Source organism: Taudactylus pleione, unplaced genomic scaffold (genome assembly GCF_031769625.1).
Source record: "Taudactylus pleione unplaced genomic scaffold, aTauple2 ptg000016l, whole genome shotgun sequence".
In the NCBI taxonomy this organism is placed as follows: domain Eukaryota; kingdom Metazoa; phylum Chordata; class Amphibia; order Anura; family Myobatrachidae; genus Taudactylus; species Taudactylus pleione.
The window spans coordinates 35160981-35233069 of record NW_028284418.1 but is presented as its reverse complement, the minus strand read 5'-3'; positions in this window follow the sequence as shown (position 1 = coordinate 35233069).

The following is a 72089-nucleotide window of genomic DNA, read 5'->3' as shown; positions in this document are numbered from 1 at the left end:
AAGTTGTTTAGATGATCAGTGGTTGATAATGTTTTATTTGTACCATAGGACAATACAAGACAATTACAAACTGTCATAAGGAATGTAAAGAATTAAACCCAAAATGTTACATTTAGTTTTAGTGGAATCCACTAAGATATGACAAAGAATAGGATTCCACCAAGTTATTTAGTCCAGCCAGGCTCCCCACTCTCCTTGTACCATTTACCTGATCCAAGCAGGCTGCAGTGTTGTCATTGCCAGGAGAGAGTAGAGCACTGTTGGGAGAACTCAAGCCTAAATTCAAATTTACGTTTGGATTCCATAATCCTTTAAACTTCAAACTATCAGAGCTTTCAAAACCAATGTTAAAACTTACAAGTGCAGGATCTATGGCTTTGCCTACAGTAGTTCATGATTATTCTGGCATTACATAATGTAGGTGGAAAAAAAATAGATGTCTCCAAGAAAAACTAGAGTGAAGCTAATGGTGAATGTACACATTGCAGTTTTATGATAGTGAATGGTCATTGACTTACGTGACATTGCATTCTGCCAGAATAAACTTCAGATTGGATAGACTGTTTCAGACAGGGGCATACATTGTACAATGGTTAGTCAACATGGTAGAATTGACCAAAATGGCCATCACAATCTTGCTGTGTGTGAGCAGATTAAGCCAATGATGTAAGGTATATAATGAATGCCCAATGATAGATAATGGAAAAAATCACATAGAATTTATTGCTATGAAGCACACAATAGTCATTCTATTAAATGGAAGGCCTAAAATTTGGTTGCTACCTCAAATCCTATGTTTGATACCCTGTGAGAGCTATGACAACCTACAAAAAAATCAAAACATGTCAACATCTAATGATTTCTGATTTCCTCTAAACTAATTAGAATTGCTGTGAGATGAGGAAATATATCCTTTGCATGGAGCTAGTTATTAGCACAAGTACAAAATGTGCTTGTCTGTTATCCTCTTACCTCTCCCCTCTCCAACTTCTTCCATTTGCACACCACCAACATTTCCTCTGTGCCCCTCACCACCCACTGTTCCTCCTTCAATGCACCCAAGACACCCCTTTCTTCTCTCACTTGTACCCCTTTACACTTTATATTATTCCTCCTCTTTAGCTGGACTCATTGAAACCCTGCTGGCAGCTGATAAGAATCAACATGGAAGAACCTGAGGATATATTTTTTTATTAGTCGTAGTTCTGGTAAACTTCTGACGGCAGTAAAATTCAACAGCTTTTGTCAATATAGGCTTCCCCATGTATTTTATGGTGGTATTTGTACTGCCACAATAATTATTCCAATTTAAAATAATTTAATCCTCTGCAAACTGCTTTATTCCTTGAATATTTTTTTTTTTAAGTATAAGTCTTAAATAATTTTATCCATTTTAAACGTATTATTATTATTATTATTATTATTATTATTATTATTATTATTATTATTATGTTCCCATTTAGCAAAAAAGCAAAGTCCACATCTATCAAGCCAGCTGAAAGGCTGCCATGGTAATTTTACTTTTACCACTCCCAGCTGTTATAAGTATCACTGAGCTGCCCCAATGATATTTTATTGCTAAATTGTTTTGATTAAAAAAAAAATGAATATATATATATTTAATCGCTGTAATAAGTGGCGATACATGTTTTTTACATATAACCACAGAGGGACTTTTCATGATAAATAGGTCTTTATATCTTTATACTTGTTACAAGTTGCCGGTGCGATTTCTCACATTCCAACAATTCGGTCTCCTACCAATTCCACCTGCAGTGCGGGAAATGCGTCAACTGTTGCTAGGCGATCGGGACGCTGGATGACATCACGTATTACTGGGAACACGGGATGATTGTTCGTGGTCCTGATTGGTTCTTTACCTTTTTTATGCCTAGCAGCGTCCTCACGGCCTTGCCGGCTATAGCGTCTCCAACATACGTTTTCCGGTTCCTGCTGTGTAGATCCTGTCTCTGCATTGTTGTACCAGCTACATTATGGCTCATCTAGCTGCACCACGGTCATTCCAGGCCACAGCAAAATTTACCGGTTGTACCAGCCACATCACGGCCTTATCTAGCCGCACCACGATCACTTCAGGCCACATTTATATTACCGGCTGTACCAGCCACATCACAGCTCACCTAGCCGCATCACGGTCACTCCAGATGCATTCATATTACCGGCTGTACCAGCCGCATCACGGCTCACCTAGCTGCATACCGGCCGCTCCAGGCCGCATCCAAACTACCGACTGTACCAGCCAAATCATGGCTCGCCTAGCCGCACCACGGTCACTCCAGGCCGCATTCATATTACCAGTAGTACTAGCCACATCATGGCTCACCTAGCCGCACCACGATCACTCCAGGCCGCATCAAAACTACCAGCTGTACCAGCCACATCACTAGTCACATAGCCGCACCACGGTCACTCCAGGCCGCATCCAAACTACCGGCTGTACCGGCCACAACATGGCTCACTTATTATTAGTATTATCTTTTATTTATATGGCACCACAAGTGTTCCGCAGCATCTTACAAAGTACATAAACAAATTGTAGACAAGCGACTTACGGAACAATACAATACAGGACATGGATAATATATATTGCTACATTAGCGACCATATCACCCAGATAAGCAACAGAGCATAAGCAACCAAGTGTTAGGTGCCCTAGTGGTGAGTAAGAAGTAAATGACACTAAAGTAAGGAGAAGCACAAAAGGGTAGATGGCCCTGCTCGTGAGAGCTTACATTCTAAATAGGTGGGGGAAGACAAACTGGTTTGACACAGATGGGGTAGATGGGGAGGAAGGAGCATGTAGCAGGGAGTTAGAATGATAGCTGGAAGGCTTTGATGACGTAGTGGGTCTTGAGAGCCCGTTTGAAGGATTGCAAAGAGGTGGAGAGTCTGATTGGGAGTGGGAGAGAGTTCCAGAGGTGGGGAGCAGTGCGGGCAAAATCTTGGAGGCGGGAGTGGGAGGAAGTAATCAGCTGGCATGAAAGGCATCGTGCATTAGTTGAATGAAAAGAGCGGAGAGGAGCATCAAGGGAGATGAGATCAGAGATGTATATGGGAGAAGATTGGGTGAGGGCTTTGTGAGCGAGCATGAGAACCTTAAATTGGGTTCTAAAAGGGAAGGGGAGCCAGTGGAGGGCTTGTAGGAGAGGGGAGGCAGATGTAGAGCATTTGGAGAGAAAGATAAGCCATGCAGCAGCATTAAGGATAGACTGAAGAGGAGAGAGATGGGATTTGGGGAAGCCAGATAGGAGGAGGTTACAGTAGTCCAATCTGGAGATGATGAGTGAGTGTATGAGTGTTTTAATTGCATCCTGGGTGAGATAGGGTCTGATCTTAGAACTATTTTTGAAATGGAAATGACAGGACTGTGAAAGGTTCTGGATATGTGGTTTGAAATAGAGGGATGAGTCCAGGATAACTCCAAGACAGCGCACCTTGGGACTAGAGGAGATAGTTATTCCATCAATTGATAAAGAAATAGTGGGAAGTGAGGTGATGTGGGAGGGTGGAAAGACAATCAGCTCTGTCTTAGACATATTAAGTTTAAGAAATCGCTGGGACATCCAGGAAGAGATAGCAGAGAGACAGTTGGAGATACAAGTCAGAAGAGAGGGGAAGAGATCAGGGGAGGAAAGGTAGATTTGAGTATCATCAGCATAGAGATGATAATGGAGGTCAAAAGAGCTGATGAGTTCACCTAGTGAGGAAGTATAGAGGGAGAATAGGAGAGGACAAAGAACAGAACCTTGGGGAACACCTACTGTAAGAGGCTGTGGGGGGGGGAAGAGGAGTCATGAGAGGAAACTGAGAAAGATCGGTTAGAGAGGTAGGACGACAGCCAGGAGAGGGCAGTTTCATGTAGACCAAGGGAGTGAAGGATATGCAGCAGTAGAGGGTGGTCCACAGTGTCAAAAGCAGCAGAGAGATCAAGGAGAATGAGAAGAGAGTAGTGGCCTTGGGATTTGGCAGCAAGGAGGTCATTGATGACTTTCGCGAGGGCAGTTTCAGTTGAGTGGAGAGAACGGAAGCCAGACTGAAAAGGGTCAAGGACGGAGTGGGAGGAAAGAAAAGTGGTAAGGCAGTTGTAGACAATCCGCTCAAAGAGTTTGGAGGCAAAGGGTAGGAGAGAGATGGGTCGGTAGTTAGAAAGAAGGTTAGGATCGAGGGTAGATTTTTTTAAGAATGGGGGAGACAAGGGCATGCTTGAATGCAGAAGGAACAGTGCCTGATGAGAGGGAGAGGTTAATGAGGTGGGAAAGATGGGAGCAGGCAGAGAGAGAGAGTAAGCGGAGGAGGCGGGAGGGGATAGGATCAAGGGGGGAGGTGGAAGGGGGGTAGGACCGGATGAGGGCCATGACTTCCTCTCCAGATACAGGGCAGAAGGATGTTAGAGTTGGTAAAGTTGATGGAGAGGGGTGATCTGGGAAAGAAGGAGGTGGAGAGCTGGGGTCTGGTTGAATATGATGTCCTGACGTATGGAATCAATTTTAGATGCAAAGTAGGTAGCAAAGTCAAGGGCAGTGAGCAAGGAGGGGAGACGAGGAGGGGGTGGGCGAAGGAAGGAGTTGAAAGTGGTGAAGAGACGCTGGGGATTAGAGGACTGAGAGGAGATGAGGATCTTGAAGTATGACTGTTTAGAGAGGGAGAGCGCAGCACTATAGGATGAGAGCATAAATTTGAAATGGAGAAAATCTGCCTTAGAGCGTGATCTTCTCCACTGTCGCTCGGCAGTTCGAAAACACTTTTGCAGGTATCTGGTGCATTTGGAATGCCAGGGTTGAGGAGTAGATCTGCGATTGTGAGTAGTGATCACCGGAGCGACAGAGTCCAGATCAGAAGTAAGAGAGGCGGTGTATAAGGAAGTGGCTTGTTCAGGGCAGTACAGAGAGAGGATCGGGGAGAGAAGTGAGTCAAGCAGGGAAGAAAAGGAAACTGTGTCGATAGCGTCAATGTTACGCTTAGTAATGGTTGCTTTTGAAGGTAGAGGAGGGGAAGGAGAGAGGGACAGGTTAAAAGAGAGAAGGTGATGGTCAGAAAGTGGGAATGGGGAATTGAGGTGATCAGAAATATCACAACGGTGAGTGAAGACCAGATCAAGCACATGGCCACTCACATGGGAGGGTGAGGAGGCAAATTGGGAGAGAACAAGTGAAGATGTGAGGGAGAGAAGTTTGGAGGCAGAGGATTCTGTGGGGATATCAATTGGAATATTGAAGTCACCTAGGATAATGGAGGGAAGGTCTGAGGAGAGAAAGTGAGGGAGCCAGGAAGCAAAGTTGTCAAGGAACTTGGAGGGAGGGCCACTTAGCCGCATCACCGTCTCTTCAGACCACCTCCAATTTCTGGCTGTACCAGCCACATCACGGCTCACTTAGCACTCCAGGCCGCATTCATACTACCGGCTGAACCAGCCACAACACGGCTCACTTAGCCACACCACGGTCATTCTAGGCCGCATCAATATTACCAGCTATCAGCCGCATTACAGCTCACCAAGCCGCATCACAGTCACTCCAAGTCACATCACAGCGGACTAAGTCGTATTGCGGCATTAGCCGCATTCCAGCTCTCATCACCATCTCCCGACTCCTAAGTGCACCCAGGCATTACCATCAATACCTGTTCACTTATTACTCCTTTTTATTTGGTGTCACGTTAACCCTGGTCTTCCTAGGACATCTGTGTAAACCTCTGCTACCCCGAGTTGAAGTCCAGGCGGCCACCTAAGCACCAGTGGACTCAGTTTTAAGGGAACAGCGGGTGGCTGTTATTGGCAGAAGACCTTGCTTTTATGGTTCCGGGGGTTTACACGGAGAATCTTAGGAGACCGTAACATTAGAAGATCTCTTCTTCCAAGACCATTTTGATAAAGCTAGTTTAGACAAGCATTATCAAAATGATGTTGCTTTAAAAACTTAAATAACTAATTAATATATATATTTTTAACTGTAGTTTTCGGGACCAATCTTTAATAGCAAGATATTAGACTTATAAATACATAGGATATTTACTTTGTACAGCAGTGCAAGCTTCTCACATGGATGGACATGGCTGCCCTGCACTACTCCGGAGAAGCTACTGAAACAAGATTAAAGATCCAAATACAAGCTGCAAGGCAGGTGGTCTTCAGCCGATGCCACTTTACTTTTACTGGTACCTGTGGTTTTTCAGTGTTGTGAACTACAAAGCACAGCATGTGCCCAGAGGGCAAGATGGAACTTCTACTTCCAAAATTACTGTAGAGCCATTGGTTGCACTGTTATATGATACAACAAGCCAAATAAAATACTTAAATACACTTTAAGAGATGGGCCCTAGTCATGCACTCTGGGTCAATGCTGTGTGCTTGCCCCCGGGGAAAGAAATTGACAGCCATGCACTGTTGCCTAAATGCTGAGTACCCTGTGCATCTCCACATCCTATCTTGGCTGACCACACCTGCTCTTGTAGTTGGAAATGCCCCTTCAGCGGCAATTCACACACAGTACTTTGTGGGCCCTACCATTCCATTCTCTAAGTGGGCCTCATGCCACTGTTGCTCTCCCAATTAGATATTCAGGTTCCGTACCTACATTTTTGCCACCCTAGGTGACTCTTTCATAGGTACTATCATGAAGGTCAACTACCAGATGCTGCCATGTCCTATGATTCTTTCCTGGGATGGAGCAGGTTCAGGCCAGCATCTTCTATTGTTGGGCTGTGTGGTACTGGCCTGTGATATTATAGTCCAGCTTGTCACCCCCATTATATTATCAACATGGAGGAGCAGCAGTCAGCAGTTAAGAGGCTGACAACTATTGTCCCACCATGTTAGCAGATTGAGAAAAGTGTGGGGGTGCTGCAGTGACAACAAAGACACCAAATTAATCCCCTACACTTTGGCACCTTAAGTTCGCTTAGTGGTAGTGATGGCCCTGGCCATACTGCCCAACATTTGGTGGTCCCTAACTTGGACAACGCATGCATAATAAAAAAACATTATCATGCCACACTGGGGGAATTGGCACATCATGTTGGGTCATGCCACATTCCCCAGGTGCTTGTCCTGCCCTTTGGAAGCCCCTTCCCCAAAAACAATCCTTCAATGTTACGTGGCATCGTAGGTGCAACCACCACCACTCACAAGTTCAACCGTAATGATCAATTTACGAATTCACTGCTGCAGTGCTTTCTTCTTTGATTGTGTATATAAATATATATTTATAGTATTGTTTTCTGTGTGCATTGTAAAGTTTTTGATTTACATCAAACTAAATGCATTTATCGCTATGAAAATAAATATCACTTATTAGTCACCAATGAAGAGTCTCACTTTGGCATCTGCTTCCCATTGTTTACTAGGTAAAGTTATGGTTATCTTGAAAATTTCAGACTCTCTTTTCAGAGATAAATATGAGCTATTGGAAGGGATGGGAACAGTACATTCCCAGGCCCTTTAGCAAAATTTGGTTAGGGGCCTGTAAATGCCACTGTAATATCCCAGGCCCGCTGCGCTTTCCTCTTCTAAGCATATATGGTAAATCCCACTGCAGTGACTGAGAAGAGGCCTCTGTACTTTTGAATAGCGCTTTTCTACACCAGGACGCAAAGTCGCTTTACAAGCATCAAAAGCATAGAACAGATTTTTAGTATTACATCAAGAAAAAACAAACCAAAAAACAATGGGCCTGATTCAGAGCCGGACGCTCTGACAAGAGCGCTCGCTTTGAATCAGTGCCCTCCTACCTAAAATTGGAGCGGCCTCCTGGCCGCTCGCATAGCTGTGGGTGACCACCCACAGCCTATGCGAGCGGCCAAAAAGATGGTCGAGATGGTCAAGACCATCGCGACCATCGGTAGGGTCTCGCTGCTGCAAGCCCAGGAGTGCTTTTGGCTCTATCAGAGCCAAAAGCACTCCCACTGACATCACTAGTGATGTCAGTGGGGCCGGCCCCAGACGGTAGGCGTTCCCATGGGAATGCCTCCGTCTGGGCAGCAACGCCCCCGGCACGCCCCCCAAAGAGGGCGTGCTGTCACTCACCATCGACAGCACGCCCCCGTTGGTGCGAGACCCATAGCGACGGCTTGGCCGTCGCTATGCGGGTCTCGCGCATGTGCACGACGTAGCTCCCTCCGTCGTGCGCATGCGCACTAGGGCACCATCGACCCGCTTGCGAGTGCACAGCGCTCGCGAGCGGTCTGAGTCAGGCCCTCTGATCATAGTGACCATAACGGGGACATTGAACTTAATGCAGGGTTGGTGTAGCCATTTTGGGTAATAAGTTCCAGAGGTTGCATAACCCACCCACAAAAGGTACCAGGCAAGGCAGCTATTTTGGGCGCACAACATAGGTTACCCTGGGTGGAATAAGCAACGCCTAGAAAAGATGACACAAAATGGGGAAGTTGCAGCATATTAAAGGAAGAAGCAATAACCATCAGTTTCAAGTATTTTTCATCCCTTCGATGAGCGTACCAGCCATCTTGGTCGCACTACTAAGGTTACAATACAAGAAAGACATATACGGGTGACTGAAACTTTTGTAATATGATACACACTTAATGAATAGATCCACATGTTGTTCATGCTGCCCAAAACAAAACCATCTGAGGCAGCCATATGGGGCGCACTGCGTAGGTTACATCTGGCAGGGTGTCCAATTAGCAGAAGTATAACATCCAGGCGGTGAGAAAAAAGAAGAATATAATACATTTAAGAGAAGCGAACTACAAAGGCATAAAGCTACAATATTAAAACAATGGTGACAGTATTATAAAACCATCGTAAAGTTAATCAGAAATGTAAAATAATAGAGTTGACTGCAATAAGCCGCGTGACTCGGCCTGTGCCTAATGTCTCCCTTGCTCGAGTGTGTGGTCTTGTCACATCCAGCAGTTCGTTGAGTGCAATTGGGCTGCAGCATGAGACTGCCCCAAACCCAGGCTTCGTAGATGAATGGCGGGTGCAATAGTAGCATTCCCGAGCTGCAGTGTTTGAGAAATTGATTAATTTGGGGTTAGAAAATAGTCCAAATAAAGTTCAAAATCCGGTTAGAACTCCATGCTTTAGATGAGCTACGATTCTAACCCCATGCTTCAGATGATATGCTTAAGATGCAAGCTAAAATAGCAGGCCAAGCATAAGATGAAAGGTTTGCAATGACTAGACAGACTGCTATGGGCTATCTGCAGCAGAGTAATAAATAGCTGCTGATAAGAAAATTACCCTCCTGTGTCATTATTACATCATTAATTAAAAATATAATAAAAATATTGTTTGTACAATTAAAATAAAAAACCCATATAATTGTTGCTGTATTTTTTCCATCTTTTTGCCTCTGCTGATACTTATAAAGTCCTGTCATACATCCAGCCTGAAACACATTGGTTGTGAATCACAGAGTTAGGGGACAATTGTTGATATTTAGGAATATGTTATAAATGTATTGGATAGAGGGACCATGGAACAAAGTCACATTATATTGATGATAAGATTCTCAGCAGAATTGGGAAAACACTATGTGGCCTACATACTGTACAGTGTTCTCTCATTATAGTGCTCTTGCAAATTGTTGTGTCATCCAATCATAGCAGACATTGATCTGGAAGCCTCCTATTTTAACAGTTAAAAGTTGTGACAGTCGCCCTGTTATGAATTAGATAGCATGTGCCTTCCACACCGCTTCCAATTCCATCTCTTTGCCTTTAATTTTGGATCGTGTAAATGTTTTCTCTGCAGGGCAAGACAGTAACACAACAGACATAATTCCTTTGTAATGGTTGCTTTTAGACTGTTTTTTCCCTTTCCCGTTCTCATTTTCACATAAGTTTCGGACTTTACATTTGTAGCTCATTTAGAATTCCGAGAGCCTGGTGTACAAAATGGCGCAACATACAGCAGCCAGCAGGGGGTAAATGAGAGATCAAAAATGACTTATTGTAGTATTTACATTCCCAGATTCGCACAAAGGCTGAAAAAAAAAATAAAGTAACAAACCGTTTGATTTCATTGAGCCCTAGGGTGCTGGGTGGTAAATCAGTGTTTGTAACGCAGATTTAAAAACAGAGCAGGCAAATACTGCAAACAGTGAGATGGACAATTTTGCTAGCATCAGGGCGTGAAATTTCAGATATAAAAATTGCCTGTTTATAGCCTTGTGGAGACGGGTTTGGACATATTCAGTTTTGTGCTTTTGGGAAGATAAGTATGTTGCTTACCATTAATCTAATGGATACTTGTTTAACATGACAGGGCTTTGCAGCGTTTATTTTTTCCAGCAACTCTGCTGCTCTTGCTGTAATCGTGATCAGGTCTGGGAATACTACTGTGGATTAACTAGTTCAATGCTGCACTCCACAGTCTCACAATAGAATCGTCAACACTCTAAATACTCTGCGGGTATGAATAATATTGTGATAAACGAGTAGCCTTGGGATTATCTAGTGAATATTTTTTATATGTTTTTAACTCTTTTTGCTCTGCTTTTCCCCACTGATGTTCTGATTTTCATGATGCTGGTGCAAAGTATGCTGTATGTAGTTGTACGTATGTAAATGACAAGTGTGTTGGACAACTGCATTGTATTGAGACAACATAAGTCTCTTGGATAGATAGATAGTGGGAAAAGTACAGTAAAGGGCAGCAGAGACGGTGTAATGGTTAGCATTACTGCAGTCACAGCACTGAGGTCATGGGTTTGATTCCCACTATGGCCCTAACTGTGTGGAGTTTGTATATTCTCCCTGTGCTTGCGCAGGTTTCCTCCGGGTTCTACGGTTTCCCCCCACACTCCAAAATAATACTGGTAGGTTCATTGGCTCCCAACAAAAATTAACTCTAGTGTGTATGTGTGTGAGCATGTGGTAGGGTATATAGATTGTAAGCTATACTGGGACAGGGAATGATGTGAATGGACAAATACTCTCTGTAAAGCGCTGCAGAATATATGTGCGCTATATAAATAACTGGTCATTAATAATAATAAATAAATAATAAGTAAAGTGATCTTTTCATACCATTAATCAGCAACTACTCTCGGGAAAGACCAGGAGTCACTGATGACCCGCGGGAGCATGCATCACAGCGGGTACACACTAGACAATGTGCCCAATATGTCGCTCCGATCCATCTAATCTGGCAACATATCGTCTAGTGTGTACCCAGCATAACTCTGACGCAGTCATATCCTCACTGAACTTTGTATACACGAGAACGTCCTGTCACAGCCAGGTTACTCTTCTTCAGTCATAAATGACTGCAGATGCGATTAAAATGCTAGGCATAGATGCTGACATTCTGGCTGCCCCTTCTGGGAGGGGGCAGTCAGATCAGCAAAATGGGGGGCATGGCCAGCATTTGTGGGCAGAGCGGGGGGCATGGGCACGCGAGTGCGTCATCTAAAATTACGCGATTCGGCGTGAATCGCATCACCGGCCCCCCGCTGCGGGGGATTCTCATGCAATAGCGGGTGGGGGGGGACAGGACAAGTCGCCGGGAGGCTTGTCTGCCTTTACGGGGGGCCGAGAGCGGCACATGATTTTCGGGAGGCTCCCAGCCAAATCGGGAGGGCAGGCAAGTATGATGCTAGGATTCTGCATTGATCATCCTTTATGTGTAAAAACACGCAAGATATGGTCCGTGTTCAACTCCACATTAACCCCAATTTGAGTTATATAATATGCGTGCGCTATTTAATGCTTAGCAAACAATAAATTCCTGTTCTTACCCCACAATAATCAGAGAATGCTTCTATTGGCCAACTCCTCCCATCAGAGAAACATTTAGCACCCTCACTAACAATGTCACAGTCTTACCCATATAAATGGACATAATAGCCCCAAATAGATGCATGAATAAAAGAAATGTAAAAAAGGAAATTGTACATACTACAGTCCCACAGTTTTTACAGTTTGCACCATAAAGGGAATCTATCATTTTGTCAAATTTTGGTTTACTTAGCAATAAGAAAACATATGTGATCCAGAAAAAAGGTTTACATTTCAGATGGAAATCTCATTAAATAAATAAAAAATATATGGCTGCCAATATCAACATCGAGTGCAAAGCAAAATGCAGCAGATCTGCTCCTCTCTATCTATAGATGCAGCCACAGACAAAGCAATTCTCTACGATTTAAAGTGTTTTTTTTCTGTCTGATGATATTATGCTAAACCAGCACGTTCTGCAACTCAAGTTATGTGAATTCTTAGATTGGATGTTGTAAATACAGCCGCTAGTCAAAATTTAATAAGTCGTTTTAATCAAGAATAATCAAGACTATGCATGTTCCACAACTATTAAAACTTGATTACAATTACAAGATCCCCAGTAATACGATGTGTATCCTGTAATTGATCACTCCTGCCTTTATGTACAAAATAATATAAAGCAATGCCATTCTTCAAGAGGTGGAAAAGCAATGTCTGCGTCTTTTGTGCACATTACTTTTCTCTACCATATAGCCCTTCAGCTATTCCCCAAATTAGACCTTATCAAGAAGAGTAATATTTTACTCCTAGTAAAACATGCTCTGTAAAAATGTTGCTTAGATGTGCACAATGGACAGAGACTGACATGGACATCCAGCAATAGAAGTAGGGGTGAGCGGGTTCGGATTTCTGAAATCAGAACACCTCCCACCCCCCGAGCCCCCCCGATCCGAGGCCGATCCGAGTCAGGCTCGACTTTTCCCGCCTGACTCGGATCTGAAATCGAGGCAAAACGTCATCATCCCAACTTCAGGGTCTCGCGGGTTTTGGATTCTATATAAGGTACCCGCATCGGCGCCATTTTCTCACTCAGCTGTGGACAGTGAAGAGGGAGGGTGGGAGTTAGGGTTGGCTGGGCTGTGTAGTGTAGTGTAGTGTAGTGCAGTGTAGATTTGTGCTGTGCTGTGCTGTGCTGCGCTGTGCTGCTGTTGTCCATAGGGGCTGTGTCCACTCCTCCAAAGTCCATAGGGGCTGGCTGTGTTGTGCTGTGCTGCTGTTGTCCATAGGGGCTGTGTCCACTCCTCCAAAGTCCATAGGGGCTGGCTGTGTTGTGCTGTGCTGCTGTTGTCCATAGGGGCTGTGTCCACTCCTCCAACGTCCATAGGGGCTGGCTGTACTGTGTTGTGCAGTCAGTTGTCCATAGGGGCTGTGTCCACTCCAAAGTCCTGTGCAGTGTCCCAGTCCTAAAGGGGTGCTGTAGTGTTGTCCAGGAGGTGCTCTGTCCATCAGGGGTGCTCCCCCAGAGTGCAAAAAAAAAACTAATTTTTTCTGTGTTTGTGAAATGTGTGTGCAGTAGTTGCACGTGCATCAACAAAGTAGCGCCAGGCGTGCTCCTGCGTCATAAGTAAAGGGCCAGCTGGCTTGACCATTAAAGGGTGCTGTAACCCCCAAAGTGCACTCCAAACCAAATAAAAAAATATTTTCTGTGTTTGTGAATTGTGTGCACTGTGGCTGCATGTGCATCAACAAAGGAGCAGCGCCAAGCGTGCGCCTGTGTCCCATAAGTAAAGGGTCGGCTGGCTCATTTCTTAAAGGGTGGTGTAACCCACAAAGTGCACTAGTCTCCAACAAAAATAAAAAATTATTTTCTGTGTTTTTGTGCGCCTTAGCCGCACGTATATATCAATATAACATAAATGGAGGACCAAACTTTCTCCGATAAAAATAAAATAGGGAAAGATCAAGAACCACTTCCTCCTAGTGCTGCAGCTGCTGCCACTAGTCATGACATAGACGATAACATGCCATGAACGTCGTCTGCTAAGGCTGATGCCCAATGTCATAGTAGAGGGCACATACAATCCCAAATGACAAAGTTAAGGAAAATGACCTTAAAAAAACATTTAAATCATCTGAGGAGAGACGCAAACTTGCCAATATGCCATTTACGACACGGGGTGGAATGGAACGGCTAAGTTCTTTCCCTATGTTCATGACTAGTGATTCAGCTTCACATGACGATGGAAGCCCTCCTCCCGCTAAAAAAATCAAACGAGTTAAGCTGGCAAAAGCACAGCGAAGAACTGTGCATTCTAAGAAGATATCACAAATACCCAAGGAGAGTCCAAGTGTGGTGGCGGTTGCGATGCCTGACCTTCCCAGCACTGGATGGGAAGAGGTGGCTCTTTCCACCATTTGCACGCCCCCTGCAAGTGCTGAAAGGAGCACCCACAGTCCACTTGCTGATATGCAAATTGAAGATGTCACTGTTGAAGTACAACAGGATGAGGATACTGGTGTAGCTGGCGCTGAGGAGGAAGTTGGCGAGGAGGATTCTGATGGTGATGTGGTTTGTTTAAATCAGGCTCTGGGGGAGACAGTTGTTGTCCGTGGGATGAAAAAGCCCATCACGGTCATGCCTGGGCAGAAAACCAAACATTCCACCTCTTTGGTCTGGCAATATTTCTATCCAAATCCGGACAACAACTGTCTTGCCATATGTACCATATGTAAAGGTGAAATAAGTAGGGGTAGGGACGTTAACCACCTAGGAACATCCTCCCTTATACGGCACCTGCAGCGCGTTCATAAAAAGTTACTGTCAAGTTCAGAAACTTTGGCTAAGACCGTAAGCTGTCCAGGGATACCTAAATCCCATTGTCCTGTTGTATCCAAGCGCCTGCAAACCACACCATCAACTCCCTCCTCATCAATTTCCTCCTTAGTCAGGATCGGAAGTAGTCCTGCAGGTCATGTCACTGGTATGACTGACTCTCCTATCCGGAATTCCTCCGGAGGGTCCTGCATTGCTACGCCTACTGCTGCCGCTGCTGCTGTTGCTGCTGGGAGTCGTTCATCATCCCAGAGAGGAAGTAGGAACACCACAACTTTTACTAAACAATTGACCCTCCAACAGTCCATAGCGAGGAGGATGAAGTACGACAGCAATCATCCTGAAGCAAAAGGTATAACTGAGGCCTTGACTGCTATGTTGGTGTTAGACGTGCGTCCGGTATCCACCATTAGTGCAGTGGGATTTAGACAATTGATGGAGGTAGTGTGTCCCCGGTTCCAAATCCCATCTAGATTCCACTTCACTAGGCAGGCAATACCGAGACTGTACAGAAACGTCAGAAAAAGTGTCCTGAAAAATGCGGTTGTACCCAATGTCCACTTAACCACGGACATGTGGACAAGTGGAACAGGGCAGACTAAGGACTATATGACTGTGACAGCCCACTGGGTAGATGTATCACCTTATGCAGCAACAACAGCACCAGTAGCAGCATCTCAGAAACGCCAGCTCGTTCCAAGGCAGGCTATGCTGTGTATCACCGGTTTCAGTAAGAGGCACACCGCCGACAACCTCTTAGAGAAACTGAGGGAAATCATTGCCCAGTGGCTTACCCCACTTAGACTCTCCTGGGGATTTGTGATATCTGACAACGCCACCAATATTGTGCGGGCATTACATCTGGGCAAATTCCAGCACGTCCCATGTTTTGCTCACACAATAAACTTGGTGGTGCAGAATTTTCTGAAAAGCGACAGGGGCGTGCAGGAGACGCTTTGGGTGGCCCGAAAAATTTCTGACCACTTTCGCCATTCAGCGACTGCGTGCCGAAGACTGGAGCGCCAGCAAAAACTCTTGAACCTGCCCCGCCATCACCTGAAGCAAGAGGTTGTGACGCAGTGGAACTCAACCCTCTATATGCTTTAGAGAATGGAGGAGCAGCAAAAGGCCATTCAAGCCTATGCATCCACCTATGACATAGGCAAAGGAGGGGGGTATGCACCTGACTCAAGCGCAGTGGAGAATGATTTCCATGTTGTGCAAGGTTCTCCAGCCCTTCGAACTTGCCACACGTGAAGTCAGTTCAGACACTGCCAGCTTGAGTCAGGTCATTCCCCTCATCAGGATTTTGCAGAAGCAGCTGGAGAAAGTGAAGGAGGAGCTAAGACGGAGCGATTCCGCTCGGCATGTGGGACTTGTGGAAGCCCTTCATTCGCTTTGCCAGGATTCCAGGGTGGTCAATCTGTTGAAATCAGACCACTACATTTTGGCCACCGTGCTCGATCCTAGGTTTAAAGTCTATGTGGTGTCTCTCTTTCTGGCTGACACAAGCCTGCAGAGGTGCAAAGACCTGCTGGTGAAAACACTGTCAGCTGAAGCGGAACGTGACACATCAACAGCTCCTTCTTCATTTTCTCCCGCAACTGGGGCTGCCAGGAAAAAACTTAGGTATCCTAAGCAACCCGCTGGCGGTGATGCAGGGCAGGCAGGACCAAGTTTGGACATCCGGTCTGGACTGAAGGACCTGGCAACAATTTCTGACATGTCTACTGTCACTGCATATGATACTGTCACCATTGACAGAATGGTGGAGGATTACATCGGTGCCAGCATCCATGTAGGCATGTCAGATAGTCCGTACCTGTGCTGGCAGGAAAAAGAGGCAATTTGGAGGCCCCTGTACAAACTGGCTCTATTTTACCTGAGTTGCCCCCCCTCCAGTGTGTACTCCAAAAGAGTGTTTAGTGCAGCCGGGAACCTTGTCAGCGAAAGGCGTAGGAGGTTGTTTCCACAAAATGTGGAGAAGATGATGTTCATAAAAATGAATTATCAACTCTTCCAGAGAGACCAGCCTCCAGAACGTACAGAGGGACCTGTGGTGGTGGATTCCAGCGGGGACGAATTAATACTCTGTGAGGATGAGGATGTACACAACACTGAAGAGGGTGAGGAATCGGTGGATGAGGAGGATGAGGACGACATCTTGCCTCCGTAGAGTCAGTTTGTGCAGGGACAGATTAATTGCCAGCTTGTTTTGTGGGGGCCCAAATGAACCAATCATTTCAGCCACAGTCGTGTGGCAGACCCTGGCGCTGAAATGATTGGTTTGCTAAAGTGTGCATGTCCTGTTTATACAACATAAGGGTGTGTGGGAGGGCCCAATGACAATTCCATCTTGCACCTCTTTTTTTTCTTTGCATTATGTACTGTTTGGGGCCTAGTTTTTCAAACTGCCATCCTGTCTGCCACTGCATTGTCACTCCTAGATGAGCCACGTGTTTGTGCTGCCCACTCGTGTCGCTTAGCATAGTCATCCAGCTACCTCGGTGCAACCTTTTGGACATAAAAACACTATTGTGAGTTGTGAGGTGTTCAGAATAGACTGGAAATGAGTGGAAATTAAGGTTATTGAGGTTAATAATAGCATAGGAGCAGAAAAACCCACAAATTCTGTGATTTTAGCTGTTTTTATGCTTTTTTTAAAAAAATACAGATCCAAAACGCAAAACCCAGAACCCAAAACACGGAAGGGTGGTTTTGGCAAAACCAATCCAGATCCAAAACATGAAGAAAGATCCAGATCCAAAACACAAAACACGAAAAGTGGCCGTTGCACACCCCTAAATAGAAGTACAACATTCAATAACCAGTTGGAGCTGTCTTGTGCTCACAGTACTAGCTAGGCTGGACTATTGCCACATAATAGCAGCATTATGCTTGGTTTTCTTTACCAACATCTGTATGAAAACAACTTCTGAAATAACAGATGACAGCAAAATAATATATTTTCTAGGGCACGTATATTAAAATGGTAGGTTGGAAGTCAGTGACTAGGCTATATTTATGATAATGACCTAATTTAGAACAAGCTTTGGGTACCAAACCTTCCAAGTCCAATGGATATACCATGTGAACCATGGTGCACTCACCATGAATAGAAAACTGTTGGAGAGCAGTGCGCTCCGGCACATTCTCCTGCATACATCTGAGCACTAGGACCCGGAGACACCCGGAGCACCGACCTCCAGCCTGATGAAGTCACTGATGGGCTACTGCTCATATGCAGCCAGCGCCATCTTTACTGTGTACAGTGTCACAGTACTGTGCAGATGCACAGTACATTGCTCTAGAGGTGATACACCTAAATACTGCGGTTCTGCTTACCACTGATACTGCTGTGTTACCACTGTTACCACTGTTTATATCAATAGCTAAGGACTAACCAGCATCCTAGCTAAGGACTATCTGTGTCGCCTAACAGCCACTTTTACATTCCACCTGACACCTATTGTGACTACCACCCCCTTATACTATGTCAATAAAAACAATGCAGGCAAGTGTCAGAGCCTTTCTGAACCAATCAATATACTTATGTTATTGCCTTAGTATGGTGCCTGCAATAGCAGCCAGAACCTATAAAGACCATTACAATGCTCTCTGTAATGTTACACCGGTCACTAGAATGCCTCTGTATTGTATACCAGACACTAGAGTGCTCTCTCACAGTAATCAAGATGCTCTCTATTGTCCCTTGAATAGTCTGCATTGTATACTAGTCAGATGGAACTGTGTAATATTTGCTTATAGTTCTTTGACATAACAATATTTCATGTTTTATATACCACAACAGGGGCAGAACTATGGGAGACAATGGAGGCGCCTGTCGCCGGGCACCAGTACTGAAGGGGCACCTCCTCCATCGCCGACAATATATTCACCCCATTTAGGGCTGTAACTATGTACCCGGAGTATACCGTCATGGCTGCTCAATACATGGCACCTCTTCCCGGAACCTGAAAACCTACCATAGCTCTGTGTCAGACCATCAGTTTCCGCTTACATCTATCTATATATCCTGTCCCTGCTCATTGGTGTCGCTGCTCCTCAGCAGCTTCTTATGCCAGTGAGACACGTTCAAAAAAGGGTGGTTTTGGGGGATATCCTGCAAATTTACTTTAGTAAATATGCCTAACAGAAACATGGCAATGGTAATTTGCCCCTGGGTGTCTGGGATGAACTTACGCCACTGTACCACACTAACATGTATTGAAGTTTTTCCTTTGAAACACACTACTAGAAGAGCCTGGGCCACTTGTTTGTGTGTGCTAGGATCAAAGTTATTAACCTTCCCTTGCATAACATACACATGTTGGTATCCCTATAGTCAGGAGAATTAATCTTTGGGGTAACTTTCCAGTGTTTCACTAATTGGGATGAAAGTTTAGCTTATCAGAGCTTGGAACCAGTAGCTAACACCATCATCAGTTACAGCTTTGTTGGAGAAGCATCTTGGCCACACATCTTGCAGCTTCCAAAGGGCAACTAAAGGAGCACATCCACTAGGTGATATTAATGAGTGATTGCGCGATTACAACATCATAATCGTGCAATCGCTCATTAATCGTGCACAAATCGTGCACTATAATGTCGGAAACAACCAGCGATGCGCGCCCCCGCTGGTCGTTTCCGACATCAATCATCGCCCGAACATGCCGATCAATCTGCCGATAACGACAGATTGGCCATGTTCAGGGATGAGGGAGGGTGTCTAAACTGAATGACTAATCATTCAGTGTAGGCACTGCAGGGCATGGGGAACGACGGTACAATTACAATGTTGTAATCGTACTGTCGTTACCCCATCGCCTAGTGGATGTGTGGCTTTAGAAGTGAAGTTTTTTGCCAAAAGATCTCTGAATGGAGAAAGTTCAGAGGAACTAGGACAGCCTCTAATTGGAATGTGAACTGTATCATTTACAAGGAAAAATCCAGTTAAATAATATATAGGCCACTAAAAGTGTTCTCATAAAAAGCATCAAAATCTGATAATATTTTGCCTATGGACAGTGGTGATGGAATCTAGACCAAGGACTGCCAGTGGAAGAGGAGCAAGACAACAATTTAATGTCATTGCTGGCACTTTGACTGAACTCCTCACCTCCTACGGTCCCATCCTGTGACTGATGCTCCTCTCAGTGACTTCTGCACCCACCTAATGGATAATAGACAATTTATTTCTTTTATTGTACACATAGTAAGGAACATGTTATATACACTGTTTACAATTAAAGCTAAACTACATTACCACACGGGTGTCTGTGCATCACCTATTTCTAACTATAGGCAACAGAGAGCCAGCATTACAAGTTGGCATCTGCACCCATTCAGCAGCTCAATCTTTCACTTTTAGATCTCCCTTTTTATGAAGTAATTATCCCCCTTTCCCTATTTCTCTCATTCCCTGCATCTTCCCTCTCTTATGGCTTCCTTCTTTCTCTGCTATAAAAGTGCCAGATTGGAGTTGCAGTCTAAAGAGGGATCATTTGCCATTTGCCACCATATGGACCCAAAAGCAAAGTCGTCAGCTAAGCGATTAAATCAAGTATGTCGAACAAAATGTTATGAACTGACATTATGGGTATATAATTTTATGCCATTTGTTGCCATCTGTTTAAACAAACAGCCCCCTCACTCACAAACACTCATCAATATCTGTGGTTCCCACACAACACACTGTACAGCATTTCATGCTACCATCTGAATGTAGGCACTGCTTTTCCTCTCTATATTTAGCTAAGCCTTTGCTGTAGCAGTGACAGAATTAGAGTTCTGGGATTTTCTACTTTTTCAAATGCCAGCAGCCTTGAGAAAATACTGACACCCATATTTATATGTCATTCTATTGACTGCTCAGAATGCAACAGTTCTATGCTAAGCTATTAAAATGAGCAAAGACAATACACAGAGAGTACAATGGGTATTTATGATTCAGAGGGGCCTGATTCAGAGTAGTAAGCAAACCCAATGGTTTACATACTACTCCGATTATGCGAGAACTGTGCATGCGCAGGATCTGTACTGCACATGTGCAGGTCTCCCTCTGCAAAATTTCTCGCAGTTCCCTTTTTGGGGGGTGGGGAGTGGGTGGGGCTGGGCTCAGATCCGGAAAGGGGGCATGTTGCCCCCATTTTCTAGGAGTGCAGATGCCAGGGTCTTCAGTCGCAGATGATTTGACCTCAGCTACGGAACTGCGAGGGGCAATATGAGTAACCTCAGGATTACTCAGATTGTCAATCGTCTCACAGAAGATCCATGCTGCGTCTTAGGACGCAGCACTCAGATCTGCAATGCAGTCCGGAGGCGTCTATTTACACCAGATGCCTCCTGCTACGTTTACATATGAGTTGTACGGTACTGCACAGCTGCTCCCCTATCGCTGTGCTATACCATATAACTGTGAATCAAGATTCAGGTACTCTAACTCTAGGATTGGCTTTTAGTTTCAGGAGATAGTATGAAGCTAGACAGCATGATGAAACACCTCCTCAGGGTAATAGGAAGCCACTGCACAGATACCTCCTACTCACAGGGCCGGTCTACTCGGGGAGACTATTTTCTGCCCCCTGCTTTGCCTGCCCTCACCAATGAGAGAACTCAGTGATTGAGGAGGAAGGTAAGACGCAGCCAGGACCTGAGCAGGGAGCCAGAGCTCATTGACCATGATGGAAGCAGTGGCGAAACTTTACTGGGGGGGCTACAGTCTTACAGCCCCTAGGAAAAATCTACTACTGTATTAGATATATCGGAGATGTGTGCGATGTTACATCGCTGATTTTCCTGCACATCTCTATGGGTTGCAAAGGAAAATATGTAATATTTTTGGCTTGGTTGCCATCACAATCAACTGAATTGCCCCCATAAAATGTAAACTTGCTGCTGGTTAAGTGCATCTAATTAAAATCACTTATAGTGCTGCCTGTCTAGAAGATCAGATGCTGACAATTGCACTCATTATACAGAATAAGAGAAATGGTAATGTGCTGATGATTATGATTGAAAAAAATAGGGACAGGACACCAAAATGTTCTGCAAAACCTGGGAGCTGTGTTAAGTTTGATTATCTTTATGTAAGGTAGAGGGGGATAAACAATATAATTGACACTTATTTTACAAGAAGTGATCTTTCCTGGATCAATATTCCCACCTCCTCCAGAAGCATACACACACAACACACAGACACCCATGGGGATAAGGAACTTTCCCTTCCTGACTGTTCTCCTCTGAAGGACCCAGGGGCACAGAGAGTGTGGGGAGGGCACTCTTTACTTGCGCCTGGGCTTGTTGGAGGGGCCCAGTGGGGGCCCGGGTCTGTCCCCCCTTCTTGTAACAGGCAGCAGTACATCGGGCAGGAAGAGAGAGTACTGACTGCTGCTCTCTCTCTTCATGGTGTGTGGGGAGGAACCATCGCACTGATCGCTCCCCTTGGATCTGTCATTTGTCAAGCAGCCCCTGGTCGTCCCCCGTCCCAAGAGTCTTGATGAGGAAGTCACCTTTAGCAACCTCCATTCCCTAGAACGCAATGTTTTCCTCAGTACTTGGGTGTTCCCAAGACTGCAACTTAAAGTAATTTATGTCCACATTAAGTACAACTACAGATGTATGGATGTCATGAATCGGTGGTCCACAGGATGTGCCTACAGGATCTGGGGAGCAGGTTTCCTTGTAAGTAAGTTCAGGTCTCCCTTTTGTAAACCTTGGTCAGCTGATCAGTCCAGCCAATGACATCTTCTCACTGTAGCAGGTAAACATGCTTAAATAGAAAATCTGTGTCAGATCTTTGTCTCACCTTCTGTGGCTGCACACTCTATGACTGTGTTGGATATTTCACACTCCTGTGTGTTGTGATGCAGTGTTCAGAATCTCTCCGAGTGTAGTATTACTGTCTTCATCTCACTCCTGCCCAGAGCCATAGCTAGACATTTTGGTGCCCTGTGCCAGTAAGCGCATTGGTGCCCCCCCCCACCCTACTTTAAATAGAGAGAGACAAAAAAAGAGGTGTGGTCTCACAGGCAAGTGCTGTGACCACACAATAGTACCCCCAATTCACATTACACCAACCAGGAGTCCCCCTAACAAATTACGCCACACAGTAATGCTCCTTACACATTATGCCGCACAGTACCCCTTACACATTAAGCCACACAGTAATGTCATTACATGGTGCAGGGAAGGCAGTTACAGGATGTGGGGGTGCAGTTGCAGGTGGGTGCACTTATAGCATGCAAGGGTACAGTTGCATGGGTGTGCAGTGGTGTAACTTGCATTGGTGACAGTTACACAGTGTAAGTGTGGGAGGTACAGCGTGTAGTGGGGTGCATTTACAGGTTGCAGGGGTGTCACTTGCATGAGGGTAATTACAGGGTACAGAGGTGGCAGTTGCAGGGGTGTGGATACAGTGTGCAGTAGGGATAATTGCAGGGTGTGGCAGTTACACTTCACAGGTGGTGTACTTACAGGGTGCAGAGGTAAAAGGTTCATGTTCCAGGGATGGAAGGAACCGCAGGGGGGCATTTGTTTATAACTATTAATTCCTAAATTTCACAATTACACCCCCCCCATTTCCGCTCCTCCTCTACCTACTGCTTCTCTAAAAGACTGGAGACAAGGAGAGAGGGGGGTTACTTACTGTTAAGCCGGAGGGAGCTAACAGTCTCTGCACGGCTGCGCGTTCAGTAGGAGGAGAACAGAGTAGAGACGGCCATCTGGGACTGGGAACACTGTGGTGAGCAACTTTGTCAGTACTAGTGGCCTGCAGCGTGGTTATGAGTTCTGAGCTCCTGAACTCACGAGAGGAGACTGTTATCGCGTGAGTTCAGGAGCTCAGAGCTGAACAGACCTCCACGCTGGGGGCTACTGACAAGCTGACAAGCGCTGGGCTGGTGGGCTGCCAGTACCTGTAATACACTAATGGTGCAGTGAGTGACATGCGACTGGGGGCAGGGCCACATACATCATTCGGCCCACAGTCCAGTCGGCCAGTCACATGTGAAAGAACCGGCGGCCATCCGGTAAATAGACATTTTGGAGGCGGCCGGTTCCACCCCCGGAGCATCTGCGCTCTGTGCCTGCGCACCGGCCGCACCACCCAAGCTACGGCCCTGCTCCTGCCTGCTGTCCTCTTGCATCCTAATCAAAAACTATCCTGTTATGTGCTTCATAGTCCTAATCAAACACCTATGTATAACGCTCCAACATTCCTGCAGTGCCTCAGTGTATTGCACGTCAGCATTCCAAGCTACACCAGAGAGCAGTGCTCCAAATCCTGCCTACTCAGTCTATCCATCTATTTACAGATACCTCATATCTCTCTGGTGCCATCTTTTCCAATTTCACTGGTACTCACTGGGGGGAGGGAACCTCCTGAAATCTCTGGTAAAGACTGGTGAAGTCCAAACCTCCTGGGGTCTCTGGTGAAGACTAGTGCCCTGTTAGACTCCATGCCTCCGAGAAAGCAGTCTCAAAGCAGAGCTGACAAATTCTAATTTCAGTGACTTTCTGACAATGGAGATAATATATATCTGTAATAATATCTGTAATAAAATAGTAACTGACTTGGTAGTGACCTTCAGAAACCAGAGGCAGTTTTGGGAGACACAGCACCACACCAAGATGAGCAGTCCAGAGATATAGGCTGGACTCATGATAAGGGTTAACAAGTATTAGTCAAACCAAACATTCCAGTACACATACAAAATGGTTAATCAAGGCAGCAATAGCAAAGTCCATCAAAAGTAAATCCAAACTGTAATCCAGTGGCAAAGTCCACTAAAGAGGCATGGTTCAAATCCAGGTAGCACATAAATAGCAGAGTCCAGAAAACAGGTACGCAGGTGTGAGAAACGTTATAACTGGTATTGAGTAATGGAACATCCTGACTTATAAGTGACAGGGAGCCAATCATCATTCTCCTTGCATACACTTATTTTGTCCACATTCCAGAGATGTGAGCATGTGATCAACAAAAATCAAAAAGAAGCTTAGCGGGTTCCCAGCAACAAGTGCAGCTGAGAAGATGGCAGTGGCTCTCAGAGAATAAGCTGCTGCCAGAATAACAGTGGCATCTTCTAACAAAGTGTTTTAAATCCCACCCCAATACACTGCACATCACAATGGCTGGCATCCACCCAGCACGTAAATGGCAAAAGGGAAGCTCAAAGATTGTATCGTTGGAACATTACAGCAATATAAAATAGTCTGTTCCAATGTGACATTGGAATTGCATGAAATTCTACTACAGTTTGGCTCACATAAGCGTATTTACAATGGGTGCAGGATGTGTGGTGCACAGGGCCCCTTGGTCTAGGGGGACTCCGCACCGCACACCCTGCACCAATAGTGTCATCTGCAGGAAGATGGGGCCACGCAGTGACAGCAAAGACTCTGTTACTGTACCAGAGCCTGTGCTCTTCTGTGCACATGCTCCATCCTCCTGAATATCATTTGGATAATGGCGCCACAGAGGAGGAGGGACCGTTGCCGGCACAAAGTAAGATGTGGGGCTTTTGGGGGGGCCCGCTGCTTATAGAAGGGGGCCCAGTCTGGTGTTAATATCCCCTTTCTCATGTTTGGTGACTAATATTGAGTCAGAAAGTACATCCTAATCGTAACAATACAATTAATATTATTAAGATCTAACAGCCTCCCTAAATGAGTTACTTAAATCTAATCTCTAATGAGACTCTATGAAAGTACTGTAAGTGTATTGCTTAGCCTTTTGTCTGTAATTTGGTCATAGCTTTATATGATTCATCAAGAATACACTTGAAAATTAGAGCTGACTTTGAACGTGTTTCTTCCTCGTAATATACTTTTCTTTAAATAAATTGGTATCATTCATTGCAGTCTTATTACATGAATGCAAATTTAGATGATTTAACAACCAATATTGAATATAAAACTGTGCTATAATCCATATACTGTAATCAGCAAGACATTTGCATTGATCTAGCTTTCTCCTCTAACACCAGTCCTCACTTCCACTAGTGTCCTTGCCCCAGCACAGGGAATATAAAATGTTAATTTTTGCTTCCAGGCACTGAATAGCAATACCCGATGATGTTGACTGAGCCATACACTGTATGGTACTAGTCTTAGGTAGATTTCTTCTGCAAACAGCCACTTGGAAAATTTCAAACCAAAAATATATATAATTATAATGCATGGAATTATATTACTTTTTAGAAAGTGGAATGAAGCTGGAGTTATCCTTAAGAAAAAAAAAAGAAAAATGATATTAAACAATACAGGATGAGTCTCCCATATCCAAATATTCCGAAATACAGAATTATTTTAGCATGTCTGAGATAGTGAAATCTTTGCTTTTTGTTGGTTCAATGTAGAGAAACTTTGTTTAAGGCACAAAATTATTAAAACTATTGTATAAAATTACATTTCAGGCTTTGTGTATAAGGTGTATATGAAACATAAATGAATTTCATGTATGTACACAAACTTTGTTTGATTCATAAAAGTTTTTAATAATATTGTATAAAATTATCTGCAGGCTGTGTGTATAAGGTGTATAGAAAACATAAATGTATTCTGTGTTTAGATTTTGGTCCCATTCCCAAGATATCTCATTATGGTATGTATATATTCCAAAATACAGAATATTCCGATATCCAAAATACCCCTGGTCCCAAGCTTTGGATACGGGAGACTCAACCTTTATCTATTTAAGTCTATACAAAGAATTGCCATAGAACCATAAACATAGTCGTTTCCATATGCAACAGCAAATGTATCCGGATTACCTCTATGTTGTTAATGATAACGCAAATACAACATGTATATATAAGTTTAAGCGATAACTGGTACTGTGTTTAATGGGCACAGCTCCTCTACATATGAAACCCATGTCCTCGGAAAATATACAGACCTGTGCGGCACAGAAAGGGTTATGAAGAAATGAGACTAGTTTCTATTCACTGTGCCACAGATGAATGATTGAGCTGTGATTTCATAGGAACAATGCCATCCCATTAAAGACGAGGTGAAAGGTATCAGGGAAGACACAGTAGCAGATATTTCAGAGTGTGAAATGGAGTGGCACCAAGCTCTGAAATTGCATTGTGTGAGAATATTAATAAAAAAGTTAATGACGCAATGTACTTTTTTCCCAACATTAATTACACTTTGCATTACATTTTTAATGTATTTTATACCACACTTTATTTTACATTTCAAGAAGGGGAAATATAATTACTGGTTTAATTTCCATAGCCAAACCCTGATAAGATCATAGCTGTTAAAATCACATAAAATGCTTAAATTAAGTTAAAAAAAATGAGCCCTTTTGTCTTTTGCCCTCCCTTGCTCCTTAGAGTAAGGATAGACAAATGTATTCTGCACAAAATGTGGAACTTACATTTGTAGAGTTGCAGTAGTTCTAGAATGTCTGTCTGCCCCTGACAAAATGGGCCTGAACAGGTATTCATACACAGCAGCATTACTCCGTACACTAAATATTAATAGAATACCCCAAAAGCTATCTATAATATATATAAATATATATATATATATACACATATACATACACATATATATATCGATATGAATGCTAAAATATTCATACATTCAATAGTTTTCAGATCATATTTGTCGTCACTTTTTCAAATTACGATTTATGTTTTAATGTCATGAAACCAGAAAGACAGTGCACTTCTTCAAATGATCTATGTATGGAGCACGAACTAAGCTCACTGGCCTGAACCCAGATAATTGGGTTGTGTACAATTTTTAGAGTCCAGTTGGAATAAACCATTGCAATCTAATTGGATCTCTATCCAAATTGGCCACACATATGAAGAGCCACAAGCACAAACCTGGATTTATTACAATGACAATGGAGTTAAGTGCTTTGCTGCCAATTGTAGGCTGGCTGCTAAGGTAATATGTCTAATGGAATTCATTGGCCAAGCTGATTTTTCATCCTATATTTATATATATACATGCAGTCAGGTGCATAAATATTGGGACATTGACAGAGTTTTCATATTTTGGCCTCTATTCACCACCACAATGGCTTTGAAATGAAACAAACAAGATGTTCTTTAACTGCAGACTTTCAGATTTAATTTGAGGGTAATTACATCCAAATCAGGTGAACGGTGTAGGAATTACAACGGTTTCTATATGTGCCTCCCACTTTTTAAGGGGCCAAAAGTTATGGGACTATCAACTCAAAAGCTATTTCATGGACAGGTGTGGGCTATTCCCTCGTTATTTCATTATCAATTAAGCAGGTAAAAGGTCTGGAGTTGATTCTAGGTGTGACATTTGCATTTGGAATCAGTTGCTGTCGACTCTCTATATGAGATCCAAAGAGCTGTCACTATCAGTGAAGCAAGCCATCATTAGACTGAAAAATCAAAACAAACCCATCAGAGAGACAGCAAAAACATTAGGTGTGGCCAAATCAACTGTTTGGAACATTCTTAAAAAGAAAGAACGCACCGGAGAGCTCAGCAACACCAAAAGACCCGGAAGACCACGGAAAACAACTGTGGTGGATGACAGAAGAATTATTTCCCTGGTGAAGAAAAACCCCTTCACAACAGTTGGCCAAATCAAGAACACTCTCCAGGAGGTAGGTGTATATGTGTCAATGGCAACAATCAAGAGAAGACTTCACAAGAGTGAATATAGAGGATTCACCACAAGATATAAACCATTGGTGAGCCACAAACACAGGAAGACCAGATTAGAGTTTGCCAAACAACATCAAAAAAGCCATTACAGTTCTGGAACAACATCCTATGGACAGATGAGACAAAGATCAACTTGTACCAGAGTGATGGGAAGAGAAGAGTATGGAGAAGGAAAGGAACTGCCCATGATCCAAAACATACCACCTCATCAGTGAAGCATGGTGGTGGTAGTGTCATGGCATGGGCATGTATGGCTGCCAATGGAACTGGTTCCCTTGTATTTATTGATGATGTGACTGCTGACAAAAGCAGCAGAATGAATTCTGAAGTGTTTCGGGCAATGTTATATGCTCATATTCAGTCAAATGCTTCAGAACTCATTGGACGGCGCTTCACAGTGCAGATGGACAATGACCCGAAGCATACTGCAAAAGCAACCAAAGAGTTTTTTAAGGCTAAAAAGTGGAATGTTATGCAATGGCCAAGTCAATCCCCTGACCTGAATCCGATTGAGCATGCATTTCACTTGATGAAAACAAAACTGAAGGGAAAATACCCCAAGAACAAGCAGGAACTGAAGACATTTGCAGTAGAGGCCTGGGAGAGCATCACCAGGGATGAAACCCAGCGTCTGGTGATGTCTAGGCGTTCCAGACTTCAGGCTGTAATTGCCTGCAAAGGATTTGCAACAAAGTATTAAAAAGTGAAAGTTAGATTTAGGATTGTTTAGTTTGTCCCATTACTTTTGGCCCCTTAAAAAGTGGGAGGCACATATAGAAACCGTTGTAATTCCTACACTGTTCACCTGATTTGGATGTAATTACCCTCAAATTAAATCTGAAAGTCTGCAGTTAAAGCACATCTTGTTTGTTTCATTTCAAAGCCATTTGTGGTGGTGAATAGAGGACAAAATATGAAAATTCTGTCAATGTCCCAATATGTATGCATCTGACTGTATATATATATATATACATATATATATATATACAGTATATATGTATATATATATATATATATTGTGATAAGATCAAGTTAGGGGTGCCCTCTCCTGGGGTAGATGGGCACACAGCAGCCAGGAAACAGCACACCAGTCCAAGGATTCTGTGAATTAATCCAAAGCTAATTTATTGTGCAGAGAAAGAAAAACATAAAATAAAATCCTAACCCATCTCTAACTAAACATAGAGATTCCCTTTCTCATTGGTGGTAGGACCTAATGCCCCTACCACAAACATAGTCATAGGCACAGTACTCATGGTCATAAATTGCAATGTCTCTTAACAGGCCTGCTGACTCTTTCCCCAGGTAGTGAGACACTGAAGAAAACTCCTGACACACTTTTATCAGTCTCTTACAGGTGCAAGTGCTAATTAGACTGTTCTCAGGTTGAAGACCGGAAGACCCGAAATGGACCTAATGGATGGAGCTCGCCCTCAATGTCCATCCATAACTCTAGGAACCCTATATCCGGCTTTTACTATAGCCCAGACACTATCAAGTCCTTTTTACAATAACAGATATTTTCTTGGGGTATTTAATACATATAGGTCAGAAACCTGGGACAAATATATCTCCCATGTATATATGAAAAAAATACAATGATAGCAATATTACAAATAACATACTCCAGGGGCTTAACTGTACAAAGAACCTATTAAACAACCTTACACTAAAGGTGCTCTAGTCACTGATTCCCTTAGAGCTAAGTCTTATCCTGAGCCACACTGTAAACCCTGTTAGCCGGACAAGGACCAAGTCTGATGTCCTTCTGCTTTTGGCAGGTACACAATCCTGGAACAGCCCAACATGAGCAGTGACACCTCATCAACCACCAGACACTACTCAGTAGATGTATGCAGAAATGATAGGCCACAGCATTAGTTATCCAATGCTATAAGTTGCCTGCAGGAGGTAAGACATCAACCAGCTAAACAGTCATGCAAGAAGAGAGAATAATAATAGATGCTGGCAATGCAACAGGTAGAAGTTAGTAGTGAGTGTTCCAAGCATATGGAAAAGTAGGGTAACGGCCAAGCCAAATGTCAGTCCGGTAGGGAACGACTACTGAATCTGGTATAGATGGTGTTGCAAGCGAGGTAGTGTTCAAAAGCAGCAGGGCGGTCCACAAGTATCTAGGACACAAAGAAATATAACAGGAACAACAACATGGAAAGACAACTGCACATAGTCTGAACAGTCACCAAAACAGCGCAGTTAGAAGCTGTACCTAGGCCCAATACACAAGGCCTGTGCAGAACTCTGAGAAGAAACTTTCAGATCTGTAAGGAAGAGGTAAATTCCTATAACTCTTATATGTCTCAACTTCAGAAATTCCTGGTAATAATGTCCTTGTATCATACAAATGTATTGAGTGAAATCTTTAGCAAAAAAAAATTATAATTTTCCAATGTGTACCCTTTCACCTTAATATAATACTATAATAATGTGCTATTACATACAAACAACAAAAATGATACTAGCCCAATGCGTTCTCTGGCAGAAATCCTCTTATGATTCCCCACAGCGTGCATGCAGCTAATACAATTTGCCAGACATAGAAATCAACCTGTTCCTGTAGATCAGATTTGTATTTCCTTGCACAATGAGCATGAATTTCAGGAATGAGATCAAAAGGCTAACTACTGCAAATCAAGCCTTTTTCTAAGGAAAATTTCACATTATACACACACAAAAAGCAAGCTCCGCATTCATCACTACCAACGTTGCATCTCAACCCTTCCTGTGGCTTTTCTGTTTTCATATTTGATTATTTCAGTTTTCTCGTTTAGCTAGATTTCATCATTAAAATCAGGATTACTGTTCACACAGATTTATCTGCCCTCTGTTCTACTGAATGCCGCTTCTCTCGGTGCTGAGGTGTTAGTAAAAAGGAGAGAATGTGAGAAGGGAAGTGACTCCGAAACCTCATTTTCATAGTAATTTACTTTTCTATTCAGCAGCCCTGCTGCTTGTAAGCCTATTTCTGTTACAATATTAGATATAAACAAGTAAGCTATGTAATGGATCACATTAACCAGGGCTCTGCATCTTGAGGCTGGATTTAATTTGCATGCCAGATTAGCCTGTCTGCACTTGGGAGAGACACCCTAGGGCACCGAGTGCATTAATAGGATCTAGTCTCTTAAAATCCATTAAGTCAATTGAGTGGACCATCTTGTAATCTCATTTGAAATCCAGCGTGAAAATTCTCAAGCAGAAGACCAATCAACTGTGAGTATGATGCACAATTGTTTCCATAACTTCTCTTGCAACTCATGATTGAAAAATATAAAAGAATAGGAAATACATTTGGTATTACTTAACCCTTAGCATCCTGGACCTTATTCAGAGTCGGTCGCGAGCGCTGATGTTGGTCCACAGGGCATGCGCACGACGGAGACTGCTCCGCCATGCGCATGCGCGAGCCCCCGCTAACGACGGATGACCCGTCGTTAGCGTGTTCGAAGCAGACGGAGCGAGCTGTCAATGTTGATTGACAGCTCGCTCCATTTGCTGGACGGGCAGGTGGCGTGCCCGGCCAAACGGAGGCGTTCCTTTTGGAACGCTTGCCGTTTTGTGGGCGTCCCCACTGACATCATCAGTGATGTCAGTGGGGAGCTTCCTGCTCAAACAGAGCAGGAAGCTCCCTGGAGCTTAAGGTTGACGAGACCCTTCCCTAGGGTCTCGTCATAAGCCCCGATGGTCGCGATGGTCTTGACCATCGCGACCATCTCCCTTAGTGGTCGTTAGAGCTGTGGGTGTTAACCCACAGCCTAACGACCGACATGGAGGTGGACGTTCAGGATGCAAGCGACCGCCCTGTTTCTGAGCGACCGCTTGCATCCTACGACCGCCTCTGAATGAGGCCCCCTGTGTGGTATATGTTCCAACAGGAGGGGGATTTGCTGAGAGAAAATCGTCTAATATTAATCTTCTATAAGGGTCTAAACTATATTCTGAACATAAGAATATTAATTTAAATTATATGGAAAATAAACTAATTTTTCTAATAAAAGTGGGCGTATAAATGAAGATTTTGTCAACAACCAAACTGGCCTGAATATGGGTTCCCATCCATAACATCCCTAAAAGTACAATCAGATCTGATCAGGCGGAGTGGAAAACCACAAACTAATGAAGGCCAGGTGGTGCAGTGTTGGAATGGGCATGGCCACTTATAAGGGTGACACTGTGCCTGTTTGGCTTTCCCAAGCACTTTGTACCCACCCGTTCCCTCTTGGAGACCATAGTTGCAAAATTTGTAATGCTATTTCAGGTATCCAGCTGATATTTATGTGAAAACTCAGGCAATTTAAATGTTGGAATTTAAGACAGCACATAATTAACTGGTTGATGCCAGTAATAACTAGAGATAAGTGGTTCCTTGGAATCCGAACCGCCCGGAACTTTGGGGATCCGAGGCAATACGAGCCACAGCTCAGATCTCCCTGTCTGCCTTGGATCCTTAGCCGAGCCAAAACCTCAAGATCCCGCTGTCGGACCTCGCAGTTTTGGCTCGGGCGCAAATTTCAAAGGTCCCAATTTCAAAAGTCAAATTTCAAAAGTCACGGCTCTCAGCCAATCAGCGCTTCCCCATAAACTTCAAATGGGCAAATGGACGCAAGATGGCTGCCCCCACCGCACCGAGGACACTGCCACCCGCAGTGCCGACACCACCGCACCCCAGTGCTGCCGACACTGCCAGCAACCCCGCTCTGAGCACACCGCCGGCACCCCTGCACTGCCAACAGCCGCACCGCACCTGCACTGTATGAGACCACACTTTAACCTGCACTGTATCCAACCTGCAGGTACGGAACGCTGTTTTTATGTTTGTGGAGAATTGAGGAACTGCTCAACAAAAAGGCTGATTGATCACATTACTAATTTGCAAAACATTTTTAAACAGAAATAACTGCCGTGTGTTTGTGCCACTGCTCTGTGGCATAGTTTAGCCAGCCAGCCTTTGGACAGTATTGAGATTAATAATACTCTAGGAACAAAAAAATGCCCAACTTATGTGATTTTAGCTTTTTTTCAGTAAATTTTGGGAACAAATATAAAACGAAGACGAATTACAACCAAAACCCGCAAAAATGGTTTGGCGCACATCTCTAGTAATAACATAGTGGATGAGTTAGCCTCTCTATGGGCGAAACTAGCAGACCTAGAGGTCAGATCTCTCAGAAACAGTGCTTAGTTGAGGGTATACTGGAAGATATAACCCAGGATTATCTAGTGGAAGTAAGTGATGTAATGGGGACCCAAAATTAAAATTTATATGACAGTGAACTGATTAACCAAACTCATGTCATGGCTGGACACGGTGAGGCTATGTAACATGATAAAGACAAGCACAGACTGAGTAAGAGAGAAAGAGAAAAGCAAATTACTAACCACCTACAGTAGTAGTCCATTAAAAGGAATGGTGGCAGTGTATGGGATGACACACTATTTCATTATACAACATAAAATCAATAGTTCATTAGCTTTTATTTCTATATTGTAAAGACATTTTTAATACATAGCAGTCTCATTGAGGGAACAGACACAGATCTAGAGACTGGGAATATAATGGCTATGCAGAATTGCTGTGGCCCTTCTTGCAGCATCATATAATTGTGTACATGGCTGTTATGTGTGCTTGCACTTTTGTGCAATTTGTTGGGTAAAGTGTGCTTAGAAATGTGGTTCTCTGTGTATAATGAAGACTCAAAATCCATCTTATTATAAGTATGGAATGAGACCAGGTCAACTCTAAGCTTGTATAGAAATCAAACTGTCTTGCACAATTGTGTACGTCTCTGCACCCTTTGCACAGGGAAGAGTGCCGCTATAATGCACCAACTCTGCCCTAATCTTATTTCAATGATCTAGCTCCAAATAATGAAATCCAGAGATGTGTGACCGATTCCACAAAACTAAGTGCACCTGTGCACCTACTCTGTACTAAATGCTCCCACCCTCCCATTGGCTGGAACAAAATTCTGCTCCTCCACAAATGCTGACATTTGGCTCAGCAAACCCATGTGCTCTGGTGTAAATGTAGGCCCATATGCTGCAGTTAGAGCATAACCAGAGAAGGTTTTGCATGGGCCATTATGTACTTCGCTAAGTAGGCCCTATGCAAGCAGTCCTTGTGACAATATACTTAAGAGGAGAAACCACTACTTTTATTCTGATCAGCAAAACCTTGTAGACAGAGTACAAAGGACATGCAGGGGAATAACAAGGAAGTAATCAATCCTAATATTGTAGCTATTTACATCTGTTTAATATAAAATCGTATAGACATCAGATAGAACGAGTAATGAGGGTAAAAGACACAAAAGATCTGTGTACCACAGAACTAACAATCTTTGGAAGAAAAGAAACATGACAACAGATGTAAGGCAAAGTAATTGAAAATTTAATTATTATGTTGACACTAGGGGGTATACTTACTAAGGCAGCGGTTCCCAAACTCCGTCCTCAGGACCTCACACAGGTCACGTTTTCCAGGTCACCCAGCAGGTGCACAGGTGTATTCATTACTCACTGACACATTTTAAAAGATCCACAGGTGGTTATAATTATTTCACTTTTGATTCTATGAAGAGACCTGGAAAACATGCACTGTGTGGGGTCCTGAGGACCAAGTTTGAGAACCTGTGTACTAAGGTGTGGGTTTTTAGAAGTGGAGCCGTTGACCATAGCAAACAACCAGATTCTAGCTATTATCTTCTAAAATAGCTAGAAGTAGAATCTGATTGGTTGCTATGGGCAACATCTCCACTTCTAAAAATCTGCACATTAGTAAACATGCCCGCAGGAGTGACAACAACTGCATGAACCAATCAGTGATGTAGTCATCAGTGTGATACAGAAGAACGTGTGACAGTGCAGTATTATGATGGCATGATTATTTGCGGGTTGATACCTAGAAAATGCTACCCAAATGTATAAACAGATTTCTGTCATGCTGAGAATTGTAAGCCAATTAGATTTCTATTTCTTTAATACAAATCAGCTATTAAAAAAATTGGCACCTTGGCAAAAGTGTCCACTCTTTTCTCATGTCCATTTACTGCCCTAGTCAGAGGTAACCTTTTCTAGTGTAGGGTTGGGAATTTTGGTAAAAGTGTCCTTATCGTAACAATACTTGATGCTTGATGTTATATATGTCCAGCAGCAAAGTGCAGACTGACAGAGGTCCACTGTCTGCCATTTAGGTTTAATAACATGAAATATTTAACAAGCTTTACACATAAAACAGAAATACACAATTACAAAAGTTATTTAAAGTGCGACTAAAGCGTAAATGTATTATGATCCTAGTTAATAAGGCCATGACAGTAATATGTGTAAATACTGCTGGGAGTTACCAACTTTCTTGCTCTGAAAATGTGGGCAGGCTACTTTTTGATATGCCTGGTCAGAATACCACTTTCTCACTTTGTTATTGGGTGGCATTGCCCAGTCTTCTCAAATACATTTTGGCATGTTAATGCAGATTGTGAGAGCAATATATACACTACATAGTTGCAATGCAAACATAGTGTCCATATCACCCTGATACTGCGTTCCTTCCTGAATGGTGGTGAGAACTGTGACGAAGGTGGTGACCTGCAGCTTTTTGGAAAAAAGACTACATCTGCTCATACAACACTCTGCCTAAAGTTTTTGCCTACCTGATTCACATATTGATTATTGGTTATTACTATTATCCTATGAGACTGACTCTTTCTTATTGTGGTTTACCACGCTTACATTAGTGACTCATCTGAGACTTTTCTCAATAGTCTTTCTGTTGGACATTAATTCTCAACTCCCTGCCTCAAGTTAGTGCCAACCTGTTTTTGTGCCTTGTATCTTACACAAGAGGAGAGAGATATATATATTCTAAACATAGGAGGACATGTATATGAATTTTTGGAGATTCCAATTAGTCATACAATAAGACCTATTAGACGTTAGTCTCATTTGCATAGCCTAATACCATAGAGTGCTCTTTTCTCAATTTTAGCTTGTTTCCATATATGATAAGGAATTTGGGACACTTCTTGAGAGAGCAGCTAGTGGTTATAGACCTACCTCCTATCTGTGAGCGCTGACTGTCCAATTTATTATAGTTGCAATGCAATATGTTGCTACGAGTGCAATATATGTGCAATATGCTAAAGAAAAATAAAACTGAAGTAAAAAGGACACCTAGAGGCATACAGCAAGTGTTTGATTCATGGCATGTACATACATATGTGTCCATTTACAAGGTCAATTCATTCATGGACTGAACTCAGAAAGGGGCTGATTCTGAATAAGACGCAGCCATGCCCATGTCCGTGTCTTTTGGTGGTTTCCCGCCTTGCGACTTTATTCAAATGACGCTACAAAGCCCTTCCCTGGTGTACAGCCATGCGTATGATGTGTAAGGACTAAGGCGCCATCTGTCAGCGTCTGCAGATACTGAAATACCAATTTGTGCATCTTTAGACGCTACAATTGGTCGCACCAGCCCTATGGCAGGTGCAGATTCTCCATCCAAATGTATCCTCCTATGTGAGCAGTTGAGCGTCGGCGTACTCATTCACTTTCACGACACACCTGCGACACTTAACACGACCATAACATGTCTTTGCATGCGCTAAGCTACTTCCCTGTCACCGCTCAGCAACGCCAAACACATTTTCAGTACATTTCTCCCTGCGTGCTTCTGATATTACAACTGCGTCTCTGTAAAGACACCATCAGGACGCATGTGCAGTAGCAAATTAATCGATCCACTGCGTCTGACATCAGCAGTGCGTTCACCTCGAAATCAGGCCCAAAATGTTCTCCCGTTATAGAAAAATAAAGCAGCAGCCTTTACCCAGTTTCTGGAAGAACGGAACATGTGATTTATTTCTTTGGATAGGATGTAAGGAATAAAAATGGCCTGGCTCCTTAGGATACTCTATTCCTTATACAGGTACCTTACTGGATCTTCCCAAACTGTCTTGAACCACAGCGCCCTAGACTACCAGCATTTTTTCCATGTCACCTCTAGGTCCAAAGATTATTGAAAAACTCAGTAAAAATTATGAAATTAAGTAAATTGTGCTTTTCTGTTTATTGACAGTTTATTATATATTGTGATACTTATTGTTCTTAGTACTTAGAGTGTGCATCTGCTTTTCCCTCCTTCCATTTCTGCTGTAGAACTACAGATCTCAGCAAGGTAGCACCTCAAATTTTGTTTAAATTAGGATGTGCAGCCCAACCCCCCTTTGCTTTCTTTCTGTATGCGGGTATTTAAGGTACACTTGTTGGTGCTAGCACTCCTCCTGCCTGCCCCAGGTGATTTTAATTAGTACGGGTCCTGTGCATTGCAGTACACACATGTAATGGGCGCTATTACAGGTAAGTCCTAGATACATGTATACAATGTGTCAGTATTAGGGATGTTAGGGACCCACCTGATGAGGTTCACCTTGATGCGGTAGGTGGGCAAACATCTTTGGCCAAATATGTACTAAGAACCTCAATTTAAAACCATGTTTATTGACAGTTTTTTATATATTGTGATACTTATTGTTCTTAATACTTAGAGTGTGCATCTGCTTTCCCCTCCTTCCATTTCTGTCATCCTCAGGTTCAGTTATGTGGTGGTTACTGGTAGACAGGGCTGCTCTTCTGTTTGTCCACATATTTTATTATTGGCAGCTGCCAGCACCGGTTTAGCCTATCATATTGACCTAAAATCATTTTATTTGGTACAGGACCACCAATCCGTGGCACCCCTCTGCAGCACCCAGTTTGGGAACCACTGGCTTAAAATGTAAAAATCTAAATATACCTGGAGGTACAGTTATAAAGGTTTGTGTAGCACAGTCCAATATTATTTCACAGTTTGTTTGAAATTGAAAAATACTCCATTCTTCCTTTCAAGTCTAGTTTATCAATCTAATTATTTTATTATAATTATCTCTTTGGACAAGATATCCAAGCTCAAATATAGGTTGTCATTGAATCCTCAAGTGATTGCAGTCTGGAGAAACTCACCTTTCACCCCAGGTTCCTACCCTCACGAATTCTCATGGTTGGTTCCTCGTAAGTATATCTGCAGTCATTAATTTTTTGACCGCTCAGAGATGCTTTGATTAGCAGAAAGCTTTGTGGGAGTACAGCCATTACTTTCAGTTAATCAACACGTATCATCATTTACATATTTCCTGTTAACCCATTTAATTATATCCATACTAGGCTCTGACCTATCCCCTTTTCTTGCTGTGTTACTCTGAACAGAAAAGTCTCTACTCACTAGGGCATAAGCGACTTTTTTCTGTCCTTTAAACAGATGATTGCAATTGAATCTCAGATTATTATTGCAAAAATAATGGCTTTAGTGGAGGACCTTGAGAAGGAGATAGACCTGGATAACCAGTCAGATGTTTGGCAGGGCTAACACATACCGGTCATGAGGTTGACTAAGAAATGTGGCCTTGCAACCAGGTCATTTCCCCCTTCTGTTCTTTGCCTGGCCTACAGATTATCATATTTGAAGCACTATTCAGTGTGTCCATATGGAACATATAGAGCAGGAAGATTTGCCACTAAATCAGCCACACTCCTGCCACATTAGGTACAGATATATGTATAGGGCTTCCACAATTTGAAAATGAAAAATTTAGACACAATCCGAAGTCTGATCAGTTCATAAACATTAACCCCATATATCCTTTTAGATTGTAAAGTTCCACAATGAATATAAGCAGGGTGCACTTGTACATCGCATATTCCCAGTTGTAAAGCATAATGGAATATGCTGGCACTGTATAAGTAACTGTTAATAAATAAATATTGTGGGTATATTTAAATGAGAATTACGTTTTCAGGTCAGCATACCTAAAACATGTTCAACTTTAGAAAGAGCTCATTTTCAGCCTGCTGACGAAGTCTATGACGAAACGCGCTGGTGCGTGGTTTGGCGTCCTTACCTGAAATTGATCGAGTGGCCAACAGAGATCCCAGAGATGTTCGGGTGATACCCTGGCTTAATACTTAATTTTTCACTGTTCAAACTTGCGGTGGTATTTGACCACTTCTGATTGAAGAGCTGTGGGTCGGCTACTTGGAATAAGACTTTTCTCGTTGAATGGACCATGTGGCGCCCCTTTTTCTTTGTTTCATATTTCAATATATATATATATATATATATATATATATGGTATGCAGTCATCATTATCCCTACGCTGGGAGCCCGACGCCCGGCATACCGAACGAAGGTAAACTGGGAGGAGGGCGCGGACAGCCACAGGGGGGAGGGTTAGGTTAGGGGCTCCCAGGGGGGACTTAGTGTTAGGCACTCCCCCGGGAGGGTTAGGCCAGGCAAAGAGGGGGTTAGGGTTAGGCACTCACGGGGGGAGGTTAAGGATAGGCATCTCCCGGGAAGGTTAGGTTTAGGCTGCAGGGACAGAGGGGTTATGTTTAGGCACTTACGGGGGGGTTAGGATTAGGCACTAGGGAAAGAGGTTAGGGTTAGGCACCCCTAAGGGAGGGTTAGTGGGGGGAGAGGGTTAGGTTTAGTTAGTTTACTTACCTATTGGGCTCTTCATCAGCGTTGGGATTTCAACCGCCGATCCCATATATATATATATATATATATATATATAGACAAAAGTATTTGGCCACACCTGTTAATTATTGAATTGAGGTGTTTCAATCAGACCCGTTCCCACAGGTGTATAAAATCAAGCACGTAGCCATGCAGTCTCCATTTGCAAGCATTTATGAATTTGTCATACAAAGTGGGTGGTTCTGAAGAGCTCAGTGACGTCAAGCGTGGTACTGTGATAGGATGCCACCTTTGCAATAAGATGGTTTGTGAAATATCATCCCTGGTGGATATTCCACGGTCAACTGTAAGTGATATTATTAGAAAGTGGAAGCATTTAGAAACAACAGCAACTCAGCCACGAAGCACAAGACCACATAAAATCACAGAGCGGGCTCAACATCTCTAAGGTGCATGGTGCATAAAAGTCACCAACGCTCTGCTGATTCCATAGCTGAAGAGTTCCACACTTCCACTGTAAGCACAAAAACTGTGCGGTAGGAGCTTAATGGAATGGGTTTCCATGGCCGAGCAGCTGCATGCAAGCCTCACATCACCAAGCCCAATGCCAAGCATTGGAGGGAGTGGTGTAAAGCATACCGACACTGGACTGTGGAGCAGTGGAAATGTGTTCTGTGGAGTGAAGAATCACGCTTCTCTGTTTGGCAGTCAGATGGGCGAGTCTGGGTTTGGCAGATGCCGGGAGAATGTTGCCTGCCTGGCTGCAGCTGTGAAGTTTGGTGGAGGAAGGATAATGGTATGGGGCTGTTTTTCAGGGTTTGGGCTAGGCCCTTTATCTCCAGTGAAGGGCAATCTTAATGCTTCAGTATACCAAGACATTTTGAACAATGCTGTGCTTCCAACTTTGTGGCAACAGTTTGGGGAAGGCCATTTTCTATTCCAACATGACTGTGCCCCAGTGCACAAAGCAAGGACTATAAAGACATGGTTTGATGAGTTTGGTGTGGAAGAACTTGACTGGCCCGCACAGTGCCCTGACCTCAACCCCATCGAGCACCTTTGGGATGAACTGGAATGGAAATTTGCGAGCCAGACCTTCTCATCCAACATCAGTGCCTGACCTCAGAAATGCTCTACAGAATGAATGGGAACAAATTCCCACAGAAACACTCCACAATCTTGTGGAAAGCCTTCCAAGAAGAGTGGAAGCTGTTATAGGGGGACGAACTCCATATTAAAGTATATGTATTTAAATAATAAATAACATTTTATTTCAAAGTCCCTTTTGAGTGTGTCGAAGCTGGATAATTGGCTGAGACAAGATCAGTTTAAAATTGAATCGCGGCGACGCCATCTTGCGACTGGCCGCAAGACGCCATCTTGGAAATGAAATCGCAAGACGCCATTTTGCGAATGGCCGCCCCAGCGCCATTTTAGATAAACTCACAATTAAGTACATATGGCGAGATTACTATTAGCACCATGCGATTGCATCTTTCATCATTTCTCATATACACAGTAATACGCACAATTGGGCTGTTAACTAGTCGTATATTAGTGAATGCATAAGATCCTATATGAAAACACTGTTTAGTAGCTAAATGCGCATGCATCTGTCCCCAGTTAACTAGCGTCTTTATATCAAACCCTGCATACTCACACATTCCATATTCACATACAGGTTGAGTCTCCCATAACCAAAATGCTTGGGACAAAGGCTCTTTTGGATATCGGAATATCCCGTATTTTGGAATATTTGTATACTATATTGAAATGTCTTAGGAATAGGGCCCAAATCTAAACACAGAATGCATTTATGATTCATATACACCTTATACACACAGCCTGCAGGTAATTTTATACAATACTTTCAATAATTTTGTGGCTCAAACAAAGGCCCTCATTCAGAGCCGTTCGCTATTTGCGGTCGTTCGTTCAAAAACAAGGGGTGGCTATTCAAATGATCCGTTCGCACATTGCGGTCTGTTCACACCTCTAAGTCTGAACGATTGAGCAAAACATACGCTCGTTTATTTGATAAAAACGCCCCCTGGCCGCTCGCACCATACGTCATGTCCGCTATTTTTTAGATTAATCGAGTACATCGTACAGCGTATGAACTGCTCGCTATTCTTGTGGTTGGTTTTTTCAACCGCTATTTTGCGAGCAGTTCTGAGTTAAAAAAAACCAAGTGACGTGGTCAATGATGCTGCTGTATTAATTATGCACACCCTTAAAACGCCCGTTTTGACCTTTAAGCACGCCTGCGTTCGAATTCCACACCCCCATTTTCTAATGTACTGCCGCTAACGAGCGGCTCTGAATCAGGGCCAAAGTTTGTGTACATACATGAAACTTATTTATGTTTCATATATACCTTATACATACAGATTATAAGTCATTTTAAACTTTATTTTTAATAATTTTGTGCCTTAAACAAAGTTTGTGTACATTGAACCATCAAAAATCAAAGATTTCACTATCTCAGTCAAGCTAAAAATATTCCGTATTTCGGAATATTCCGTATTTCGGAATATTTGGATATGGGAGACTCAACCTGTACAAGGTTTCATAAGCTCTAAGGTATAAGATTTAAACTTGTTCATTAAGTATAAATGCTATGAAATAAAGATTGTTTGGTAACTAAGGTTTTATACATGATAAGTAAGCCGTGTTTGGTTTTGTACTGATGCGTACTCTTTCCACAGTATTCCGGTATTATCGGTGGGGAGATCACATCATGCATTCTCAACTTATGGGCCGCAGAGACTTCAAGCAACAAAATGTATATGGTATGAATAACTGTTAGGATGTTGCATGTGGCGGGAATCTAGGGACCCTCAGTGGTTGGAGGCTGGGTTGTGTCTATTTGAATCAGCCTGTTAAATGCTCTGTAACAGATGTATCCCCCTTGGGAACCAATAGCATCAGCAACAAACTTCTCTATTGTGTTGTCTATTCCTGGGGGGGTATAAATATGTGTGCTCCAACACTGGGTCTTTAGTCTTCATGCTGAATGCTGATAGACAAGGGGTTTCTTGCTGATGCCTAACATCTGGTCCAGAAGCGCTGCATATGTATACTGTACTTGGGTCTGTATAATTCCTTTGCGTCGAATTGTGTCTGGATCAATAGCGTATAACTGACTGTACTTTTACCTGAATAATACTTGTGCTTTGGAACCACAGATTCCAGGTCTTAAGTCATTATTTACTGTATGACTGCGTACGCAAATTAACGTCATCCTTAGAAGGTATAGGCAGGATATTAGAAGGTATAGGAAGGAGTGTATAGAGGTTCTGATCCAGTATCATTAGTTGGGGGCTCATAGTGAAGTCACTTACCTGCTCACACGGTACATACGGCTATCGATATTTCAGCAAAGGGTGGAGTGGCCACATGCAGGGTTTACCTGCAACCGCTTTGTGTTGAAAGGTCGCTATCTGTTTCCGTGTGAATCTAGGAAGCTGACTAGAATCCAGGGACAAGAGAGGAAAAAGTTTGTTTTCCTCTGTTGATAGAACCTAACGTTTAAAGGGGTGCCGCAGTATTGAGTACGCGGCTGAGTCGCAGGTTTGCGCACAGCAAAGACGCACTTTTGTGTACGCAGCTAAAGGTTGTCATACGGTTGTGTGGTAGTCGCATTATTGTGTATGCGACTGGTCACACAATAGCGTATACGTTCTTCCGGTTGTACTGCCATGAGTTTAAATAAAGCCGTTGAGGTTTAGATTTTTTTCAATTGTTATCAATATCTGGGTTAACGTGTATTTTTTTTCTGCGCAGGAAAAAGTGTGTAACAGTGAGTGTTTGTTGGTAGGGGTAACTTGTTCCCTACAGTTAGAGGTACCGTATGACCTTTAAGGGCTAAGTGCTAGTCGCTCAGTAAGCAGCTTTACCGTTCTATACACAGTAGCAGGTGTACATGTTGTCTTTGTTGCAGAGAGGTGCATGGAAGTAGCCGACATACAAACTTCCATAGGTGTGGAAGTTGCCTTAATAAATCTTATCCGGGTGTGGAAGTTGCCGTTTTCAAACCTTATCCAGGTGTGTGGGCGCCGCCAACTTAAATCGTCTACATGTAAGTGAAAGTATCTTGATTGTCTTTCACCCATTTAAATCTTTATTGAAAAGCGTAGGATTTTTGTCTCAGAATGGGAGCCACGCAAACAGTAGAGATGTTAGACAATGATGTGCTGCTAATGGAGGCGCCGATCGGATCGTATCGTCGTATTATGCATACTAAGTACGGTACTTATGCGATAAGGAATTATGATGTATGGTTTAAAATGACGATGAAGAGTGTTAGACCGTTTCCCAGAATTGGTATTTTTGATAAAAATGTATTAGATAATGTCTGGGATCACATCAGTCTGATGCACTCCCGAGAGAAAAAGGTTAAATATTATGAATGTTTAAATCTGGCAGCTTGAAGGGGATGCGTGGCTTAAAAATGTGCAAGCGACGCAAACTAGCATCGCGAGCACATTGCCAGAGAATACATCCACGACGCTAAATTGCAATACGGGCGAGCCGCAAAATGGCGCGCACATGCAGCAAGGTAGCGTTGTGGAGAGTATTGCCAGCAGTTCACGCTCACCTCCCCCACCTTATGTGGATGGAGGTGCAAGTACAGTTACCAAAAATAATCATAAAAATGTACCAAGCAATTTGTACCCTCTCTTAAGCAACCATAAAGACAATGTTTATGATGTGGATGATGAGCCTATTGTAATGCCTGCCATTTCCCATGCTGTGCAAATGATAGATGCTGCATCACCACAATCACGAGTGGTGCCGCCATCTGCATCGGTAACAGCAAGGGAAGTGTTAACACCCTCTGGGGCCCGTAGAGGAAGTTGTTCATATCATACGTAGCAGCAGCAGATTAAACCCCCAGCCAGGTAACCAGTTCAAAGGTAGCAGCGCTACCGGTCTGCATCCCATTCGGACAATAACCGTTCCAAATGGAAATGCAGATGCGAACGGTGTAGTGCCCACGAGGGAAGTAGTAATGCATTGTCCTTGGACAAGAGCAGAACTAAGGGCCTCATTCAGACCCACTCGCAAGCGGCTGTCCACTCGCAAGTGGGTCGATGGTGTGCACTGCGCATGCGCACGACGGAGGGAGCTCCGTCGTGCGCATGCGCCAGACGCGACGAGCGAAGGACTTTCCTTCGCTCGTTGTGTCTGATCAAAGGGGGCGTGCTGTCGATGTTGATTGACAGCATGCCCCCTTTGGTGGGCGTGCCGGGGGCATGCCTGCCAGACAGAGGTGTTCCCAAGGGAACGCCTACCGTCAGAAGCCGGCCCCACTGACATCACTAGTGATGTCAGTGGGAGTGATTTTGGCTCTGATAGAGCCAAAATCACTCCAGGGCTTGTGGTCGAAAAACCTGACCACAGGCTTCTGGTCACACTGGCGATGGTCGCGATGGTCAAGACCATCGCGACCATCATCCTGCACGCTCGTATGTGCTGTGGGTGGTGACCCACAGCTATACGAGCGTCCAGGAGGACGCTCCATTTTTATGGAGGACGGCCCTCATTCAGAGCGAGCGCTCTGCTCAGAGCGTCCGGCTCTGAATGAGGGCCTAAATTCCATCATATATGATTTCTCCGATCCCAAAAAGGAACTAGCCAAATGTCAAAGATTTTTGAGAAATTTGGGTAGTTCACATGAGCCCACTAATAAAGATTGGCGTGTGGTGTTAAGGGCCTGTCTACCACGCAATACTGACGTGACAAAATTTATCACGGATTGTGTATTGGATGGTGACGTTCCCTTAACAGACCAAGTAAACCAAGGAAACATTTCCCGCATTGAAGATATTAAAGATAGCACTCACCACAGGGGAATGATAGTCACGGTACTCGTGGACGGTCTGAAAGCGAGTTTAAAAACCCGGGTTCAGACCTCACAGCCTGGCTGGCAGGGACTCACAATAGATACCCTCATAGAAACCGCCATTGAACATGATAAAAACATCTCAAAGAAGAGAGAAGCCCACAGCGAAAAACGAATGGCTGTCAGTATCCAAGCTCTGGAGGGAATTACGGTAACATCACAGCCAACAGACACACTTGCACCTGCACACACACTTACATCTGAACAAGTATATGCCCTCACTAACCCTACGCAACAACAATCACAGCTCTATCCCACTAACCCGATACAACCACAGGTCTCATACTACTCACAAACTTCATATCCCCCACAATACCCTTACCCTCCCTATCCTTACCCATATCCACCACCTTTACTCTCTGCTCAAACCTCACAACAACACATGTCTTAACCCGATCCACAAACATGTTTTAACTGTAAACAAACAGGACACTTAAGTAGAAACTGTACAGTAAAAAGAGTAGGAACCCCAAGTCAGGGAAGACCTGGATATCCCCATAAGGGATATGCACAGAGACCAGCAAATGTCCAGCAGGCACCAGCTCCAATTGTGGCCGTAAATGCTTTATTGGAGAATGGTAGCCAACGCTAGGGGTCAGATCATTCCTGTAGTCTACAGATAGTCAGGTTAACGGGAAGTACTAGGGAAGAACCGGTCATGATGGTTGATGTAGCTGGTACTGAATATCCTTTTCTTGTAGACACAGGGGCGACCAGATCAGTGATAAAATCTCCCGTTAATTTACAGGTGAACAACGAGACAGTACCAACAATGGGTGTAACAGGTAAAGTGGAATATTATCCTTTAACAAAGTCCACAGAGGTTACTATTGGGCTGTTGCATACCAGGCATTCTTTCCTTCTGGCTGCTGCGGCTCCTACTAACCTGCTGGGTAGAGACTTGTTAACTAAGATGGGATGTGTTATACACTGCACCCCTGATGGTGTATTTTTAGATATCCCAGAGAGAGTTGCACACGAGGTGCGGGATATATTGAACACTCCCCAAAGGATAATGTATCACTCTACAAGTTTAAATGAAAATCCATCCCAGGTAGATGAAATGTTGTCCCAAATTCCAGATTCCCTTTGGACTAAAGATGGACAGGACACTGGATTAATGGCAAAAGTAAGCCCTGTAATGGTAAATTTAAAAGGCGGTAGGCAAGCTCCAAAAATTCCCCAGTACCCACTAAAACAGGACGTAGAATTAGGGTTTTTTCCAATAATTGAGCGATTATTGCAACAGGGAATTTTAGTTCGTACAGCTAGTATAGCCAACAGTCCCATTTTTCCAGTGAAAAAGAGTGGTGAGAGGAGTTATAGGCTGGTACAAAACCTTAGAGGTGTTAATAAGGTGGTAGAGAGCCAATTCCCTGTAGTGCCAAATCCAGCTGTCATTTTTATGCAGATCCCACCAAATGCAACCCATTTCACTGTCATTGACCTCTGTTCTGCCTTCTTCTCTGTGCCTCTCCACCCTGACTGTCAGTATCTATTCGCATTTACATACAGAGGTTTACAATACACATGGACATGGTTACCCCAAGGTTTCATAGACAGCCCCAGTATCTTCTCCCAGGCATTGCACGACTGTTTACAATCTTTTCAACCTGCCAATGGATCTGTTCTAATTCAATATGTGGACGATTTATTGCTATGTTCTGACTCATTTATGTCATGTTTAAATGATACTAAACTTTTGTTACTTCATCTCTTGCATACAGGACACAAAGTGGCTAAGGACGAACTACAGCCGTGCCAATCCAGAGTAAAATATTTGGGACACTGCCTAACCCAGGGTTTACGACATCTTACAATGGATAGAATCCAGGCCATACAAAACATGACACTGCCGCAGAATCAACAGAAAATTTGTACCTTCTTGGGAATGTGTGGATACTGTAGAATGTGGATCCCTGGTTTTTCTATTTTGGCCTTACCTTTACAGGAATTAGTCTCTTCCTCAAAGCCCAATTGTGTCGTACACACAGAGGAATCAGAGCAGGCTTATCTTAATCTTAAGGATAGTCTGACAAAAGCTCCTGCATTGGGAATACCTGATTATGAAAAACCTTTTGATTTGTATTGTACGGAAGCCGATGGTTGTGCTGCAGGTGTCCTTACACAAAAACATGGTGATGCCAGTAGGCCCGTAGCATACTACAGTGCCCAATTGGACACTGTGGCAAGATCACTCACCACCTGTTTGAGAAGTGTAGCAGCTACAGCTCTATTGGTGAGTAAAAGTGAGCACGTAGTATTGGGTCATGATATGATTGTCTACACTCCCCATGCTGTATCTGCTCTGTTGAACTCAGCTCAAACCAGACAAGTCTCTTCGGCTAGGTTTACCAAATGGGAACTAGCACTAATCGCACCCGCAAACATTACAGTTAAACGTTGCAGCACGCTGAATCCAGCAACATATTTACCATACGTACAACATGATGTACAAAGGGTGGAAGGAGAGGAGTTGCTGGCGGGGGGTGAGTTCAGCAGACATAATGATACGCACGATTGTATGACATATCTGAATCAGACCTTTATTGCTAGGCTAGACATACATGACACACCTTTAGAGAATGTGGATGTGACTTTTTATACGGATGGGAGTTGTCATAGACAAACAGACACAGGTGAATTATGTACAGGTTATGCTGTTGTAAATGACACAGACATCATAGAAGCTAAGCCTCTTGGTCCTCCTCACTCAGCCCAGGTGGCAGAGTTAGTAGCACTAACTAGAGCGTGTGAACTGGCAGCAGGCAAATCTGCTAACATTTACACAGACTCGAGGTATGCGTTCGGGGTGATGCACGATTTTGGGGCTCTATGGCGTCTGAGAAATTTTATGACAGCAGCAGGCACACCAGTTGCACATTCCCGACACATAAAACATCTTTTAGAAGCAATCCAACTGCCCAAAGCGGTGGCAATAATTAAATGTAAAGCCCATACATGTGAGGATGATCCGGTATCACTGGGCAACAACAGAGCCGTTGAAGCTGCAAAATGAGCAGCAGGGTTAAAAATGTTTTCTCCAACTGAAAAAATTATGTCTTTCCAAACCATTGATATGCTGAAATTAATTGAGATGCAAAATTTGTGTTCAATTCAGGAAAGATCCATTTGGAAGTCCAAGGGATGTGGGCAAGAGTCCTCCGGGCTCTGGAGGGACAGACAAGGTAAGCCAGTAGCCCCCAAGGCATATTACCCCAGCCTGGCTGAGGCAGCACACAGTCTGACTCATCTGGGCAAACAAGGTATGTGCAAGTTGGTAAAGCATACTGGTGTGCACCAGGTTTTTCTTCACAAGCAGAAGAGATAGCAATGTCCTGTCTGACCTGCTTGAGGAAGAACATAGGGACAGCGATCCCTACCGAACCGTCCCACATTCCACCGACTGATGGATGTTTCCAGGTGATACAAATTGATTTCATCCAATTACCACCCTGCAGGAACCTTAAGTATGTATTAGTGTGCACTGACGTATTTTCTAACTGGGTTGAGGCCTACCCAGCGGCCACTAATACTGCTGCGTTTACTGCCAAGAAAATAGTTCAGGAATTTGTATGCAGGTACGGTATCCCTAAAATCATTGAGAGTGACAGGGGTACTCATTTCACAGGTGATGTTTTTCAAAATATGTGTAAGCTGATGGGTATTAATAGCCGACTTCATACCCCTACCGACCGCAAGCCAGTGCCAAGGTAGAGAGGATGAACGGGACTATTAAAAATAAGTTAAGTAAAATCATGGCAGAGACTGGACTAGGATGGCCAGAAGCGTTGCCTTTGGTCCTACATAGCATAAGGACCACTCCTAGATCCCCTCTAAATCTGTCCCCATTTGAAATACTGTTCGGTAGACAACCTCATTTGATTATAAGTCCACAGGAAGACCTGAAGGGTAACAACGAGGTAACTGTAAAGTATCTTATATCAATGAGTAAGCAGTTAAAGCAACAGCAGCAGAAACTGAATTTGTTGTCTAATGATATGCCTGAAACTAACTGTCATGATGTTGAACCAGGAGAATATGTTATGATCAGAAATTTCTTGCATTCAGGTTGTTTGACTGATTGGTGGGAAGGTCCGCACCAGGTGCTGCTCACAAGTACTACATCTTTGAGTCCATTCCACTCACTGCAAAAAGGTCAATCAACCGGTGGAGAAACAAGTCGGAGACAAGGCTGATAGTATGGACCTGTCGCTCGCGAGCTTGTTCCGGGAGGATTTAAAAGGTTGTAGTGAGATACCTGAACTAAAAGAAACTTGCAGGTTTTGTTGTGACAATGGACGGGCCTGCTGTGTTCATTTTCATATTCTCTTTTAGAGTGTTCACCATCTTGGTCGGTTCGGGAATATCCAGTTTCTGTGATGGGAGACCAATCGAGGAAATGGGAGCTGATGGAAGTGCTGATGGAGTGGAGTTAGGAGGAGTGCAATGCCAATCAGGGGAGTGTCTGACCAATCTTAGTACTGTTATTGTTAAGAGAGCTGTCATTCCGGATACTCGGGGACGGTGTGGAGGTTTATCGTCTGAAGATTCCTGTATTTGTGAGCTGTGTGGGTCCCTAGTTGATGAGAACTGTATCCAACAGTGCCAACCTAAATATAACCCGAACTGGGGTGGGTATCCTTTAGAGGATTATCATAGCATGGTAGGCAAAGTGTTAAATCAAACTGATTGCTGGGTGTGTTCACATGTGCCACAGGGACAGCATAATGTAGGGTTGGTGCCATTTCCGCTGAATATCACGGAAAGTTTAGAATTACAGAAAGGGAAAACATTGGATGGAAAGTTCCTCTCATCCAAACCACCTCATTTTAAACTCTATCAATTCCAAGTAGATTGATCACTTTTGTGTTTAAACGTAACCAACCCCAATAAACCCGGGAGTTGGGAAGTGACGGGGAATAATCAGACGATGACCTTCTCACAAAGAGCTGATAATGACCCATAAACCATGATCTGTTATGCTCAATTAAATCTGGTGGGAAACATTTTTAGGTATCGGTATACATTGAGTTCACCAAAGAAATTACTGGTAAGGTGCCAAATGGTTATTGTGCTAAAATAATACAGCCAGAAACTGTCATGTACCAGATGGAAGACCCAGAAATAGGATTGTTTGCAAGGGAAATGTGCTTAATGATAATGATGCATACCATTCCTTATGTTCTCCCTGATAATGTATATTTCATATGTGGAAGAAAAGCGTATAAATGGCTCTCCCCGAGTTCCGAAGGTTTGTGTTACCTGGGAAGAGTAGTCCCAGAAGTTATGACCCTCACACATGTTGAAATGCTTGGTATACATAAGAACACACCACCACCATATCTTCACATGCAATATGAACATAGAGGCAAAAGAAATATGATACCAGCGACCCCAAGGAGGTGATAGACAGGAAGATGGATAAAATTCTGCAGATAAAGTGGGAATTTCATAAGAACCATAATGCTTCAGTGGCTGAAGTAGGGGAAAAGATAGAAGGATGGGTTTCATGGCTGAACCCAGTGAAATGGTTCTCTGGTCTAGAAGAATGGGTTCAGGAAGTGATCGCCAGCATAGGCAAATTCTTGATCCTTATACTAATTGTCATCATAATAATTGGCATATGCGTCCAGTGTGTTCCTATTGTGTTGAAGTGTGGAAAATGTAAAAATAGAGTAAAACGCAAGAACGAAACTATGAAGGTGGTCAGTAATGACAATATGAATACTGAGGTAAATATAGAACTGCATTACAACCCTGAACTAGGAAATACCATAATTTGATGTATTATATTTAGATGTGCATAGAATGTATTATTGAAATGTTTTTTTTAAGAACACCTCAGATAATGTAAAGTCTCAATTCCCCTTCAAGACTGCTTTTATAAGACTGGTGCATTCCCACACTTTTCACATGATCTTTCAAGATCCGCGGTGTGCGTATAATAGTAGTTTTCTGTCCCCACCCAGAGACACATTATTGATGGATTAAGAACCACCTTGTGCCATCCCACAATAACACTAAATAATATGTAAATGTAAGCCTAAATTAAATTCAAAGAGTAGATTGTGATAGCATGTTGTTTGCTACCAAAGGGTGGACTGTCGAAGCTGGATAATTGGCTGAGACAAGACCAGTTTAAAAATGAATCGCGGCAACACCGTCTTGCGACTGGCCGCAAGACGCCATCTTGGAAATGAAATCGCAAGACGCCATTTTGCGAATGGCCGCCCCAGCGCCATTTTAGAATAACTCACAATTAAGTACATATGGCGAGATTACTATTAGCACCATGCGATTGCATCTTTCATCATTTCTCATATACACAGTAATACGCACAATTGCGCTGTTAACTAGTCGTATATTAGCGAATGCATAAGATCCTATATGAAAACACCGTTTAGTAGCTAAATGCGCACGCATCTGTCCACAGTTAAATAGCATCTTTATATCAAACCCCGCATACTCACACATTACATATTCACATACAAGGTTTCATAAGCTCTAAGGTATAAGATTTAAACTTGTTCATTAAGTATAAATGCTATGAAATAAAGATTGTTTGGTAACTAAGGTTTTATACATGATAAGTAAGCCGTGTTTGGTTTTGTACTGATGCGTACTCTTTCCACAGTATTCCGGTATTATTGGTGGGGAGATCGCATCATGCATTCTCAACTTATGGACCGCAGAGACTTCAAGCAACAAAATGTATATGATATGAATAACAGTTAGGATGTTGCATGTGGCGGGAATCTAGGGACCCTCAGTGGTTGGAGGCTGGGTTGTGTCTATTTGAATCAGCCTGTTAAATGCTCTGTAACAGATGTATCCCCTTTGGGAACCAATAGCATCAGCAACAAACTTCTCTATTGTGTTGTCTATTCCTGGGGGGGTATAAATATGTGTGCTCCAACACTGGGTCTTTAGTCTTCGTGCTGAATGCTGATAGACGAGGGGTTTCTTGCTGATGCCTAACATCTGGTCCAGAAGTGCTGCGTATGTATACTGTACTTGGGTCTGTATAATTCCTTTGTGCCGAATTGAGTCTGGATCAATAGCATGTAACTGACTTTTACCTGAATAATACTTGTGCTTTGGAACCACAGATTCCAGGTCTTAAGTCTTTATTTACTGTATGACTGCATACGCAAATTAGCGTCATCCTTAGAAGGTATAGGCAGGATATTAGAAGGTATAGGAAGCAGTGTATAGAGGTTCTGATCCAGTATCGTTAAGTGCCTTCTTTTCTAAATACTATATATATAGGTATATATAATATATATATGCAATATATAATTGCTTTTCTATATCTCTGCCCTCAGTTCCTGAACCTACTTTTCCAAAAAAATATCCCAATATATATATATATATATATATATATATACATACACATACTATATATATATATATATTCATCATATAACACCAGCATACATTATAATGATTAATACGGGCAAATTAAATAACTGTACACAATGATGAGCCATCAAGATGGCAAAAAGTGTAAGTTAAACCCCACACAAAAACCTGAGTACTTCCTTACTCAGATTCTTGAGCACAGCCATGTGGGGTAATTTATAAGGTTCAGCATCATCAACGCATTTCACCTTACTGCACTCAGTCTTCTGGGGTTTTAACTCTGGTCATACAGCATGACCATGGTCATCACTATTATACCAACCGTCCTAATTGGATATCTTCAATAATGATGGGATAATACAAAATAATTCACAAATCACCATAGTTAGCTGAATTTCATATCAATGAAGTCCATAATCTCGGCACGGTATTAGGAATGGAACAATATACTATAAATATTCAAGAACAGGTATCCCGCACGGACTTTCACTGACACAGATCCATCAAGTGATAATAACACTTCAGTCAGTGAATCTGAAACACTGCCCTCCACATCATCTAGACCCCCTCTAGGAGTGGTCACCCGCGCTGCTCGCGGGTCCGGAAGAGGCATTCTACGAGACGGGGGGGGCAGAATCAAAGGCAAAAGACCGTACAAAAAGAGAATTTAGTGATTAATTTGTCAGCACACACTCTAACGAATGCAGAGAAAGATTTATTAAACAACGGTCTATCATTTGTCCCTACTAATAACTTCCAAGCCTTTGAGTGGAAAGTGGACCTTTGGAGATTTAATAGAACTCTGAGACTCAAAGAATATTTTTCTGACTCCCCGGGGAGGGCTGAAGAAGGCACTATTGCACCGCTTAAAAGCAGATCCACTTTTGACCCAATTTCTTCAAATGCCTCTATTCGTTGTTTTTCACGTATAGTTGACCATGAAGTCACTTCCAACGCAGTTTCATCTGGCTGGCAAGGACATAACTTACCCCGTATTCAACGAGAGGCTTTGAAGTCTTTGAGTAGTGACAGATCAATTGTCATTCGCCCCGCAGACAAGGGCGGGGCTATTGTTCTACAGGATACTATAGCATACTGTAAAGAAATTTACAGACAGTTGGCAGACCATACGGTATATAAACAACTGACGGGTGATCCTACATCCATATATAAAGTGGAACTGGATAACATTTTAAATAGTGCAGTAAATAACAAGGTCATTTCGGAAAAAAACATGAAAGCACTTATTCAGCAACACCCTGTGGTTCCTTTGCTATATACCTTGCCCAAGGTTCACAAAAACCTAATCTCCCCGCCGGGTAGGCCGATCATCTCGGCCCGGAATTCACTCTATAATCCAATCTCCGTCTATTTAGATCACTACCTACAACCACATCCAGTCAGAGTCATCTTTGTTAAAGGACACAACTTCGTTCTTGAACAAACTGCAACACCTCACAAATTTACCTTCCTCCTTACTGTTGTGTACTATTGATGTATGCAATTTGTATACAAGTATTCCCCATCAGGAGGGTCTGTTAGCCATGTCTGATTATCTTTCCTCTAGCGTGAATTATGCAGGCCCTGCGATACCATTTTTTCTGACATTATTGAAACTGACTCTCAGTAGGAATTATTTTTATTTTGATGCTAAATATTACCTTCAACTCCAAGGCTGCAGCATGAGTTCCAACGTCTCTCCATCATTAGCCAATATCTACATGCTTAAGATTGAAAAATTACTATTTTTTGACAACTCAAGTTTTGCGGAACACATGTTCCTTTTCTTTCGCTACATTGATGACATTTTTGTAATATGTTCAGGCACAGCAGAACAATTCAAAGAGTGCATGGAAAAAATCAATATGTCCCATCATACCATTAAATTCACTTTTGAGTATAATGAGAAAACCATAAATTTTCTGGATGGAACGGAAAGGTTCTGGAAACTAACCTTTTCACTAAACCGACGGACAGGAACACTCTGCTGCATGCCACAAGCCACCATCCCACTGCACTGAAGAAGGGTCTCCCCTTCTCACAATTCATGCGTGTCAGAAGAATTGTGAGTGACGAAAAGGAGGCGAAACTTCAAATGGATATAATGCTTAACAAATTTCATCGGAGAGGGTACTCATTGAAGGATTTAAGGAAATCGAGAGACAAAGCTTTAAGTTTCACTAGAACGGAGAGTCTGTGCGGATCACGTAAACAGGATACTAAGAAGCATACACGGAATGACATATTTTTCGTCAACACTTTCAATGTTGCTAGCAACGATATTAAATCTACCATTAAGAAACATTGGCCCATCATTACGTCTGACAACCATCTGAAATGTCTTAAGGAGTCTAAAGTTGTGCATAGTTATAGGAGAGGTCAAAACCTCAAGGACCGTCTAGTTAAGAATGACGTCACGGGCTATAATATATCGATCACGTAAAAATTTTCTTACCAAAAAGCCGGGATGCTACAGATGCCTCGGCTGTGTGACTTGTCGTTATATGGAAACGGGTGATTATTTTTCACACCCTTATTCAGGACGTAGGATCCCCATAAAACATGTTCTGACGTGTACCAGTACTTTTGTGATATATGCCATTAGATGCCAATGTGGCCTGGTATATATTGGCAAAACGATATGCCAATTTCGAGAAAGAATTGCACAACATCGCTCAGCGATCAGACTGGCCCTAAACGGCAGAGAAACGGACCAGCCGGTGGCCTGTCACTTTAAAGATTTAAGACACTCTTTAGCCACTTTGTCATATAAAGTGGTAGACCACATACCACCATCACCAAGAGGTGGTGATAGAGAAAAAGCCCTGTTGAAATTAGAAGCCAGATGGATCCATGATATGAATTGTGTGGCTCCGTTTGGCCTCAATGAAAATTTACATTTATTTTGTTTTCTCTAATGTACTTATGTGACGCTGTTATACCATATTTTCTTGAGACTACGGCACAGCGGGGCGTCTGTGGTACCCACATGGGATCCCACTTCTCTTTCATTGCACCCATACAACATTTAGTGTTTTCTTTGCACGATTGGCTCATGTCATATTTTGTGTTCTATCGTCTATAAATTTTCCTCTCTGACCCTTAAGCTTCACTGGTCTGTTAGATACCTTCCATTTATTTCTAATCATGCAGTATGACTTTGACCCTCTCACCTTCTCTCTCCAGTTGTTCTGTGATTCCTCCGGAGTCATTCTATTGTTTCTTTATAGGTCTATAATGAAGACTATTTATCTATGCTTATATTGGCATGTACATGAACTGCCGGAGTATATCATGTTAGCAGGTTTTATCAGTCTGTTGGTGTTTGTCTGTGTATGTCTTTTATGTGTAGGTGATAATGGGTTAATCACCTTGGTTACTGGATGCCGCCCGGAGTGTGAGAACGTCATGCGTGTCGTAACTGAGACGCACTCTGATGACGTCACCTCCCCCGGAGTCGGCCTCAGTTGGTGCTGCACATGGGTGAGTGTTTGTCCTTTATTATATAAATGCATGTTTTGTGATGTTATTCTTGATCCCTGAGGAAAATCTCGAATAAATGAGATTGAAACGTTGGAATATGACCTAAGGAGTCCTGTACGTTAATTGAAGTGAAAGACCTTTGAGTGCCGCCGTCTATACTTTGTTTTATATATATATTTATATATATATACTGACTACAATATACAATACAGCAGAATATTAGAGACATTCTAGTAAATACATCTGCAATATGGCATTCATTATTAACCAGAAGAAATAAAAAATAGACCAAACACATTAAAAAAATAATTTCACCATTAATGCACAAGGGAGTCAAAGAGTTCAAAGTACAAATCCACACTGCTTTTCTTTGCAAAATGTAGAACTACAATTTTATCCAGAAACCACAGACCCACCGGGGAACTATGACATCTTTTAAAAAGTAGAGCATCTAGATTATTCTACACTTTAATTCTAAGGTCTGTAATGTGTTCACTGATACATACCCTCATTTCTTACTTTGCCTACCCAATTTAAGATGTCCCACATTGGCAAATGAATCCATTGACATGTTATATCTGCAATTTACAAATGCTTTTATTTTAAGCTTTTCCTATTTACATTCTGCACAATAACAACACTTCTGCAAACTCCAGGAGTTAGGTTTCCCTAACTAATAAATAACTTTTTTTGTGGTCCTATAATAGCCCTAGACAAGCATGTTTGTGGCTAGCATGGAAAATCTACAATCATGCATTGAAAGTCCTTATGTAACATATGTAACCACCACATTTTTATTATTTGTTATTAAGGGGCATATTTAATAACATTATTTTAACTAAAATAATGTGAAAACTGATTTTTTTCACAACGTTTTAACGTTATTTTAGTATCACATCAATTTATTCAAGGGCAGTTGGAGTAGTTTTTGTGAAAAACTACTCTAATCCCTTCAATTCACATATTTTTAATAAGCAGATCGCATTTCCCATAATGGGAAATGCGATCTGCCTGAGATTTACTAAAAATAAATTGTAAAAACATACTGGTGAATAATCTTCAGAAGGTGTTAATAGGGCTTTCCCCCAGTTCCCCGACTCCTGCTCTACTCTGACAGACAGAGCAAAGCTGGGGCCCCTGTGATCAGCTGTGTGGTCTAACTAAACCACAAGCTGAACACAGAAAAAAATTAAAAACCCCAAACACTTACCTGTTATAGAGTTAAACCTTTCCTTTTGCAGATATCCTGGTTACCTGACAACTTGCCTTTATCAACTGGAGGTTCCCACCGAGATCCCCAGTTCTTGACCAGAGATGGGAAATTATTGTCTACTCTCAAAGCTTTTCTGTCCTCCTATGTCCAAATAGTCTGTCTTTTTCTGAGTAAGATTTTGGATCGTAAGTTTCAGTAACAAGGCTTTTACATTCACTTATGTGTTATTAGGCATATGATTAAGTGAGTGATTGGCTTATGTTGCACACAAGAATGTGTGTCTGTCCCTTTTGAAACTTTGGAGTAAAGACTAACCCAGGTATCCTAGATTGGCTTGTCCGGCGGGTTTACATGGATGCCCCTGACTTCTTAGTGGAATAGGTTAATAAACATTGCCTGTGTCTATTGAATCAAGTGATGGTGTATAAAACCACAAATTGACTCTGGAAAGGTTTTACTGCAGTTTCCTGTTGGTACCCATATGAGACACCTAGGGTCAGGAAAAATTTCTTAAATGTTTGTTTAATCCTTAATGTTTGTTTAAGTATTATATTATAACAAGAGGGTGTCAGTGGTTCTACATATTTGGACCTACATTTTGGCTAGTGAACACCACATCTAGGGGTGTATTTACTAAAGTGAGAGTTTTTAGAAGTGGAGATGTTGTCATAGTAACCAATCATATTCTAGATATTATCTTCTAGAAGGTGCTATATAAATGATGAGTAGAATCTGATTGGTTGCTATGGGCAACATCTCCATTTCTAAAAACTCTCACTTTAGTAAATATACCCCCTAGAGTTAGTTGTTGGAACCAGATTGTGTAAGGAGATTACCCTATGAGTTGTAGTCAGTGTGTCTGTACTGTGATTCTGATTATCAGGTGAGCCAATTATCCTCCACAACTTAGATCTAAGGCATCCTTATGAAGAAGGATCAACTATCTATGGGGAACAGTTACAGTCATCACCAGATAAGAACCCATAGACTGCCAAGGATGTAATGTGCATGGTACATGACGATTGGGTTCTGAAGGGAATGGAGAAATAATTTAAAAGGTGTGGATTACCAACACAGGGCATCTTAAATCCAGATAAATTACAGGATATGGAAAGGGGACACAGGAAGTACATACAGGATAAAGATTTGCAGAAACAAGTGATTCAGTGGCTTGAAACGGCAAGCAGATTGAAGTGGGTGATGGAACTAGATGAGATGTGCTCCTTGAACCTGAGAACAGAATCACGACAAACACAGATAGTCACAGAGTCAGCAGTTAATCTCCTTTCTCCTGATTGGATATATCTAAATTGTAGATTTTGTAATGTTCCAAAAGTTACCATATGTCAGAATTGTGTTTCATCCTGTTCTAACTCTTGGCACTCCTGTAAAAGAAGTGATAGTCCTAAGAGAAATCTAACAAAATATTTAGACAGACTTAGGGGGTCCCAACCAGTTAAAAGAACCTGGAGATCTGGATGTACTAATGGTTTACATTACTGGTCTAGTAAAATTTGTACACAATGTAAACATCATCGTCCAAGAGTATCTCCCAGCCCAGTAATTGGCCCTTCCACTCCCACTCCATCATTTGGAGATGCTTTAAAACCTACAGGGATTCACCCTAGGATAGTTCAACACAGACATGAAGGACAGGACCAAGTACAGGACACCACATGGTTTAAACCATGGACAAAAACTGAACTTTTATCAATAGTTATGGATGTCCCTGACGATATAAATCATCCATTCGCAGCCTATCAATACTTAGAGAGATTAATTACAATCAATAGCGCCACATGGATTATTTAGATTAAGTTATATGTGCAGATGCAGGAAAATGTACAGCAACTGAGATTTCTAATATATTATAGACCAGAGGTTCCCAAACATGGTCTTCAAGGCTCCCCAACAGTTCAGGTTTTTGAGATATCCATGGTTGAGTGCAGGTGGTTAAATCAAATTGACTGAGGTACTAATTAAGTCACCTGTGCTCAACCATGGATATCTCTAAAACCTGAACTGTTGTAGAGCCTTGAGGAATGTGTTTGGGAACCTCTGTTATAGACAATGTTCCAGCAACCCAAGAAACTGCATAACCGAAAACAGTCCAATTAGGGACTCAATGGCTAATTAGATGCAAAATATTCTGCAATAGACTAGCAGAAAATGCTCCTGCAAATATAGAACACAGACAGGAGAAGGGTGAATCAGTACAGGCCTACTATGACTTAATATTCCGCAGACTTACAGATCAGGGTTTAGGGTTGGTAGAGCCCAGAGGGATAAGAATTTTTAAAAGTACTCTACTTATTCACCTAGATCAGTGGTCAGGGAACAGGGGTAAATTACCCCACATGGGGAAAAAAGAAATTTCTGGGGGGTAATGGACGGACATCCGGGCATGCATATGCATCATTCTATATTATAGAATGATTCATATGCATGCCCGGATGTCCGGGCATGCATATATTATAAAATGATTCATATGCATGCCCGGCTGTGCCGCAGGGAGGCTCTAAGCCAGACGCCCGCTGAGATGTTATTACCAGCGGGTGCCCAGCTCCTTTCCTGCAGTGCCGCGTTAGCTGGAGGCTGGAGTTCTCTTCTGAACTCCAGCTTCCGCCTCTCTCCATGGCACTATGAGAGAGACGTCATGACGTCTCTCCCATAGTTCTGAGGAGCAGCCGGTCGGACAGGACAGCGTCGAATGCAGGAGCGGGGATTAAGGAAAATGTTTTTTTTTAGTTTTTTTTATACAACCGGCACTACAGGGGCATTATATGGGTGCACTACTACAGGGGCATTATATGAGGGCACTACTACAGTGGCATTATATGGGAGCACTACTATATGATTTCCTTCCTTTCAAATCAAGGGGGTAACGTCGGCGTATCTAATTATAATTTGGGGTAAAAGGTAAAAAAGTTCCCTGACCCCTGGCCTAGATCCATGAATAAAAGAGGAATTATATAAAAGTAGACCAGAGGCTGCATCCCTAGCACCCAACACACTTCTCATTATTTTGAGAATCACAAAGAGAGAGTAGAAAGACATACCAAATCTGCCCCTTAACCTGTCTATGTTATAACCACAGACAACAGAAACAATAGAGACTACCCTAGGTCAGGAAGAGGCAGACAGGGACAGTGGAAACCATAGGCAGGCAAGGCAAAATGCGGCGGCCTTTCCTCCCATTGCTATCAGCATGGTCACATGAAAAGAGATTGTCCGTCCCTGACAGCAAAAGGTCAGAGCCAAAAGGAGGACAAACCCAAAGTAGAAAAGGAAAACGGCCCCCACGTACCCACTTTGCCCGTGGTGACACCCAATGTTTCAGGACCTTAATGCACCAAACCTGTAGAGCTAGAACATGAAGTGGCTATACCTTGCATAGTGGATAGTGGGGCTGCCAAAACAGTAGTAAAGGTAGATCAGATTCTTCCCAGCTTGATAATTAATGACTGTGTGAATGCCATTGGCTTAGATGGCACTACTATGCCATTAAAAAGAACCAAACCTCTTTTAGTACAATTTCCTACAGGGAAATCAGTGGTAGCCCAGTTGTTAATGTCAGAGACATGCCCAGTCAATTTATTAGATGCAGACTTATTGTCAGCCCTTTAAGCAGCCATAGTATATACAGATGAAGATGTAACAATTACAACTGGAACAGGCAGGCAGCAGTCTGTTGCTTTTGACACCTATATGTATGCCCAGACATTAGAGACACACATTAAGGCAGACACCAGTGTAGAGGAAATTCTGACCCAAATTCCAAATAAACTTTGGGCCACAAGTAAAGTTAACGTGGGACTCTTGCCCGTTACACCGATGTCTATACAACCCAAACCCAATGTCCAACCAGTGTGTATGAAACAGTATCCTCTTAATCCAGACTAAACCAAATAAGTTTGGCAAGCAGATACAAGAATACATACAGGATGGAGTATTAAAGCCTTGCCGCTCACCATGGAACATGCCCCTGTTCCTAGTTAAATAGAAATCAAAACCAGGTGAGCCAACATCCTATAGGATGGTTTATGACCATAGAGAGGTCATTAAAAGGATGGTGATAAATAGCCCTATCATGCCCAATCCTCACACGATGCTTAACCAAATCCCTACTACCTCAGAATGGTTCATGATTATTGATTTGGCAAATGCTTTCTTCTCATTTCCCCTGACAAAGGAGAGCCAACTTATATTGGTCTTCACATACTCAGACAAGCAGTATTCTTGCACTAGATTACCACAGGGAGGGGCTATATCACCCTCAGCCTTTTTAGAAGCCATGTCACTAGTGCTTAAAGAATGGCACTCTTATAATGCAAGTACAGTGCTCATTCAATATGTTGATGATCTTCTCTGCTCTCATACTAAACAAGACTGTATTGCTGGTCACTGTTTCACTATTAACATTCTTGGCAGAGAAGGTTTCAAAGCATCCAAAGAAAAACTACAATTGAGACAAACTTAAGTCCAATTCTTAGGTCACTGTATATCAGCTAGAGCCAAGCACATTACAGCTGAAAAGAGAATGACCATTTCACAAGTTCCACTCCCCTCGACATTAAAACAGCTCATGGTGTTTCTAGTCCTCATAACCTATTGTAGGGAGTGGATTCCAAATGTATCACAGAAGCTTCAGGTACTGTATGATGCTCTGAAAGGAGATCTTAAACAAGGACATATAGATCTGACAGACAACCAACGTATAATTTTCACACTACTAACAAATGACATCCTTAGTGCCCCAACTTTGGCACTTCCTGATTATAGTAAACCCTTTACACTTTTCTGTCATAAAAATTCAAGCCATGCCCAGTGTGTACTCACGCAGGAAAATGGGGGAAAACAAAGGCCTTTTGGATACCACTCTTTATAGTTGGACCCTCTAATAAGAGGAGCACTCTCATGTGTCCGTGCTGTTGCTTCTGCAGTCATACTTATAGTCAAAGTGGCAGATATTGTCTTAGGTTACCCACTTACAATACAGGTACCACATGCAGTCACTGAAATACTCAATCAGTCATAAACCAAACACCTCTCAAATGCCAGACTCACCAAGCATGAAGTAGCATTACTCACACTATCCAATATCACCATCACCATTACCACTTAGTCCAAAAAAGGGGAAGAATAATGATAATAATGATGCAGATGACAGTGCAGGAGACTCAGATATCCCAACTTTTTTCTCTGATGACAATGATTGTCTTGAATTAATGAAACTAGAGACAAGTGACATTCCCACCATGGCTGACATGCCCCTTCAGAATGCAGACCTTAACCTTTTTGTTTGAAGGGTCACATTATTATGTGGGGGGGTGAGCCGTACACAAGTTATGCAGTAACCACAGAAACTGATATTCTCATACAGGAGGATCTTCAGCCTTCCAACTCAGTGCAAGAAGCCAAGCTGCGTGCCTGTCAGCTGCCTGTATATATGCAGAAGGGCAAACAGTAAATATACAGATTCAAGGTATGCCTATGGGATTTCTCATGACTATGGTCCAATATAGAAGAGTAGAGATTTTATTGGATCATCTGGTAAGACTATTAAACATGCATATTGCATTAGATCCTTGTTTGCTGCTCTGCAGTTGCCGAAGCAAGTGGCCATTATAAAGGTAAAAGCAAACACCTGAGACAATACTATGGAGGTAAGAGGGAATGTATTTGCAGACAGAGCAGCAAAGGAGGCCGCCCTGAAAGCACCCCCAGTTAACGTGTTAACAGTAACAGTAGAACTATTCAACCTTAGCCTACTGCAGAAAATGCAAGCACAAGTCCCACAGATGGAAATAGCAGCCTGGAAAAGACTGGGAGTGGAGGAAAGAGAAGGGAGGTGGATGGTGGACCAATGCCATTGCCTGCCGCACTCACTCTACCCAGTCATGGCTCAGATACTTCATGGGAAAGCACATAATTCCAGAGACGCTATGATCAATACTTTAAACAAACATTGAGTAGCTCCTGGGGTCACGCAGGCAGCACAGGCCTATACCATGTGCTGTACAATCTGTGCCTACATAACACAGGGAAAAGGTTCTGTGCCTCTTAAGGCTACCCCTAAGACATATTTTCCATTTCAGAGATTACAGTTTCCCAAAGTAACAAGCTATGAGTATGTTTTGGTATGTAAGGACCTCTTTTCTCGGGTCCAGAAGCTTGGCCCTGCAGGTCAGCAAACACAAGCACAGTAGCAAAAAAATTGATTGCAAAAATTATTTGTAGATATGGAGTACCTCAGGTAATAGAGAGTGACATAGGTACACAATTTACTGGGGAAATTTTCAACCCCATATCACCCCCAAAGCAGTGGTAAGGTGGAAAGACTGAACTATACACTCAAATTAAAATTGCAGAAACTGATGGCTGAAACCCAAAGGAACTGATTAGAATATTTACCCTTGGCACTATTCTCAGTCAGACATAGTCCCAGTGGGAAGCATAAACTTACCCCCTTTGAGATACTATTTGGGTCTCCAGCTAAAACAGGATGTTATTTCCCTTAGCAATTGCAGCAAGAGCATGCACACTTAACACAGTATGTCATCCACTTACAACAAGAACTATCCAAAATACATCACCAAGATTCCAGATCCCAATTTCTCAGGAGAAACCCATGACTGGTGACTGGGTGGCCATAAAGAAACACGTGAGGAAAGGATTGGACCCACGATTTGAAGGCCCCTACCAAGTTCTTCTCACTACCCCGACCTCAGTCAAGGTGATGGGATGAGACACTTGGATCCACTTATCGCATTGCAAGATTAAGAAGGGAAGTATTGTTACACAACATGATGCTTAATAGATACCAACTTATTGGTCCCAAACCAGACAAAGGTTTGTGAACCTGCATACTAAGATATATTCATAGATCCATATAACTTATCATAGCCTATCTTAAGTCATTTTTTCCACTATAATCATAGTAAGCGAGAGTTGCATGAACACCTGTCTGAAGACCAAGGGAATAAGTGGCTGGATATCAGGAATATTACATATGATCATTCAAAGCTTGGCATTCATACTAATTGCTTATATAGTTATAAGATTAGCAATATGGCTTGTTAATAAGTTGCTAATGATTAAATGTTTTTCTTCCAAGGCTAAAAGTGCCGACATTATTATTGGTCTGGCTATTCAAGTGACACCTTGGTATAATTCAATCAGTCCTTACTGCATCTATTGTGACCTCCAACAACCTGATGGACTACGCAGTTTTCTCACATGTGGCTCCAGCTTATCAGACTTATCACAATTGAAGACTTCATATCCATAACCAGTGGATTCATTGTTATTAAAAGATAGAGTACTGTCTGAACACTATTGGTGTGTGTTCACTTACTCTCCTGCCGTGATAACCTTTCCTTTTGCAGAAATCCTGATTACCTGACAACTTGCCTTTATCATCTGCATCCAGGGACTGGTGATCAGTGCTCCGGTGAGGTCCTCTGGGGCTACAGTCAGCTAGAACCTAGGCTCCTGCACTGTGACCCTGGTCAGCTGCTGAATAAAGCAGGATTAATAGGATTCCCTATTAATCCTGAATAGTCCAGCACTGTTTCATAGAGCAAACAAACAAGGATCTGTTACACAGGAAAATACAATTCAAGAAATTTGTTCAAGAGTAACCCCAAATACTAATAGTTTTCAAATTGGAATTATAAATCGGGGTGCCACCATAGGTCCAGAACTGGTAAGAAAAGGTGGCCAGGAAACCAGAAGTGGAGTGTGGTAACTTTAGGCAGAGTGTAGGGGGGTTAGGCGCGGAACTAGAGCATTGAACCTGGTGTTCAATCCAGCATTGCTGGGCTTCGTAACAACCTAAACCCTGCACCTAAATTAGTTTCACCATAGCCCAACCCTATATCATCAAGACTAGTTATGTAGGTGAGGTAGTTATTAAAGGTGTTGTTATACAGCATCCTAACAAAGGGCCTGATTCAGAGATGGATGCAATGCCGATGTTAGCGCAGGTCAGTGATTATTGGTGGTCTGTGCATGCGTCTAAGGAGCATTGCACATACGTCAAGTTTCATTATCAATGTTGATCGCAGTGATAATTTATTCGTAAAGTGATTGACAGGAAGGGACTATTTGTGGGTAGCAACAGGGAGGTGTCGACTCAAACACAGGCATGTTGCAACCATTTTAATTTCGCGTCTCTGCCTGCAGTGACATAACTAGGGTATTTGGAGCCTCGGGTGCACCGAAAAGTGGGAGTGGCCACATGCCACAAGGGGCGTGGCAACTGAAAAATGGGGAAGTGTCAACATGACACACCATAATTTCTCGTTACTCTGATTCCATATGCACCTTAATGCCCCCAGTAGAATTTCCCCTCTTGCAATGCCCACTATAGTAGTGTCACTTATGCAATGTCCCCAGTAGCAATGCCCCTTATGCAGTGCCCCCTGTAGTAGTGTTCCTTATGCAGTGCCCCCATTAGTGCTCCTTATACAGTGCCCCCAGTAGTGCCCCTTATTCAGTGCCCCCAGTAGCACCCCTTATACAGTGCCCCCGGTAGTGTACCTTATACAGTGTCCCAGTAGTGCACCTTTATATAGTGCCCCCAGTAGTGCCCCTTATGCAGTGCCCCTAGTAGTGCCCATTATAAAGTGCCCCCAGTAGCACCTCTTATACAGTGCCCCCAGTAGTGGTCTCCCCCTATGCAGTGCCCCTTATACAGTGCCCCCAGTAGTGCACCCATATAGTGCTGCCAGTAGGGCAACCCTATACAGTGCCCCCAGTAGTGCCACTTATACAGTGCCTCTTATGCAGTTCCCATTATACAGTTCCCCCAGTAGTGCCAGTTATACAGTGCCTCCAGTAGTGCCCCTTATACGGTGCCCAGGGCATGTGCCCTGCTCGACCCACCTATTTACGCCACTGTCTGCCTGCGACTGCAACCTGTAGACAGTGAAAATGGCTCCAGCATCCCAGTTCCAGCTGCAATTCTGTGCGACCATAGGGTTACTCAGAGTCCGATAATCGACTGATTTGTAACAGAGCTGCATCTTTGTATGCAGTCGCTTGGATTTGAGAAGCTGCCGTTGGGCGTCTCTATAAAAGTCCCGGCGCCTGTGACATTTGAATATTTTCACACAGACGCTGCACACAAATTCACAGCTGCATTAGCGTCCACTCTGAATAAGGCCAAAAATTCACTCCCACTGTGTAACACATCACAAGGGGCATATGTATCAAAGCTTGATGTGAGATAAAATTGTGAAATATATATCACCAACTAATCAGCTCCAAACTATCATTTCTTAAACACAGCCTACAAAATGTAAGTTAGAAGCTGATTGGTTGGTGATATATATCTCACAATTTTATCTCACATCAAGCTTTGATACAGATGCCGCTAAATGTGCTAAAACATAATGCACACCATGACTGCTGCCACCAATCATGGCTCAGGCATTCATGAGAATAGGAATGAGACTACCCGATAGCAGTACCAGGTAGATGCACAAGTTTCCTGGGGCTTCCCTAAAACAACCATGGAAAAGCACAAGTTCAAGAAAATCAATAAGAAAATCAATTTTGTTCAAAAAGACATGTAGACCAACCTCATGCTGTATAATTATATTTACCAATGAATTAAATGGACACGATAATAATCTGATTAGGGACATGACAATAAAAGTAATATGTCTATTAGGAGATGTAGTTAATTTGCCGGCATTTGGAATGCCAGCCGTCAAAATCCCGACGCCTAAATCCCGAGGTAATACTGAAGACTGGCGCCGGGACACAAATGCGGTATGATATGCCGACATCTAAATTCAAACACCCAGCATCCCGAACAATGGTACAGCGGGTAGGTATAGTTTTACGCTGTGGAGGGGGAGGGGGGAGGTTTAGGTACCACGGGGCAGTTAGCATTAGGCCATGGGTGGGGGGAGTTTAGGTTTAAGCGCTAACGGAGAGGGTTAGGGTGTAGGAAGGGAGGGTTAGGGGGTGAAGGGGGGAGATTTAGTGTACTTAAAGAGCCCCCGTCGGCATGCTGACAATCGGGGTGCCATTGTCGGTCTTTTGAACGGCGGCATCCCGACCACTGGCATGCCATATCACACCCGTCTATTAGCTATAACATGCACTGCACTAGTTGTAATGCCAGTTCTATGCCCATCAGTAGTAATGTGCCCAGTGGTTCTAGTGATGTCCACTAATATCAGATATAATGTGCCATTCATATGCCCATTTTGATACTCAAATATCCATCAATTTATATATACCATCTTTATGCTCATAAATAGATATTAACCCTCGTCAGTAATATTTTACCACTGAAATGCCCATCAGTAGCCATTGTGCTTTAAATGCCCAACAGTACTGTAATATTTGAATTTCAAATGTTTATTAGTAGTAGTTTTCTACACGACCAACAGATGTGTAGGTTCATTCTAAATTTTTATTTGTTAATGAATAGCCAGTTAATCCATATTTGTTTTATAGTCAGTAAAGTTGTATTTAGTGTAAATTGTTATTTATACGAATGTAATATTATGTTACTGAATACATGACTGCTGTTATATAGATTGTGCAGCAACAAGCTATTCTATACTGCATAATATTGTGTGTACTGATACTACATTGCAGATCTTGGGTACTGCCTCATTATCACTACATTATAAAGAAAGCATTTGTAGTACTCCTTAAAGTGTACAGAGCCTGAATCTGTATACAAAATGCTATGATGCAGCGGCCGTGGCTTTTTTCCAAGCCAAGTTCCACTGTGCTTCGTATACACACTCAGTTGCACACAGATAAACAAGTGTCGCATATCAAATTAATCAGCACAGTCTCCTATTGCATCCTAGTTACATCACAATGCAACTAAGACGCATTTTGGGTGGAAAAGACACCCGATGCTAGCATAGGTGCACGGGACCTGGTGGGTCAAACACGCCAGGCCCCTCGCGCCATGTGACATATTGAGGCTAGATGTATGAGGAGACATCTGTACATTTATATTTAATAGACTGCTTACATTTTCATCTACATAAAATACCTAATTGGCACACAGTAGTGTCACTAGGATCAGTGACACCCAGTGCACCATATAGGCCCACCGGCCTGCGTCATAGATGCATGCGCCCCAATAGGGGAGTGTAGCTTCTGGGTAAGGAATGTGGCCTCACATGAAGGGGCGTGGCCCCATGCTACACCTTTTGTTTCAGCACTCCTGAAGATGCCGGCCTGTCCCCAGAGATTCTGCCAACAATGCCGGCGCTGCACAATAACATCAAAGTGCAGCATCTGACTCCTGGTCACTAAGTAGGAGCCGGCATTTTGGTGTCATCCCCTCAGAAAGTGACACCTGGAGCGGTCCGTGCCTCCCTAGGTGCAAAGACATACATGGGTATAGGTTTTGAGTTGGCCTTACTCTGCAGCTGTAAAGAAAAATAAATGTTCTCTACAGGTACACAAATACTTAAATGTGATTGTCCATTCCATCCATACAGAGGTTACAAGGTCAGTGAGAGTGGAGGAGATTTAAAACTGTGACAAATTGTATAATTTCATGAGGCGCAACACCTGAAAGCATCTGAGGAAAGAGGCTGCCAGCCTACAGGCCAGCAGGCGGCACATAGTGAGGATAAGCAGCAAAATTATTGTCACTCATTCAATGGTTTAGCTGCCCCCTAAACCCTGGTGCCTTAGGTGCTGCCTTTAACCACTTAACTGACAAATTTTTTTTCCAAAAACTGCTCCGAAATTGTAGATTTTTTTTATGATTGAATTAGGTCAAGAACATCTTTTTAAAACTTTTTCAACACGCAAAATTTTTTTTAAACAACGTATACCAGCAGGTCTCTCTGATGTAGGCGGCTGCTGTAAGGTTAGCTTCCCGCAGCTGCCTAGTGGGCTCTTCTGACTGGTCACATCAGATGCGACCATGTCAGGGAAAGCCCAGCCTGGTGTGGTCGCATCTGATGCGACCGAGCCAGGCAAGTGGTTGAACACTTTTCAAAGGAATTAATGGCTCCTTCATGCAATTTTATATAATTGATTCCATTGCTGGGGTTTCATTCAACTTACAGAATAAAACTATTTCTTAATATGGAGCATTCTTTTTATTTGAATGTGTGTTCACTAAAACACATACAGTATGTATAAACCAATCGCACCAATTAATTAATCCTATGACTTGTAATCCTAGTAGGTAGCAGTAGTCTTATAAAAATCTGTACGAGAACATTATTTAGGATTTGCATGCGGAAAAAAACTCGAAGTAATTTCTGGTTTTTACTACAACTTTTATTTATGTGTACACAGGCGGTGCAGTTGCTATTCCCATCTAAAAAGAGCTATAGTCAAAGCAAAGAAAAAATGCAAAGAAAAAAAAAGCACTAAACAAACAAAAAGCAATGCTCACACTTAAAACTCGTTATCTCAGCAGTGTTTAACAGAAGCAGGTAATGATCACATTTTACTAAGCAAAAGAAACAAATCATTTTTAAAAAATTTTAGTAGACTTCCAAAAATCATGTTTCACAAGAACTGTTTTCTAGCATTTTAGGGGTTAAATGCCTTTTTTTTTTATTTTTATCATCACTTTCATTCTGTGTTTTAAATTCTCCTAATTGTTCCCAAATATAGCAAGTTTTAAAGCTTTGTCTATTTAAAAAAAGCACTTAATCTGATTTATTTACCTCTGAAGGCAGCGATTTACTCTCATATAGCCACCAATTCTAATATCCAAAAAAACGGGAGGGAGAGAGAGAGAGAGAGAGAGAGAGAGAGAGAGAGAAAGAGTCATCAGTCAACAAGAGCTTCTGAATGAGATTTGGGACCACCATACCTGTGTCTTTCATTGCCCCATCTCCCACTAAGTGAAGGTGCAATATTACCTCTTCACAGACTCATTCCACCTCACTCTGCCTTTTGCTCAGAGAGGTATCGCTTAGGCTGTATATAATACAGGTTTTCATGGTGTGTCTACTTATCAGGACCCTGAAACTATGTGAGACATGCAGAGAAAACAATGGGCTGTGTCTTGGCTCCTGGGGCCTGTAAAGAGATCCCTTTCAGCGCTCACAGATTGCTCTGTGTTCTCTTAATTGACAGACCTGGCCAAGTTTGACAGACCTGACATGCAGCTGGCGGTGGCCTCGTTCCTTCAGGTAGGCCACCTTTCAGCAGGGAAATTGCTTGCGATTGGCTTTATCGAAGGCCATTTCTCCCATCTATTTCTATAGGTAAAATAGAGGGAGATATAAAATGCCTCCCATGCTCTTTGATAGGTGCATTTTTCAACAGCCTTAACTCAACAACATTCTTCCCACCTGTCCATTTCTTGAACAGTTGTTGGCGATAAGGGGGAAAGCGTCCCTATGGTGACCTTTTAAAGGCTGTTACTGGAGTCTCATTATCGACTAATGGCAGTCATGTCCAGCCATATAATTATGGCAGAACAAGAGGACAGACTGAGCATTGCTACCAAACTATTTAGTACTATATTACCTATAAAATAGTAAATGGTAATACTGTCCTATGACATTTGACACTGAAACACGGCCTTTAATGAACTAAGTTTTAGATAGATAGATAGATAGATAGATAGATAGATAGATAGATAGATAGATGGAGCATTTTGTTTAGGATTTTTTAAGATTTTCCCTCACGCACGCATGTCATTACAGATTACAAGTTTATAAACATTAATAAAAATGTATGTACTGAGCTTTGCATCGAACAAGAGAAGTGTTACTGTGCATTTGTAACAGTTCTAAGTCTTTTGACACGGTCCCGCATCGCAGAATGATAAACAAACTGGAAAGCTTGGGATTGGATTCTATGACTGTTTATTTATTGTTAAATCTGTTTATTAAGAGTTTTTGCAAAAACATACAATGATTACAAAAATATATTGGAATGAATGGAGAACCTAATCAGTTAAGGTTATCTAACCAATTGTGGAAATAGCACAAGAAATCCAGTAGTAATATCACTCAATAGTATTAATAATAACAGTGATACAGAGTGGGGTGAAATATTAACCATAAAGATACCTAAGGTTAAAAAAAAACAGAGTCCAGCTCTGAAAGTAGCCCACGGTTACAAATAAATCCACTGAGCGTATAAGGAGAAAGTATCTCCAACATACCAAAATTTAACAATAATCTTATTAATACAAATAATGGGGGAAACAAGACAGACAAACGGGATAACACAAAAGGAGGGATGGGAGAGACATAGGAAACAAAAACAAAAAGTTTTTTAACCAGAATATCTTGACACCTTCCTAGTAAATGAAATTGTAAAACAACCCTCTGCACCCGACAGTCACATTACCCAGTATCACAGACAAAAATGGCGATATAAATATTGATAGCCTAGAAAATCAAAAC